This window comes from Argopecten irradians, chromosome 3 (assembly GCF_041381155.1).
Source record: "Argopecten irradians isolate NY chromosome 3, Ai_NY, whole genome shotgun sequence".
Classification (NCBI taxonomy): Eukaryota; Metazoa; Mollusca; class Bivalvia; order Pectinida; family Pectinidae; genus Argopecten; species Argopecten irradians.
Genome location: NC_091136.1, coordinates 65,314,855 through 65,386,943, shown reverse-complemented (window position 1 = coordinate 65,386,943; position 72,089 = coordinate 65,314,855). Strand labels below are relative to the sequence as shown.

General features: G+C 40.0%; 1 protein-coding gene and 1 long non-coding RNA gene across 2 annotated transcripts; one reads left to right on the top strand and one right to left on the bottom strand.

Moving 5' to 3' along the window:
• Window positions 1-17,433: 17,433 nt before the first annotated feature.
• LOC138319794 (uncharacterized) lies at window positions 17,434-42,280 on the bottom strand. Its single transcript, XM_069262926.1, has 8 exons — window positions 42,181-42,280; window positions 40,501-40,768; window positions 22,866-22,974; window positions 22,405-22,435; window positions 18,801-18,909; window positions 18,396-18,491; window positions 18,085-18,150; window positions 17,434-17,936 (listed from the first exon to the last, which is right to left on the bottom strand). Exons 2-8 carry the CDS (start codon window positions 40,760-40,762, stop codon window positions 17,722-17,724), a joined length of 888 nt encoding a protein of 295 aa, XP_069119027.1. The 5' UTR covers window positions 40,763-40,768; window positions 42,181-42,280; the 3' UTR covers window positions 17,434-17,721.
• Window positions 42,281-42,312: 32 nt separating this feature from the next.
• On the top strand, window positions 42,313-60,272 carry LOC138319368 (uncharacterized). The gene is made up of 3 exons (XR_011208005.1): window positions 42,313-42,395; window positions 42,822-43,086; window positions 60,193-60,272. It is a non-coding gene; the product is annotated as an uncharacterized lncRNA (long non-coding RNA).
• The last annotated feature ends 11,817 nt before the right edge of the window (window positions 60,273-72,089 follow it).

The following is a 72,089-nucleotide window of genomic DNA, read 5'->3' as shown; positions in this document are numbered from 1 at the left end:
TCCTCAACTTACCGGCGGGACACGTCTTATTGTGGTCCTCAACTTACCGGCGGGACACGTCTTATTGTGGTCCTCAACTTACCGGGGGGACACGTCTTATTGTGGTCCTCAACTTACCGGGGGACACGTCTTATTGTGGTCCTCAACTTACCGGGGGGACACGTCTTATTGTGGTCCTCAACTTACCGGCGGGACACGTCTTATTGTGGTCCTCAACTTACCGGGGGACACGTCTTATTGTGGTCCTCCACTTACCGGGGGACACGTCTTATTGTGGTCCTCAACTTACCGGCGGGACACGTCTTATTGTGGTCCTCAACTTACGGGGGACACGTCTTATTGTGGTCCTCAACTTACCGGGGGGACACGTCTTATTGTGGTCCTCAACTTACCGGCGGGACACGTCTTATTGTGGTCCTCAACTTACCGGCGGGACACGTCTTATTGTGGTCCTCAACTTACCGGCGGGACACGTCTTATTGTGGTCCTCAACTTACCGGGGGACACGTCTTATTGTGGTCCTCAACTTACCGGGGGGACACGTCTTATTGTTGTCCTCAACTTACCGGGGGGACACGTCTTATTGTGGTCCTCCACTTACCGGGGGGACACGTCTTATTGTGGTCCTCAACTTATCGTTACCGGCGGGACACGTCTTATTGTGGTCCTCAACTTACCGGCGGGGACACGTCTTATTGTGGTCCTCCACTTACCGGGGGGACACGTCTTATTGTGGTCCTCAACTTACCGGGGGGACACGTCTTATTGTGGTCCTCAACTTACCGGGGGACACGTCTTATTGTGGTCCTCCACTTACCGGGGGGACACGTCTTATTGTGGTCCTCAACTTACCGGCGGGACACGTCTTATTGTGGTCCTCACTTACCGGGGGGACCGTTCTATTGTGTCTCAACCGGCGGGACACGTCTTATTGTGGTCCTCAACTTACCGGCGGGACACGTCTTATTGTGGTCCTCAACTTACCGGCGGGACACGTCTTATTGTGGTCCTCAACTTACCGGCGGGGACACGTCTTATTGTGGTCCTCACCTTACCGGGGGGGACACGTCTTATTGTGGTCCTCAACTTACAAGCGGGACACGTCTTATTGTGGTCCTCCAACTTACCGGGGGACACGTCTTATTGTGGTCCTCAACTTACCGGCGGGACACGTCTTATTGTGGTCCTCACTTACCGGGGGGACACGTCTTATTGTTGTCCTCAAACTTACCGGCGGGACACGTCTTATTGTGGTCCTCAACTTACCGGCGGGACACGTCTTATTGTGGTCCTCAACTTACCGGGGGGACACGTCTTATTGTGGTCCTCAACTTACCGGCGGGACACGTCTTATTGTGGTCCTCAACTTACCGGGGGGACACGTCTTATTGTGGTCCTCAACTTACCGGGGGGACACGTCTTATTGTGGTCCTCCAACTTACCGGGGGGACACGTCTCTTATTGTGGTCCTCAACTTACCGGGGGGACACGTCTTATTGTGGTCCTCAACTTACCGGGGGGACACGTCTTATTGTGGTCCTCAACTTACCGGGGGACACGTCTTATTGTGGTCCTCCACTTACCGGGGGGACACGTCTTATTGTGGTCCTCAACTTACCGGGGGACACGTCTTATTGTGGTCCTCAACACTTACCGGGGGGACACGTCTTATTGTGGTCCTCAACTTACCGGGGGACACGTCTTATTGTGGTCCTCAACTTACCGGCGGGACACGTCTTATTGTGGTCCTCAACTTACCGGCGGGACACGTCTTATATTGTGGTCCTCAACTTATCGGCGAGACACGTCTTATTGTGGTCCTCAACTTACAAGCGGGACACGTCTTATTGTGGTCCTCCACTTACCGGGGGGACACGTTCCTTATTGTGGTCCTCAACTTACCGGGGGGACACGTCTTATTGTGGTCCTCAAACTTACCGGCGGGGACACGTCTTATTGTGGTCCTCAACTTACCGGGGGGACACGTCTTATTGTGGTCCTCAACTTACCGGCGGGACACGTCTTATTGTGGTCCTCAACTTACCGGCGGGACACGTCTTATTGTGGTCCTCAACTTACCGGGGGGACACGTCTTATTGTGGTCCTCAACTTACCGGGGGGACACGTCTTATTGTGGTCCTCAACTTACCGGGGGGACACGTCTTATTGTGGTCCTCAACTTACCGGGGGGACACGTCTTATTGTGGTCCTCAACTTACCGGGGGACACGTCTTATTGTGGTCCTCAACTTACCGGGGGGACACGTCTTATTGTGGTCCTCAACTTACCGGGGGGACACGTCTTATTGTGGTCCTCAACTTACCGGCGGGACACGTCTTATTGTGGTCCTCAACTTACCGGGGGGACACGTCTTATTGTGGTCCTCCACTTACCGGGGGGACACGTCTTATTGTGGTCCTCCACTTACCGGGGGGACACGTCTTATTGTGGTCCTCAACTTACCGGGGGGACACGTCTTATTGTGGTCCTCAACTTACCGGCGGGACACGTCTTATTGTTGTCCTCAACTTACCGGGGGACACGTCTTATTGTGGTCCTCCACTTACCGGCGGGACACGTCTTATTGTGGTCCTCCACTTACCGGGGGGACACGTCTTATTGTGGTCCTCAACTTACCGGCGGGACACGTCTTATTGTGGTCCTCAACTTACCGGCGGGACACGTCTTATTGTGGTCCTCAACTTACCGGCGGGACACGTCTTATTGTGGTCCTCAACTTACCGGCGGGACACGTCTTATTGTGGTCCTCAACTTACCGGGGGACACGTCTTATTGTGGTCCTCAACTTACCGGCGGGACACGTCTTATTGTGGTCCTCAACTTACCGGCGGGACACGTCTTATTGTGGTCCTCAACTTACCGGGGGGACACGTCTTATTGTGGTCCTCAACTTACCGGGGGACACGTCTTATTGTGGTCCTCCACTTACCGGGGGACACGTCTTATTGTGGTCCTCCACTTACCGGCGGGACACGTCTTATTGTGGTCCTCAACTTACCGGCGGGACACGTCTTATTGTGGTCCTCAACTTACCGGCGGGACACGTCTTATTGTGGTCCTCAACTTACCGGGGGGACACGTCTTATTGTGGTCCTCAACTTACCGGGGGACACGTCTTATTGTGGTCCTCAACTTACCGGCGGGACACGTCTTATTGTGGTCCTCAACTTACCGGGGGGACACGTCTTATTGTGGTCCTCAACTTACCGGCGGGACACGTCTTATTGTGGTCCTCAACTTACCGGCGGGACACGTCTTATTGTGGTCCTCCACTTACCGGGGGGACACGTCTTATTGTGGTCCTCAACTTACCGGCGGGACACGTCTTATTGTGGTCCTCAACTTACCGGCGGGACACGTCTTATTGTGGTCCTCAACTTACCGGCGGGACACGTCTTATTGTGGTCCTCAACTTACCGGGGGGACACGTCTTATTGTGGTCCTCAACTTAGCGGCGGGACACGTCTTATTGTGGTCCTCCACTTACCGGGGGACACGTCTTATTGTTGTCCTCAACTTACCGGCGGGACACGTCTTATTGTGGTCCTCCACTTACCGGGGGGACACGTCTTATTGTGGTCCTCAACTTACCGGCGGGACACGTCTTATTGTGGTCCTCAACTTACCGGCGGGACACGTCTTATTGTGGTCCTCAACTTACCGGGGGGACACGTCTTATTGTGGTCCTCAACTTACCGGGGGGACACGTCTTATTGTGGTCCTCAACTTACCGGGGGGACACGTCTTATTGTTGTCCTCAACTTACCGGGGGGACACGTCTTATTGTGGTCCTCCACTTACCGGGGGGACACGTCTTATTGTGGTCCTCAACTTACCGGGGGGACACGTCTTATTGTGGTCCTCCACTTACCGGGGGGACACGTCTTATTGTGGTCCTCAACTTACCGGGGGGACACGTCTTATTGTGGTCCTCAACTTACCGGCGGGACACGTCTTATTGTGGTCCTCCACTTACCGGCGGGACACGTCTTATTGTGGTCCTCAACTTACCGGCGGGACACGTCTTATTGTGGTCCTCAACTTACCGGCGGGACACGTCTTATTGTGGTCCTCAACTTACCGGGGGGACACGTCTTATTGTGGTCCTCAACTTACCGGGGGGACACGTCTTATTGTGGTCCTCAACTTACCGGCGGGACACGTCTTATTGTGGTCCTCAACTTACCGGGGGACACGTCTTATTGTGGTCCTCACTTACCGGGGGGGACACGTCTTATTGTGGTCCTCAACTTACCGGGGGGACACGTCTTATTGTGGTCCTCCAACTTACCGGGGGGACACGTCTTATTGTGGTCCTCAACTTACCGGCGGGACACGTCTTATTGTGGTCCTCAACTTACCGGGGGGACACGTCTTATTGTGGTCCTCAACTTACCGGCGGGACACGTCTTATTGTGGTCCTCAACTTACCGGGGGGACACGTTCTTATTGTGGTCCTCAACTTACCGGGGGGACACGTCTTATTGTGGTCCTCCACTTACCGGGGGGGACACGTCTTATTGTGGTCCTCAACTTACCGGGGGGACACGTCTTATTGTGGTCCTCAACTTACAAGGGGGGGACACGTCTTATTGTGGTCCTCAACTTACCGGGGGGACACGTCTTATTGTGGTCCTCAACTTACCGGGGGGACACGTCTTATTGTGGTCCTCAACTTACCGGGGGACACGTCTTATTGTGGTCCTCAACTTACCGGGGGGACACGTCTTATTGTGGTCCTCCACTTACCGGGGGACACGTCTTATTGTTGGTCCTCATACTTACCGGCGGGACACGTCTTATTGTGGTCCTCAACTTACCGGGGGACACGTCTTATTGTGGTCCTCAACTTATCGGGGGGACACGTCTTATTGTGGTCCCTCAACTTACCGGGGGACACGTCTTATTGTGGTCCTCCACTTACCGGCGGGACACGTCTTATTGTTGTCCTCAACTTACCGGCGGGACACGTCTTATTGTGGTCCTCCACTTACCGGGGGGACACGTCTTATTGTTGTCCTCAACTTACCGGGGGGACACGTCTTATTGTGGTCCTCAACTTACCGGGGGGACACGTCTTATTGTGGTCCTCAACTTACCGGCGGGACACGTCTTATTGTGGTCCTCAACTTACCGGCGGGACACGTCTTATTGTTGTCCTCAACTTACCGGGGGACACGTCTTATTGTGGTCCTCAACTTACCGGCGGGACACGTCTTATTGTGGTCCTCAACTTACCGGGGGGACACGTCTTATTGTGGTCCTCAACTTACCGGCGGGACACGTCTTATTGTGGTCCTCAACTTACCGGCGGGACACGTCTTATTGTGGTCCTCAACTTAGCGGCGGGACACGTCTTATTGTGGTCCTCAACTTACCGGCGGGACACGTCTTATTGTTGTCCTCAACTTACCGGGGGGACACGTCTTATTGTGGTCCTCCACTTACCGGGGGGACACGTCTTATTGTGGTCCTCAACTTACCGGGGGACACGTCTTATTGTGGTCCTCCACTTACCGGGGGGACACGTCTTATTGTGGTCCTCAACTTACCGGGGGGACACGTCTTATTGTTGTCCTCAACTTACCGGGGGGACACGTCTTATTGTGGTCCTCAACTTACCGGGGGGGACACGTCTTATTGTGGTCCTCAACTTACCGGCGGGACACGTCTTATTGTGGTCCTCAACTTACCGGGGAGACACGTCTTATTGTGGTCCTCAATTACCGGCGGGGACACGTCTTATTGTGGTCCTCAACTTACCGGCGGGACGGGACACGTCTTATTGTGTGTCCTCAACTTACCGGGGGGTCACGTCTTATTGTTGTGTCCTCATACTTACCGGCGGGACACGTCTTATTGTGGTCCTTTACCGTTGTTTCACGTTTATTGTTGGTCCTCAACTTACCGGGGGGACACGTCTTATTGTGGTCCTCAACCTTACCGGCGGGGACACGTCTTATTGTGGTAACTTAGCGACGGGGACACGTCTTATTGTGGTACCTGCAACTTACGGCGGGGACACGTCTTATTGTGGTCCTCCAACTTATTGTCTTATTGTCCTCAACTTACCGGGCGGGGACACGTCTGATTGTGGACCTCAACTTACCGGGGATGCGTCTTATTGTGGTCCTCCACTTACCGGGGGGGACACGTCTTATTGTGGTCCTCAACTTACCGGCGGGGACCGTCTTATTGTGGTCCTCCACTTACCGGGGGACACGTCTTATTGTGGTCCTAACTTACCGGTCGGGACACGTCTTATTGTGGTTGTTCACTTACCGGGGGGACACGTCTATTGTTGGTCCTCAACTTACCGGGGGACACGTCTTATTGTTGGTCCTCCACTTACCGGGGGGACCTCTTTATTGTGGTCCTCAACTTACCGGCTGGACCCGTCTTATTGTTGTCCTCAACTTACCGGGGGGACACACGTCTTATTGTGGTCCTCAACTTACCGGGGGGACACGTCTTATTGTGGTCCTCCACTTACCGGGGGGACACGTCTTATTGTGGTCCTCAACTTACCCGCGCAGGGACACGTCTTATTGTGGTCCTCAACTTACCGGCGGGGGACACGTCTTATTGTTGTCCTCCTCTTACCCCGGACACGGGACACCTTGTGTTGTTGTCCTCCACTTCCTATTGTTGTAGTTTCCGGGGGGTACGTCTGTACCCTTAGTGTTGTATGTTTATTTCTTATTGTGGTCCTCACACTTACCCTTACACGTTGTATCTTATTGTGTCCTCATTGTTACCGGGGGACACGTCTTATTGTTGTCCTCAACTTACCGGCGGGACACGTGCTTATTGTGGTCCTCAACTTACCGGCGGGACCCTTCTTATTGTATGGTATTTGTCCTATTGTTGTTTTCTTATACCCTTATCCTTGTACTTACCGGGGGGTCACTACTTATTGTTGTCCTCACTCTGTAGGACACTCTTATTGTGGTAATGCTACACGTCCTATTGTTGTCCTCTCTCTGTACCCTTATTGGTACTACGTCTTATTGTTTGTCCCTCACTCTGTCCTATTGTTGTCCCCACTCTGTACCCTTATTGTTGTATGTGCCTATATTTGTGTCCTATTGTTGTCCCCACTCTGTACCCTTATTGTTGTATGCTATTTGTCCTATTGTTGTCCCCACTCTGTACCCTTATTGTTGTATGCTATTTGTCCTATTGTTGTCCTCACTCTGTACCCTTATTGTTGTATGCTATTTGTGTCCTATTGTTGTCCCCACTCTGTACCCTTATTGTTGTATGCTATTTGTCCTATTGTTGTCCCACACTGTGTACCCTTATTGTTGTATGTTATTTGTCCTATTGTTGTCCCCACTCTGTACCCTTATTGTTGTATGCTATTTGTCCTATTGTTGTCCTCACTCTGTACCCTTATTGTTGTATGCTATTTGTCCTATTGTTGTCCCCACTCTGTACCCTTATTGTTGTATGCTATTTGTCCTATTGTTGTCCTCACTCTGTACCCTTATTGTTGTATGCTATTTGTCCTATTGTTGTCCCCACTCTGTACCCTTATTGTTGTATGCTATTTGTCCTATTGTTGTCCTCACTCTGTACCCTTATTGTTGTATGCTATTTGTCCTATTGTTGTCCTCACTCTGTACCCTTATTGTTGTATGCTATTTGTCCTATTGTTGTCCTCACTCTGTACCCTTATTGTTGTATGCTATTTGTCCTATTTTTGTCCCCACTCTGTACCCTTATTGTTGTATGCTATTTGTCCTATTGTTGTCCTCACTCTGTACCCTTATTGTTGTATGCTATTTGTCCTATTGTTGTCCCCACTCTGTACCCTTATTGTTGTATGCTATTTGTCCTATTGTTGTCCTCACTCTGTACCCTTATTGTTGTATGCTATTTGTCCTATTGTTGTCCCCACTCTGTACCCTTATTGTTGTATGCTATTTGTCCTATTGTTGTCCTCACTCTGTACCCTTATTGTTGTATGCTATTTGTCCTATTGTTGTCCCCACTCTGTACCCTTATTGTTGTATGCTATTTGTCCTATTGTTGTCCTCACTCTGTACCCTTATTGTTGTATGCTATTTGTCCTATTGTTGTCCCACTCTGTACCCTTATTGTTGTATGCTATTTGTCCTATTGTTGTCCCCCACTCTGTACCCTTATTGTTGTATGCTATTTGTCCTATTGTTGTCCCCACTCTGTACCCTTATTGTTGTATGCTATTTGTCCTATTGTTGTCCCCACTCTGTACCCTTATTGTTGTATGCTATTTGTCCTATTGTTGTCCCCACTCTGTACCCTTATTGTTGTATGCTATTTGTCCTATTGTTGTCCCCACTCTGTACCCTTATTGTTGTATGCTATTTGTCCTATTGTTGTCCCCACTCTGTACCCTTATTGTTGTATGCTATTTGTCCTATTGTTGTCCCACTCTGTACCCTTATTGTTGTATGCTATTTGTCCTATTGTTGTCCCCACTCTGTACCCTTATTGTTGTATGCTATTTGTCCTATTGTTGTCCTCACTCTGTACCCTTATTGTTGTATGCTATTTGTCCTATTGTTGTCCTCACTCTGTACCCTTATTGTTGTATGCTATTTGTCCTATTGTTGTCCTCACTCTGTACCCTTATTGTTGTATGCTATTTGTCCTATTGTTGTCCCCACTCTGTACCCTTATTGTTGTATGCTATTTGTCCTATTGTTGTCCCCACTCTGTACCCTTATTGTTGTATGCTATTTGTCCTATTGTTGTCCCCACTCTGTACCCTTATTGTTGTATGCTATTTGTCCTATTGTTGTCCTCACTCTGTACCCTTATTGTTGTATGCTATTTGTCCTATTGTTGTCCCCACTCTGTACCCTTATTGTTGTATGCTATTTGTCCTATTGTTGTCCCCACTCTGTACCCTTATTGTTGTATGCTATTTGTCCTATTGTTGTCCTCACTCTGTACCCTTATTGTTGTATGCTATTTGTCCTATTGTTGTCCCCACTCTGTACCCTTATTGTTGTATGCTATTTGTCCTATTGTTGTCCCCACTCTGTACCCTTATTGTTGTATGCTATTTGTCCTATTGTTGTCCCCACTCTGTACCCTTATTGTTGTATGCTATTTGTCCTATTGTTGTCCCCACTCTGTACCCTTATTGTTGTATGCTATTTGTCCTATTGTTGTCCCCACTCTGTACCCTTATTGTTGTATGCTATTTGTCCTATTGTTGTCCCCACTCTGTACCCTTATTGTTGTATGCTATTTGTCCTATTGTTGTCCCCAACTCTGTACCCTTATTGTTGTATGCTATTTGTCCTATTGTTGTCCCCACTCTGTACCCTTATTGTTGTATGCTATTTGTCCTATTGTTGTCCTCACTCTGTACCCTTATTGTTGTATGCTATTTGTCCTATTGTTGTCCCCACTCTGTACCCTTATTGTTGTATGCTATTTGTCCTATTTTTGTCCCCACTCTGTACCCTTATTGTTGTATGCTATTTGTCCTATTGTTGTCCCCACTCTGTACCCTTATTGTTGTATGCTATTTGTCCTATTGTTGTCCCCACTCTGTACCCTTATTGTTGTATGCTATTTGTCCTATTGTTGTCCCCACTCTGTACCCTTATTGTTGTATGCTATTTGTCCTATTGTTGTCCCCACTCTGTACCCTTATTGTTGTATGCTATTTGTCCTATTGTTGTCCCCACTCTGTACCCTTATTGTTGTATGCTATTTGTCCTATTGTTGTCCTCACTCTGTACCCTTATTGTTGTATGCTATTTGTCCTATTGTTGTCCCCACTCTGTACCCTTATTGTTGTATGCTATTTGTCCTATTGTTGTCCCCACTCTGTACCCTTATTGTTGTATGCTATTTGTCCTATTGTTGTCCCCACTCTGTACCCTTATTGTTGTATGCTATTTGTCCTATTTTTGTTCCCACTCTGTACCCTTATTGTTGTGTGCTATTTGTCCTATTGTTGTCCTATTGTTGTCCCCACTCTGTACCCTTATTGTTGTATGCTATTTGTCCTATTGTTGTCCCCACTCTGTACCCTTATTGTTGTATGCTATTTGTCCTATTGTTGTCCTCACTCTGTACCCTTATTGTTGTATGCTATTTGTCCTATTGTTGTCCCCACTCTGTACCCTTATTGTTGTATGCTATTTGTCCTATTGTTGTCCCCACTCTGTACCCTTATTGTTGTATGCTATTTGTCCTATTGTTGTCCTCACTCTGTACCCTTATTGTTGTATGCTATTTGTCCTATTGTTGTCCCCACTCTGTACCCTTATTGTTGTATGCTATTTGTCCTATTTTTGTCCCCACTCTGTACCCTTATTGTTGTATGCTATTTGTCCTATTGTTGTCCCCACTCTGTACCCTTATTGTTGTATGCTATTTGTCCTATTGTTGTCCTCACTCTGTACCCTTATTGTTGTATGCTATTTGTCCTATTGTTGTCCCCACTCTGTACCCTTATTGTTGTATGCTTATTGTTGTCCTCCTCTGTACCCTTATTGTTGTATGCTATTTGTCCTATTGTTGTCCCACTCTGTACCCTTATTGTTGTATGCTATTTGTCCTATTGTTGTCCCCACTCTGTACCCTTATTGTTGTATGCTATTTGTCCTATTGTTGTCCTCACTCTGTACCCTTATTGTTGTATGCTATTTGTCCTATTGTTGTCCCCACTCTGTACCCTTATTGTTGTATGCTATTTGTCCTATTGTTGTCCCACTCTGTACCCTTATTGTTGGTATTGTTGTTGTGTACCTTATTGTTGTCCTATTGTTGTCCCACTCTGTACCCTTATTGTTGTATGCTATTTGTCCTATTGTTGTCCCCACTCTGTACCCTTATTGTTGTATGCTATTTGTCCTATTGTTGTCCTCACTCTGTACCCTTATTGTTGTATGCTATTTGTCCTATTGTTGTCCCCACTCTGTACCCTTATTGTTGTATGCTATTTGTCCTATTGTTGTCCCCACTCTGTACCCTTATTGTTGTATGCTATTTGTCCTATTGTTGTCCCCACTCTGTACCCTTATTGTTGTATGCTATTTGTCCTATTGTTGTCCCCACTCTGTACCCTTATTGTTGTATGCTATTTGTCCTATTGTTGTCCTCACTCTGTACCCTTATTGTTGTATGCTATTTGTCCTATTGTTGTCCCCACTCTGTACCCTTATTGTTGTATGCTATTTGTCCTATTGTTGTCCTCACTCTGTACCCTTATTGTTGTATGCTATTTGTCCTATTGTTGTCCTCACTCTGTACCCTTATTGTTGTATGCTATTTGTCCTATTGTTGTCCCCACTCTGTACCCTTATTGTTGTATGCTATTTGTCCTATTGTTGTCCCACTCTGTACCCTTATTGTTGTATGCTATTTGTCCTATTGTTGTCCCCACTCTGTACCCTTATTGTTGTATGCTATTTGTCCTATTGTTGTCCCCACTCTGTACCCTTATTGTTGTATGCTATTTGTCCTATTGTTGTCCTCACTCTGTACCCTTATTGTTGTATGCTATTTGTCCTATTGTTGTCCTCACTCTGTACCCTTATTGTTGTATGCTATTTGTCCTATTGTTGTCCCCACTCTGTACCCTTATTGTTGTATGCTATTGTTTGTCTATGTTGTCCCCACTCTGTACCCTTATTGTTGTATGTTATTTGTCCTATTGTTGTCCTCACTCTGTACCCTTATTGTTGTATGCTATTTGTCCTATTGTTGTCCTCACTCTGTACCCTTATTGTTGTATGTTATTTGTCCTATTGTTGTCCCCACTCTGTACCCTTATTGTTGTATGCTATTTGTCCTATTGTTGTCCCCACTCTGTACCCTTATTGTTGTATGCTATTTGTCCTATTGTTGTCCCCACTCTGTACCCTTATTGTTGTATGCTATTTGTCCTATTGTTGTCCCACTCTGTACCCTTATTGTTGTATGCTATTTGTCCTATTGTTGTCCCCACTCTGTACCCTTATTGTTGTATGCTATTTGTCCTATTGTTGTCCTCACTCTGTACCCTTATTGTTGTATGTTATTTGTCCTATTGTTGTCCCCACTCTGTACCCTTATTGTTGTTGTATGTCTATTTGTCCTATTGTTTGTCCTCCACTCTGTACCCTTATTGTTGTATGCTATTTGTCCTATTGTTGTCCCCACTCTGTACCCTTATTGTTGTATGCTATTTGTCCTATTTGTCCTACCCTTATTGTTGTATGTATTTGTCCTATTGTTGTCCCCACTCTGTACCCTTATTGTTGTATGCTATTTGTCCTATTGTTGTCCCCCTCTGTACCCTTATTGTTGTATGCTATTTGTCCTATTGTTGTCCCCACTCTGTACCCTTATTGTTGTATGCTATTTGTCCTATTGTTGTCCCCACTCTGTACCCTTATTGTTGTATGCTATTTGTCCTATTGTTGTCCCCACTCTGTACCCTTATTGTTGTATGCTATTTGTCCTATTGTTGTCCCCACTCTGTACCCTTATTGTTGTATGCTATTTGTCCTATTGTTGTCCCACACTCAGTACCCTTATTGTTGTATGCTATTTGTCCTATTGTTGTCCCCACTCTGTACCCTTATTGTTGTATGCTATTTGTCCTATTGTTGTCCTCACTCTGTACCCTTATTGTTGTATGCTATTTGTCCTATTGTTGTCCCACACTCTGTACCCTTATTGTTGTATGCTATTTGTCCTATTGTTGTCCCCACTCTGTACCCTTATTGTTGTATGCTATTTGTCCTATTGTTGTCCCCACTCTGTACCCTTATTGTTGTATGCTATTTGTCCTATTGTTGTCCCCACTCTGTACCCTTATTGTTGTATGCTATTTGTCCTATTTTTGTCCCCACTCTGTACCCTTATTGTTGTATGCTATTTGTCCTATTGTTGTCCTCACTCTGTACCCTTATTGTTGTATGCTATTTGTCCTATTGTTGTCCCCACTCTGTACCCTTATTGTTGTATGCTATTTGTCCTATTGTTGTCCTCACTCTGTACCCTTATTGTTGTATGCTATTTGTCCTATTGTTGTCCCACTCTGTACCCTTATTGTTGTATGCTATTTGTCCTATTGTTGTCCTCCCCACTCTGTACCCTTATTGTTGTATGTGCTATTTGTCCTATTGTTGTCCCCACTCTGTACCCTTATTGTTGTATGCTATTTGTCCTATTGTTGTCCCCACTCTGTACCCTTATTGTTGTATGCTATTTGTCCTATTGTTGTCCCCACTCTGTACCCTTATTGTTGTATGCTATTTGTCCTATTGTTGTCCCCACTCTGTACCCTTATTGTTGTATGCTATTTGTCCTATTGTTGTCCCCACTCTGTACCCTTATTGTTGTATGCTATTTGTCCTATTGTTGTCCCCACTCTGTACCCTTATTGTTGTATGCTATTTGTCCTATTGTTGTCCCACTCTGTACCCTTATTGTTGTATGCTATTTGTCCTATTGTTGTCCTCACTCTGTACCCTTATTGTTGTATGCTATTTGTCCTATTGTTGTCCCCACTCTGTACCCTTATTGTTGTATGTTATTTGTCCTATTGTTGTCCCCACTCTGTACCCTTATTGTTATACTGTATGCTTAATATTTGTCCTATTTTGTCCCACTTGTACCTGTATTACTGTTATTGTACCCCATATTGTGTCATCTGTGTTATTTGTTGTGTTTTCATTGTCCTTGTATAAAGTTTGTACATATTGTGTCATCGTGTCTTTTGTGTGTCTTGATAAAGGTCAGATCTTGAAAACAATTTTTTTTGTTGGAGTTACTTCTTTGTCCCATATTGAGAATTGTTAATAATTTTATAATGATACCACCATTCATTGTAGGTTATTTATAAGGTAACAAGTGAGTCCCATTATGCTATTGACAGCATATGTTCTACAACATAACATGTAAAAAAGAACAAAATACCTGGTACAATACTCAGATATGTCGTGGCAAAAGGGTTTACTATTAAACTGAGCGGTAACTTAATGTGTAGCATGCATTGTAGCTAGTCACATACAAAAATGTTTTCTAAATAAAGAGACAAGTAATGGACTTCTAACATGTTGCTCACTTTTCATATGGGAAGTCTAACTTGATAACTTGTACAGGATTTAAAGATTTTGTGGTTTTGATATCATCAATCTGTACAAATTTATATAAGATGAAAATACATTGGCATTGCTACCAACATCTACATCAAAGGTTCTCCTGAGTGGTTTGTCATAATATGGAGTGTGTGGCATAGCTTGGGATTTTTTGATATCTCATAGTAAGGGCAATAACTCTTACAAATCTTCTCTCAAGCTAAATGTATCTACATTATATTAACAATTAATGTGTGCAAAATCTTCTCCTCGATATATGTATATAGATATTCATACCACATCATATGATCAGAAAAAACAACATACGAATAAAAATTCAGCAAGATTGTGATTCAACAAACTCCTGTCCTGGCCCCCGATTTCTCGAAACAAAAGTGCTGACTTAAGTCAAAACTTAAGATTTTCTCCTTATGTAACTTATATGAAAATTTATGACTTAAGTCAGTTTTTGACTTGTTTCGAGAAATTGGGGCCAGAACAGTTAGTCTCGTTGTAAACTTTAGTGAGGAAGTACACTTGTCATTTCATATAAAAACGTACATTCTAAAAAATGCTTCAAAAATGTATTTGTTCAAATAACAATTAATGCCTACCTAAAAACATTTTCTAAAATTGTCATTACATGTACACAAGTTAAAAACAACTATAGTAAGCAGAGATAGTATCAAATACTCAATAAATATCTCTTTATCACATTCTAAACATGGAACGCTTTGTTATATAACTAATAAATACACATCTTATCATAATTACTTCACTCAATCATTTCAATGGCATACCGATCAACAGTATACAACCAATATATCAACGATACACATCCAATTGTCAACAGCAATAAATTAATTATCTAAATTGTAAACGGGTACTCCTATATGATAAGCATTAAATCTATAAATAAATGTATGTATGGATGGATGGGACTTGTATATATCAGAAAGCAAGAAATGAACATATCAGAAACTGCAAACATCCTATGCTTGATATTATAAAATGTTCCAGACCTACATACAATTTACATAATAAGGTAAAATATATGTAATTATAATGCACATGTAGGCAACCAATAATCTTACATTCATTGTGAAAAATGTATACTTGGTGCTCATTTACTACATTTTATATACATTGTACAACAGTGTATTTTGTATGCTTAGTGCATATGTACTCACATGCTCTATACATGTACAAAACATGGTACATAAATTATGTACTGTATCCTGCACTGTACAACAATGTAAAGGCCTACTACATGAATAACAATGTATACCTGAAGCAGTACATGTCAGGTACACACAATTATATGTACAAACAATGTTAACATTTGGTACCCATATCCTATTACACTGTTCTACAATGTACAACATATTACTCTTGGTGCACCTGTACCCCTATCCAATGACATTGTACAACTATATATTTGATTCTATCTTTTATTTATTACTTTGTAAATGACACATTTGTTTATCTTTTTTGGTGTATTGATGTATTGCCTAGATATATTGTTTATCTGTTTATGTGTATTGATGTATTGCCTAGATATATTGTTTATCTGTTTTGTGTATTGATGTATTGCCTAGATACATTGTTTATCTGTTTATGTGTATTGATGTATTGCCTAGATATATTGTTTATCTGTTTTGTGTATTGATGTATTGCCTAGATATATTGTTTATCTGTTTTATGTATTGATGTATTGCCTAGATATATTGTTTATCTGTTTATGTGTATTGATGTATTGCCTAGATATATTGTTTATCTGTTTTGTGTATTGATGTATTGCCTAGATACATTGTTTATCTGTTTATGTGTATTGATGTATTGCCTAGATATATTGTTTATCTGTTTTGTGTATTGATGTATTGCCTAGATATATTGTTTATTTGTTTTGTGTATTGATGTATTGCCTAGATATATTGTTTATCTGTTTATGTGTATTGATGTATTGCCTAGATATATTGTTTATCTGTTTTGTGTATTGATGTATTGCCTAGATATATTGTTTATCTGTTTATGTGTATTGATGTATTGCCTAGATATATTGTTTATCTGTTTTGTGTATTGAGTATTGCTAGTATTGCTATATATTGTTTATCTGTTTTGTGTATTGATGTATTGCCTAGATATATTGTTTATCTGTTTTGTGTATTGATGTATTGCCTAGATATATTGTTTATCTGTTTTGTGTATTGATGTATTGCCTAGATATATTGTTTATCTGTTTTGTTATTGATGTATTGCCTAGATATATTGTTTATCTGTTTTGTGTATTGATGTATTGCCTAGATATATTGTTTATCTGTTTTTGTTTGATGTATTGCCTAGATATATTGTTTTTGTTTTGTGTATTGATGTATTGCCTAGATATATTGTTTATCTGTTTATCTAGATATATTGTTTATCTGTTTATCTAGATATATTGTTTATCTGTTTTGTGTATTGATGTATTGCCTAGATATATTGTTTATCTGTTTATGTGTATTGATGTATTGCCTAGATACATTGTTTATCTGTTTTGTGTATTGATGTATTGCCTAGATATATTGTTTATCTGTTTTGTGTATTGATGTATTGCCTAGATATATTGTTTATCTGTTTTGTGTATTGATGTATTGCCTAGATATATTGTTTATTTGTTTTGTGTATTGATGTATTGCCTAGATATATTGTTTATTTGTTTTGTGTATTGATGTATTGCCTAGATATATTGTTTATCTGTTTTGTGTATTGATGTATTGCCTAGATATATTGTTTATCTGTTTTGTGTATTGATGTATTGCCTAGATATATTGTTTATTTGTTTTGTGTATTGATGTATTGCCTAGATATATTGTTTATCTGTTTTGTGTATTGATGTATTGCCTAGATATATTGTTTATGTTTGTTATTGATTGTATTGCCTAGATATATTGTTTATTTGTTTTGTGTATTGATGTATTGCCTAGATATATTGTTTATTTGTTTTGTGTATTGATGTATTGCCTAGATATATTGTTTATCTGTTTATGTGTATTGATGTATTGCCTAGATATATTGTTTATTTGTTTTGTGTATTGATGTATTGCCTAGATATATTGTTTATCTGTTTATGTGTATTGATGTATTGCCTAGATATATTGTTTATCTGTTTATGTGTATTGATGTATTGCCTAGATATATTGTTTATCTGTTTATGTGTATTGATGTATTGCCTAGATATATTGTTTATCTGTTTATGTGTATTGATGTATTGCCTAGATATATTGTTTATTTGTTTTGTGTATTGATGTATTGCCTAGATATATTGTTTATTTGTTTTGTGTATTGATGTATTGCCTAGATATACTTGTTTATTTGTTTTGTGTATTGATGTATTGCCTAGATATATTGTTTATCTGTTTTGTGTATTGATGTATTGCCTAGATATATTGTTTATTTGTTTTGTGTATTGATGTATTGCCTAGATATATTGTTTATCTGTTTTGTGTATTGATGTATTGCCTAGATATATTGTTTATTTGTTTTGTGTATTGATGTATTGCCTAGATATACTGTTTATCTGTTTGATCATTACTGGTATTTTGTGACCAGACAGTATATAGCCTTACCACTGTCAAGTAGGACATTAAGTGTACTTGGTACCTTCTGCTGAACTGCTATAGTGGTAGTAGTAGTATTTGATCCTCATGTAGGTATAGTAGATATTGGTGCGGATACTGCCACAGGTGACAGAGTTAAGGCTGAGCTTACAGTACAGGTAGGACGCAAGTACAACCAATAACAGACAACAGATTATCAGTAACGCCCAGAGTACTCGCTTCGCCAACGTCTCGTCCGACTCTAAAACCAAACAGACAGGGATCATTAACAACCATGTCCATATCAGCATGCCTTACATGTACCTACATATTTACTCTAATGATGACACAAGATTTTTTTTCAACAATTATGTATAAAGAGAGACAACTCCTACCACAATCTGGCTTACCTTGATCCTGTCCCAGATTCTGAACTTGTGACACATCAAATCGTACTTTCTTCTCTTCCTTTTCCCCTGAAAACAACAAATTCATTTGTCATGATGACACTTTATAGCAACCAGATGATCAAATCACAATCAAAGTAAAATAAAACACATGTGATACCTTGATGGCTGTACCATCACTATTGGATAACACATCTACTACAGGATCTGTACAATCACTACGTGGAGAATACATATTAAACCTATCATATTGAAGCAGTAACAATATCCACCCGTTAGGTGAAAACACTCACCTGTAAGGTGAAATCACTTACCTGTCTTTCTTTTACGTAATATAGATACTGGTGTTGACAGATCGATGTTTTCATCATTATTCTCATCGCCTTCAGTACTAAGTTTCTTCATAGACTCTGGGAAAAAGAAAAAGTTATGAAAATTTAACTTTAAGAGATAAACTTTGTACATATAGGTTTCACTAACTTGCTTGATATAGATATATAATTGTTATTGTAGGCCCAGAGAAAAACAAACAATTTATCTTATTGACTCAACATGTGTCCCAAACCAAACAATTGTTTAAAAAGCTTAATTTCTTATAACTGAACACCCAATGACATAAAATCAATAACAGCCAATTTAATACTGATAATTATAATACAATTTTAATTTTCTAGCTGATACACAGGTGACCAGTACCAACAGCATGAGAGAGCTCTGACCTTGGTATTGTTCCTGTCCCACTTTAGCGTATACAGAGGCAAAGAAGTCGAGACTTTGTACAGTGACAGGATGGCTGTCACCAAGTAACTCTTGGCGAATCTTTGTTGCCTAAAATATAAAACAGTTATTGACTTCCAGGCTGTTAGGAAACAATCAACATGTATGTTGTGTATACACAGTGAAATCTGTTTTAATGTCACCTTCCAACATGTCATACAAAGCACAACATGATATTAAAGATGCTCCACCGCTGACAAATGGTATTTTTTTCACTATCAAAAACAGGAGCAGACGATTTAGTATTTTTCTTCAGTTACAAAAAATACTTACTTTACACAATTACCACCATTGAAAAGTTTGAGCTTCTAATTTTACTTCAAGTTAAAAATATTAAAAAACAAGAGGCCAATGGCCTCGTAGCACGATGGTTCAGTTAATTAATGTTCAATGATTGGTTTTGACTAATATTCTTGATTATCACTCATATGCACTGTTTAAACTAATAATTAATTAGGACAATTCAAATGACCACTGGTTTTAATTGTTATCAATGTTGGTGTTAAAACAATCATAAAATTCTTTCAAGACAGATGTCATTCATCAAATGTTAAGTTATATATAGATCAACAGTTTTATAAAAATATTGATTTGTGCAAAAAAGGGTTTTTTTTCTGAGCAGGATTTTAGTGTGAGCGTATGCAGAAGCAGCATCTTCTTAGTAAGAATATTGTTGGGACCAATTCAAAAATAGCATCAACTTAACTTTAATATTAGAAAATTTAATAAAATTCAAAATTTAACAAAGCTTTTTATTCAAATTTATCAGAATATTGTTATATGATAAAAAATAATTGGGGAAATATTTTCCTGTATGATTGCTTATCGATATCACACATGTACAACTATGTATAATCAAAGTGTTAAGTTGACTAGACTTTTAAAAGATACCTGCTGGAGGAGGGCTTAATTTATTATAGGTGACCAAAAAAAAATCAAAGATGTTTGGCTGTCCTGGTTATAAGAGGTAAACTGAATTTGCTTCAATACGTTGAAATTTATTACTTATCTTTTATCTCATTTTCTTCAACACAATATAAATTTCACAATTAAGATAACAATGCACAAGCTGTATTGGCTGGGTCTCGGTACAATGGAATGTGTACTACGGTCAACAAATTGACATTGGCAGCTACAGTCGAGCCTTTCCCAGGGCCTTGATATCAAAATACATTAATTAACTCTCAACCATTGTTTTCCCTTTAACAGTAAATGGTATATGTAACACATTTACACACACATATAGGCCTATAAACAGCATCTAGATGAAACTAGGGCACCTGACTTGTGACACTGTCCAGGGAATATAGATTATCCAACACAGGTAATTATGATGTCATGACACTTTGAGTAACATATTAAAGAATAGAAAAATAATGAATATTTCTTAATTGCCTTAATCTTTTCTTAAACTATATTTCTTTTGTATGAAGTGGTTCCGTCGGCCATATAATTTCCCATAATGCATTGTGTTTCTCATTTAAATATTACTACAGACAAAGAAGGAATGAAATATATTTTAATTCCTCAAAAATACAGTTTATGTCTGTTTGTCGCCAAGTTCTATCAGTTCCGTCCTTATCTATAACTACATGTCTGTGCCAAATTTCATTGCTGTTAATGGTGTATAACTTGAGATTTCCTGTTCACAAGGTGATTTTCAAAACTAGGGGGTATTCTATAAGCTACGATGGAGCTATACTTTCTCACGATTACGAAAGTTGTAGCATAATATATAATATATATATATACATAAACCTTTGACGCTAACTTATAATTCTTCGGAAATGACACTTATAATTACCTGAAAATAGAACGAATCAGTGCCATTAGTACTCTCTGCGGCCGACAGTCTCAAAAATTGTTTGAATAATTAACTCTTAGATTATCTATCACTTATAATTTAGGAATTTTTCCTCCATTTGTTTATGCTTTAATTCAAAGTACTTTTCAGAGAAAGCATTCAAATTTAAGAAAAAAGGATAAACACTAATTATAAACAGCACCCTTGGACACAGTACTGTATGGCTTGTAGCGAGAAGACTGTATGCTGATAGCGATTTTGGTTTTATATGACTGTATTTTTAAAGTCTTGTATGATAAAAACTCTGTTGTTTATGCACACAGACTTGGTTCGGCATCCCTCAAAACCCCAATGTACCAATGTAATTTTCACTAAATAAATCTGACAATATCTTAATGTTGACCAATCAGAAGCCAGGAAACTTAAAAAAGGAATCCCTAACCAGACAATCTTCATCGACCTGGTCGTTTGATATCATTAGAAGTAATGTAGTGGTTAAAGCGATCTCCCAACACACCATGAAAGATTTATTCTGATTGGTCAGAATTTCCAAAGAGACTTTCCTCGGGAAACCGACATCGATCGTATCAAGTAATCCATGGTAGACATTAGGAAGGAGAAGGATAATTAGGAAGAAGTGAAAAGAAGATATCCTTAATTTAGTTGCCTTTTACGATTATGCAATAAGACAAGGACAATTGTAACACCCTGAAGGTGTGAGTGTAATCTTACTTACTAACTATTCTACCCTGACATTGGCTTTGCAATGAATTCACAGTTCTATAGCTTTTAATATGTACATGTACATGTACATGTAGAAACTTCGAATTACATACAAACTAGGATTAAAATGATGAAAATATAGCTAAATGCACATTATGTGGTACACATCTTACATTGATTATTATCTATAACATTGTAAAGTCTCTAGATATGTTCCTGTGTATACGTTTGTTGTTATTTATTTTGTATTCATTATGCGTGTGATTAAGATTAACATTTAACTTGAATCTAAATGGCATAGTGTCATCAATTAAATTTGTTTTGATATATTAGACTGGGCACTGGTATATGTATCTAATATGATGAAAAAGTTCAAAGAGACACATACAGCAAATTGCTAGCAATCGACAGTATAATCACTACAAACCATATAGTCAATTCTGTTATGACAAGCAATAAACCATACAGTAGCCCCTGAATAAAAGACATGATTGTGGACATTCTAAATGATAATTTCTCACATACATTGTTAGGTTGTCTCTCCATACATAATTTTTCATCATCCATTATGAATCATTCCATAATTTGTCCAATTTGTTATTAGAATTGCAGAAATTAGGTCGGTTTGAATGCTGGTGTTGATGATTATTGGTTGATTATGTATGACTATGAAGTGGTTATCAATAAATAAATAATTATACCGATTGCAAAAGTTAAATGAATAATCGCTGAATATATTTTGATATATAATACGATCTATAAAGTCCCAAGAATTATTAAAACACACATTGAATATCAGTACCCGCTAACCTGGTTTTTAATCCCTTGCTTCAGCGATCACACTTCTGGAATTTATACAATGGAGTTCGACCACTGTAAAAAAGGTGATGTCAACATGATAATGGAAAGTTACGGATTAACTGAAGGTTGTTTTAATGACAGAAAATTTTTTTATCTAGCTGTTACTTTAAGGGGTTGTTACAGTGTACTAGTATTTGTTAATAAAACTGACAACACACCTTGCCTGCGTACTCTAAAGCCAACTGTGGTCTGAAATCAAGGAAAATCAACCATATAAACCCAAAACAATCAAAGAGAACTCACAAAGTACTTCAACATAAATAGCTGCTATGGAAGTCTGTGACCAGATATTGCAATGGACAAAGAATATAAACAAAAACACAGTTATCTTTTTAACATAATTTCATTCCTAAACTGAATAAGGAATTAGAGCATGAGCAATATTTATACACGTATTTCATGTAGGTCAAAGGCCATAATATAGGTCACAGTAACCTAATTATGGTTAAAATATGACATTTTACATATTGTCTCACCTGAATAAATATATTGCATAAGCATAAAGATTTGGTGACATGCATTGATAGAGATAGGGTCAGTTTATGATATAATACTGGTTAAGTTATCTATTTCCCTACCATTACCTTATGTTTGAACAGAACAATGCCACAGTACTTACTGCTCTTTATCTAGACATAGCTTGGCCAGCTGTTCATATTCATCAGCGCGGACAGTGTCCATATTCTGGTCTGGTTTCTCTCCATTTTCTGTTGTCTTCTCAGTCTCATCTAAAGATAATCAACCAAAAAAAATTCTCAATTCATTAATGGCTTATTTCTTTGATATGACCGAGCAAAGTAGAAACAATGTAATAATATATTTGAGATATGGTGACAGCTAAAGACGGACCTTATATCTGTACAGAGATAGAATGGCGACAAACCACAGTTAATTCTGATATAACTATTGATACCTATCCAGTCTTGTCTGTATCTCTGTATAATTATATACCTACCCAGCCTTGTCTGTATCTCTGTATAATTATATACCTACCCAGTCTTGTCTGTATCTCTGTATAATTATATACCTACCCAGTCTTGTCTGTATCTCTGTATAATTATATACCTACCCAGTCTTGTCTGTATCTCTGTATAATTATATACCTACCCAGTCTTGTCTGTATCTCTGTATAATTATATACCTATCTCTGTATAATATATACCTACCCAGTTGTCTGTATCTCTGTATAATTATATACCTACCCAGTCTTGTCTGTATCTCTGTATAATTATATACCTACCCAGTCTTGTCTGTATCTCTGTATAATTATATACCTACCCAGTCTTGTCTGTATCTCTGTATAATTATATACCTACCCAGTCTTGTCTGTATCTCTGTATAATTATATACCTACCCAGTCTTGTCTGTATCTCTGTATAATTATATACCTACCCAGTCTTGTCTGTATCTCTGTATAATTATATACCTACCCAGTCCTTGTCTGTGTATCTCTGTATAATTATATACCTACCCAGTCTTGTCTGTATCTCTGTATAATTATATACCTACCCAGTCTTGTCTGTATCTCTGTATAATTATATACCTACCCAGTCTTGTCTGTATCTCTGTATAATTATATACCTACCAGTCTTGTCTGTATCTCTGTATAATTATATACCTACCCAGTCTTGTCTGTATCTCTGTATAATTATATACCTACCCAGTCTTGTCTGTATCTCTGTATAATTATATACCTACCCAGTCTTGTCTGTATCTCTGTATAATTATATACCTACCCAGTCTTGTCTGTATCTCTGTATAATTATATACCTACCCAGTCTTGTCTGTATCTCTGTATAATTATATACCTACCCAGTCTTGTCTGTATCTCTGTATAATTATATACCTACCCAGTCTTGTCTGTATCTCTGTATAATTATATACCTACCCAGTCTTGTCTGTATCTCTGTATAATTATATACCTACCCAGTCTTGTCTGTATCTCTGTATAATTATATACCTACCCAGTCTTGTCTGTATCTCTGTATAATTATATACCTACCCAGACTTGTCTGTATCTCTGTATAATTATATACCTATCCCAGTCTTGTCTGTATCTCTGTATAATTATATACCTACCCAGTCTTGTCTGTATCTCTGTATAATTATATACCTACCCAGTCTTGTCTGTATCTCTGTATAATTATATACCTACCCAGTCTTGTCTGTATCTCTGTATAATTATATACCTACCCAGTCTTGTCTGTATCTCTGTATAATTATATACCTACCCAGTCTTGTCTGTATCTCTGTATAATTATATACCTACCTGTATAATTATAGACTACCCAGTCTTGTCTGTATCTCTGTATAATTATATACCTACCCAGTCTTGTCTGTATCTCTGTATAATTATATACCTATCCAGTCTTGTCTGTATCTCTGTATAATTATATACCTACCCAGTCTTGTCTGTATCTCTGTATAATTATATACCTACCCAGTCTTGTCTGTATCTCTGTATAATTATATACCTACCCAGTATGTCTGTATCTCTGTATAATTATATACCTACCCAGTCTTGTCTGTATCTCTGTATAATTATATACCTACCCAGTCTTGTCTGTATCTCTGTATAATTATATACCTACCCAGTCTTGTCTGTATCTCTGTATAATTATATACCTACCCAGTCTTGTCTGTATCTCTGTATAATTATATACCTACCCAGTCTTGTCTGTATCTCTGTATAATTATATACCTACCCAGTCTTGTCTGTATCTCTGTATAATTATATACCTACCCAGTCTTGTCTGTATCTCTGTATAATTATATACCTACCCAGTCTTGTCTGTATCTCTGTATAATTATATACCTACCCAGTCTTGTCTGTATCTCTGTATAATTATATACCTACCCAGTCTTGTCTGTATCTCTGTATAATTATATACCTACCCAGTCTTGTCTGTATCTCTGTATAATTATATACCTACCCAGTCTTGTCTGTATCTCTGTATAATTATATACCTACCCAGTCTTGTCTGTATCTCTGTATAATTAATATACCTACCCAGTCTTGTCTGTATCTCTGTATAATTATATACCTACCCAGTCTTGTCTGTATCTCTGTATAATTATATACCTACCCAGTCTTGTCTGTATCTCTGTATAATTATATACCTACCCAGTCTTGTCTGTATCTCTGTATAATTATATACCTACCCAGTCTTGTCTGTATCTCTGTATAATTATATACCTACCCAGTCTTGTCTGTATCTCTGTATAATTATATACCTACCCAGTCTTGTCTGTATCTCTGTATAATTATATACCTACCCAGTTGTCTGTATCTCTGTATAATTATATACCTACCCAGTCTTGTCTGTATCTCTGTATAATTATATACCTACCAGTCTTGTCTGTATCTCTGTATAATTATATACCTACCCAGTCTTGTCTGTATCTCTGTATAATTATATACCTACCCAGTCTTGTCTGTATCTCTGTATAATTATATACCTACCCAGTCTTGTCTGTATCTCTGTATAATTATATACCTACCCAGTCTTGTCTGTATCTCTGTATAATTATATACCTACCCAGTCTTGTCTGTATCTCTGTATAATTATATACCTACCCAGTCTTGTCTGTATCTCTGTATAATTATATACCTACCCAGTCTTGTCTGTATCTCTGTATAATTATATACCTACCCAGTCTTGTCTGTATCTCTGTATAATTATATACCTACCCAGTCTTGTCTGTATCTCTGTATAATTATATACCTACCCAGTCTTGTCTGTATCTCTGTATAATTATATACCTACCCAGTCTGTCTGTATCTCTGTATAATTATATACCTACCCAGTCTTGTCTGTATCTCTGTATAATTATATACCTACCCAGTCTTGTCTGTATCTCTGTATAATTATATACCTACCCAGTCTTGTCTGTATCTCTGTATAATTATATACCTACCCAGTCTTGTCTGTATCTCTGTATAATTATATACCTACCCAGTCTTGTCTGTATCTCTGTATAATTATATACCTATCCCCAGTCTTGTCTGTATCTCTGTATAATTATATACCTACCCAGTCTTGTCTGTATCTCTGTATAATTATATACCTACCCAGTCTTGTCTGTATCTCTGTATAATTATATACCTACCCAGTCTTGTCTGTATCTCTGTATAATTATATACCTACCCAGTCTTGTCTGTATCTCTGTATAATTATATACCTACCCAGTCTTGTCTGTATCTCTGTATAATTATATACCTACCCAGTCTTGTCTGTATCTCTGTATAATTATATACCTACCCAGTCTTGTCTGTATCTCTGTATAATTATATACCTACCCAGTCTTGTCTGTATCTCTGTATAATTATATACCTACCCAGTCTTGTCTGTATCTCTGTATAATTATATACCTACCCAGTCCTTGTCTGTATCTCTGTATAATTATATACCTACCCAGTCTTGTCTGTATCTCTGTATAAATTATATACCTACCCAGTCTTGTCTGTATCTCTGTATAATTATATACCTACCCAGTCTTGTCTGTATCTCTGTATAATTATATACCTACCCAGTCTTGTCTGTATCTCTGTATAATTATATACCTACCCAGTCTTGTCCTGTCTGTATCTCTGTATAATTATATACCTACCCAGCCTTGTCTGTATCTCTGTATAATTATATACCTACCCAGTCTTGTCTGTATCTGTATAATTATATACCTGTATAATTATATACCTACCCAGTCTTGTCTGTATCTCTGTATAATTATATACCTACCCAGTCTTGTCTGTATCTCTGTATAATTATATACCTACCCAGTCTTGTCTGTATCTCTGTATAATTATATACCTACCCAGTCTTGTCTGTATCTCTGTATAATTATATACCTACCCAGTCTTGTCTGTATCTCTGTATAATTATATACTTATGTACCTATCCAGTCTTGTCTGTATCTCTGTATAATTATATACCTACCCAGCCTTGTCTGTATCTCTGTATAATTATATACCTACCCAGTATGTCTGTATCTCTGTATAATTATATACTGTACCTATCCAGTCTTGTCTGTATCTCTGTATAATTATATACCTACCCAGCCTTGTCTGTATCTCTGTATAATTATATACCTACCCAGTCTTGTCTGTATCTCTGTATAATTATATACCTACCCAGTCTTGTCTGTATCTCTGTATAATTATATACCTACCCAGTCTTGTCTGTATCTCTGTATAATTATATACCTACCCAGTCTTGTCTGTAATCTCTGTATAAATTATATACCTCTACCCATGTCTTGTCTGAATCTCTATAATTATTATACCTACCCAGTCTTGTCTGTATCTCTGTATAATTATATACCTACCCAGTCTTGTCTGTATCTCTGTATAATTATATACCTACCCAGTCTTGTCTGTATCTCTGTATAATTATATACCTACCCAGTCTTGTCTGTATCTCTGTATAATTATATACCTACCCAGTCTTGTCTGTATCTCTGTATAATTATATACCTACCCAGTCTTGTCTGTATCTCTGTATAATTATATACCTACCCAGTCTTGTCTGTATCTCTGTATAATTATATACCTACCCAGCATTGTCTGTATCTCTGTATAATTATATACCTACCCAGTCTTGTCTGTATCTCTGTATAATTATATATACCTACCCAGTCTTGTCTGTATCTCTGTATAATTATATACCTACCCAGTCTTGTCTGTATCTCTGTATAATTATATACCTACCCAGTCTTGTCTGTATCTCTGTATAATTATATACCTACCCAGTCTTGTCTGTATCTCTGTATAATTATATACCTACCCAGTCTTGTCTGTATCTCTGTATAATTATATACCTACCCAGTCTTGTCTGTATCTCTGTATAATTATTACCTATACCTATCCAGTCTTGTCTGTATCTCTGTATAATTATATACCTACCCAGTCTTGTCTGAATCTCTGTATAATTATATACCTACCCAGTCTTGTCTGTATCTCTGTATAATTATATACCTACCTACAGTCTTGTCTGTATCTCTGTATAATTATATACCTACCCAGTCTTGTCTGTATCTCTGTATAATTATATACCTACCCAGTCTTGTCTGTATCTCTGTATAATTATATACCTACCCAGTCTTGTCTGTATCTCTGTATAATTATATACCTACCCAGTCTTGTCTGAATCTCTGTATAATTATATACCTACCCAGTCTTGTCTGTATCTCTGTATAATTATATACCTACCCAGCCTTGTCTGTATCTCTGTATAATTATATAACCTACCCAGTCTTGTCTGTATCTCTGTATAATTAAATACCTACCCAGTCTTGTCTGTACTCTGTACCTACCCAGTCTTGTCTGTATCTCTGTATAATTATATACCTACCCAGCCTTGTCTGTATCTCTGTATAATTATATACCTACCCAGTCTTGTCTGTATCTCTGTATAATTATACCCAGCATTCTTGTCCTGTATCTCTACCCAGTCCTACCCAGTTGTCTGTATCTCTGTATAATTATATACTGTACTACCCAGTCTTGTCTGTATCTCTGTATAATTATATACCTACCCAGTCTTGTCTGTATCTCTGTATAATTATATACCTACCCAGCCTTGTCTGTATCTCTGTATACATTATATACCCTACCAGTCTTGAGTCTGTATCTCTGTATAATTATATACCTACCCAGCTTGTCTGTATCTCTGTATAATTATATACCTACCCAGTCTTGTCTGTAAACTCTGTATAATTTATATACCTACCCATTCCTTGTCTGTATCTCTGTATAATTATATACCTACCCAGAAATGTCTGTCTCTGTATAATTATATACTGTAATCCATCAGTCTTGTCTTGGAATCTCTGAATACATATATACCAACCCAGCCTTGTCTGTACTCTTTATAATTATATACCTACCCATTCTTGTCTGTATCTCTGAATAATATATACTGTACCTATCCAGTCCTTGACCTGGTATCTCTGTATACTTATATATACTATATACCCTCCCAGCCTCTGTATAATTATAATATATACCTACCTACCACGTCTTGTCTGTATCTCTGTATAATTATATACCTACCCAAGGTCTTGTCTGTATCTCTGTATAAATTTATATACCCTACCCAGTCCTTGTCTGTATTCTCTGTATAATTATAATCCTACCCATCCAGTCTTGTCTGTATCTTCTGTATAATAATATACCTACACCAGCCCAGTAACTCTGTATAATTATATACCGTACCTATTCATGTCCTGTATCTCTGTATAATTATATACCTACCCAGTCTTGTCTGTATCTCTGTATAATTATATACCTACCCAGTCTAAAGTGTCTGTATCTCTGTATAATTATATACCTACCCAGTCTTGTACTGTTATCCTCTGTATAATTATATACCATATCCGCTGTCTATATAAATCATTCCCAGGTATAAGCTATACTATCCCCTAAGTCCACCTCTGGGCTATCTATAAAACTCACCTGTAGGATAATAATCCCCTAAGTCCACCTCACTATCTGTAAAATCATTACCAGGATAAGCTATAATACCTACCTAGTCATGTCTACTATCTTACTGTATAATTGTAACATACACCAGGATAAGCTATAATCCCTAAGTCCATCCTCACTATCTTATAAAACATTACCAGGATAAGCTATAATCCCCTAAGTCCCCCTACCTCACTATCTGTAAAACATTACCAGGATAAGTATAATCCCCTAAGTCCACCTCACTATCTATAAAACATTACCAGGATAAGCTATAATCCCCTAAGTCCACCTCACTATCTATAAAACATTACCAGGATAAGCTATAATCCCCTAAGTCCACCTCACTATCTGTAAAACATTACCAGGATAAGCTATAATCCCCTAAGTCCACCTCACTATCTGTAAAACATTACCAGGATAAGCTATAATCCCCTAAGTCCACCTCACTATCTGTAAAACATTACCAGGATAAGCTATAATCCCCTAAGTCCACCTCACTATCTGTAAAACATTACCAGGATAAGCTATAATCCCCTAAGTCCACCTCACTATCTGTAAAACATTACCAGGATAAGCTATAATCCCCTAAGTCCACCTCACTATCTGTAAAACATTACCAGGATAAGCTATAATCCCCTAAGTCCACCTCACTATCTGTAAAACATTACCAGGATAAGCTATAATCCCCTAAGTCCACCTCACTATCTATAAAACATTACCAGGATAAGCTATAATCCCCTAAGTCCACCTCACTATCTGTAAAACATTACCAGGATAAGCTATAATCCCCTAAGTCCACCTCACTATCTATAAAACCATTACCAGGATAAGCTATAATCCCCTAAGTCCACCTCACTATCTATAAAACATTACCAGGATAAGCTATAATCCTCTAAGTCCACCTCACTATCTATAAAACATTACCAGGATAAGCTATAAGCCCCTAAGTCCACCTCACTATCTATAAAACATTACCAGGATAAGCTATAATCCCCTAAGTCCACCTCACTATCTATAAAACATTACCAGGATAAGCTATAATCCCCTAAGTCCACCTCACTATCTGTAAAACATTACCAGGATAAGCTATAATCCCCTAAGTCCACCTCACTATCTATAAAACATTACCAGGATAAGCTATAATCCCCTAAGTCCACCTCACTATCTATAAAACATTACCAGGATAAGCTATAATCCCCTAAGTCCACCTCACTATCTGTATAAAACATTACCAGGATAAGCTATAATCCCCTAAGTCCACCTCACTATCTGTAAAACATTACCAGGATAAGCTATAATCCCCTAAGTCCACCTCACTATCTGTAAAACATTACCAGGATAAGCTATAATCCCCTAAGTCCACCTCACTATCTATAAAACATTACCAGGATAAGCTATAATCCTCTAAGTCCACCTCACTATCTATAAAACATTACCAGGATAAGCTATAATCCTCTAAGTCCACCTCACTATCTGTAAAACATTACCAGGATAAGCTATAATCCCCTAAGTCCACCTCACTATCTATAAAACATTACCAGGATAAGCTATAATCCCCTAAGTCCACCTCACTATCTGTAAAACATTACCAGGATAAGCTATAATCCCCTAAGTCCACCTCACTATCTATAAAACATTACCAGGATAAGCTATAATCCCCTAAGTCCACCTCACTATCTATAAAACATTACAGGATAAGCTATAATCCCTAAGTCCACCTCACTATCTGTAAAACATTACCAGGATAAGCTATAATCCCCTAAGTCCACCTCACTATCTGTAAAACATTACCAGGATAAGCTATAATCCCCTAAGTCCACCTCACTATCTATAAAACATTACCAGGATAAGCTATAATCCCCTAAGTCCACCTCACTATCTGTAAAAACATTACCAGGATAAGCTATAATCCCCTAAGTCCACCTCACTATCTGTAAAACATTACCAGGATAAGCTATAATCCCCTAAGTCCACCTCACTATCTATAAAACATTACCAGGATAAGCTATAATCCCCTAAGTCCACCTCACTATCTGTAAAACATTACCAGGATAAGCTATAATCCCCTAAGTCCACCTCACTATCTGTAAAACATTACCAGGATAAGCTATAATCCCCTAAGTCCACCTCACTATCTATAAAACATTACCAGGATAAGCTATAATCCTCTAAGTCCACCTCACTATCTATAAAACATTACCAGGATAAGCTATAATCCTCTAAGTCCACCTCACTATCTATAAAACATTACCAGGATAAGCTATAATCCCCTAAGTCCACCTCACTATCTGTAAAACATTACCAGGATAAGCTATAATCCCCTAAGTCCACCTCACTATCTATAAAACATTACCAGGATAAGCTATAATCCCTAAGTCACCTCACTATCTGTAAAACATTACCAGGATAAGCTATAATCCCCTAAGTCCACTCACTATCTATAAAACATTACCAGGATAAGCTATAATCCCCTAAGTCCACCTCACTATCTGTAAAACATTACCAGGATAAGCTATAATCCCCTAAGTCCACCTCACTATCTGTAAAACATTACCAGGATAAGCTATAATCCCCCAAGTCCCACCTCACTATCTATAAAACATTACCAGGATAAGCTATAATCCCCTAAGTCCACCTCACTATCTGTAAAACATTACCAGGATAAGCTATAATCCCCTAAGTCCACCTCACTATCTATAAAACATTACCAGGATAAGCTATAATCCCCTAAGTCCACCTCACTATCTATAAAACATTACCAGGATAAGCTATAATCCCCTAAGTCCACCTCACTATCTGTAAAACATTACCAGGATAAGCTATAATCCCCTAAGTCCACCTCACTATCTGTAAAACATTACCAGGATAAGCTATAATCCCCTAAGTCCACCTCACTATCTATAAAACATTACCAGGATAAGCTATAATCCCCTAAGTCCACCTCACTATCTATAAAACATTACCAGGATAAGCTATAATCCCCTAAGTCCACCTCACTATCTATAAAACATTACCAGGATAAGCTATAATCCCCTAAGTCCACCTCACTATCTGTAAAACATTACCAGGATAAGCTATAATCCCCCTAAGTCCACCTCACTATCTATAAAACATTACCAGGATAAGCTATAATCCCCTAAGTCACCTCACTATCTAAAAAACATTACCAGGATAAGCTATAATCCCCTAAGTCCACCTCACTATCTGTAAAACATTACCAGGATAAGCTATAATCCCCTAAGTCCACCTCACTATCTGTAAAACATTACCAGGATAAGCTATAATCCCCTAAGTCCACCTCACTATCTGTAAAACATTACCAGGATAAGCTATAATCCCCTAAGTCCACCTCACTATCTATAAAACATTACCAGGATAAGCTATAATCCCCTAAGTCCACCTCACTATCTATAAAACATTACCAGGATAAGCTATAATCCCCTAAGTCCACCTCACTATCTGTAAAACATTACCAGGATAAGCTATAATCCCCTAAGTCCACCTCACTATCTGTAAAACATTACCAGGATAAGCTATAATCCCCAAGTCCACCTCACTATCTATAAAAACATTACCAGGATAAGCTATAATCCCCTAAGTCCACCTCACTATCTGTAAAACATTACCAGGATAAGCTATAATCCCCTAAGTCCACCTCACTATCTATAAAACATTACCAGGATAAGCTATAATCCCCTAAGTCCACCTCACTATCTGTAAAACATTACCAGGATAAGCTATAATCCCCTAAGTCCACCTAACTATCTGTAAAACATTACCAGGATAAGCTATAATCCCCTAAGTCCACCTCACTATCTATAAAACATTACCAGGATAAGCTATAATCCCCTAAGTCCACCTCACTATCTATAAAACATTACCAGGATAAGCTATAATCCCCTAAGTCCACCTCACTATCTATAAAACATTACCAGGATAAGCTATAATCCTCTAAGTCCACCTCACTATCTATAAAACATTACCAGGATAAGCTATAATCCCCTAAGTCCACCTCACTATCTGTAAAACATTACCAGGATAAGCTATAATCCCCTAAGTCCACCTCACTATCTATATAAAACATTACCAGGATAAGCTATAATCCCCTAAGTCCACCTCACTATCTGTAAAACATTACCAGGATAAGCTATAATCCCCTAAGTCCACCTCACTATCTATAAAACATTACCAGGATAAGCTATAATCCCCTAAGTCCACCTCACTATCTGTAAAACATTACCAGGAATAAGCTATAATCCCCTAAGTCCACCTCACTATCTATAAAACATTACCAGGATAAGCTATAATCCCCTAAGTCCACCTCACTATCTATAAAACATTACCAGGATAAGCTATAATCCCCTAAGTCCACCTCACTATCTATAAAACATTACCAGGATAAGCTATAATCCCCTAAGTCCACCTCACTATCTATAAAACATTACCAGGATAAGCTATAATCCCCTAAGTCCACCTCACTATCTATAAAACATTACCAGGATAAGCTATAATCCCCTAAGTCCACCTCACTATCTATAAAACATTACCAGGATAAGCTATAATCCCCTAAGTCCACCTCACTATCTATAAAACATTACCAGGATAAGCTATAATCCCCTAAGTCCACCTCACTATCTATAAAACATTACCAGGATAAGCTATAATCCCCTAAGTCCACCTCACTATCTATAAAACATTACCAGGATAAGCTATAATCCCCTAAGTCCACCTCACTATCTATAAAACATTACCAGGATAAGCTATAATCCCCTAAGTCCACCTCACTATCTATAAAACATTACCAGGATAAGCTATAATCCCCTAAGTCCACCTCACTATCTATAAAACATTACCAGGATAAGCTATAATCCCCTAAGTCCACCTCACTATCTATAAAACATTACCAGGATAAGCTATAATCCCCTAAGTCCACCTCACTATCTGTAAAACATTACCAGGATAAGCTATAATCCCCTAAGTCCACCTCACTATCTATAAAACATTACCAGGATAAGCTATAATCCCCTAAGTCCACCTCACTATCTGTAAAACATTACCAGGATAAGCTATAATCCCCTAAGTCCACCTCACTATCTATAAAACATTACCAGGATAAGCTATAATCCCCTAAGTCCACCTCACTATCTATAAAACATTACCAGGATAAGCTATAATCCCCTAAGTCCACCTCACTATCTGTAAAACATTACCAGGATAAGCTATAATCCCCTAAGTCCACCTCACTATCTATAAAACATTACCAGGATAAGCTATAATCCCCTAAGTCCACCTCACTATCTGTAAAACATTACCAGGATAAGCTATAATCCCCTAAGTCCACCTCACTATCTATAAAACATTACCAGGATAAGCTATAATCCCCTAAGTCCACCTCACTATCTATAAAACATTACCAGGATAAGCTATAATCCCCTAAGTCCACCTCACTATCTATAAAACATTACCAGGATAAGCTATAATCCCCTAAGTCCACCTCACTATCTATAAAACATTACCAGGATAAGCTATAATCCCCTAAGTCCACCTCACTATCTATAAAACATTACCAGGATAAGCTATAATCCCCTAAGTCCACCTCACTATCTATAAAACATTACCAGGATAAGCTATAATCCTCTAAGTCCACCTCACTATCTGTAAAACATTACCAAGGATACCAGGATAAGCTATAATCCCCTAAGTCCACCTCACTATCTATAAAACATTACCAGGATAAGCTATAATCCCCTAAGTCCACCTCACTATCTGTAAAACATTACCAGGATAAGCTATAATCCCCTAAGTCCACCTCACTATCTATAAAACATTACCAGGATAAGCTATAATCCCCTAAGTCCACCTCACTATCTATAAAACATTACCAGGATAAGCTATAATCCCCTAAGTCCACCTCACTATCTGTAAAACATTACCAGGATAAGCTATAATCCCCTAAGTCCACCTCACTATCTGTAAAACATTACCAGGATAAGCTATAATCCCCTAAGTCCACCTCACTATCTGTAAAACATTACCAGGATAAGCTATAATCCCCTAAGTCCACCTCACTATCTATAAAACATTACCAGGATAAGCTATAATCCCCTAAGTCCACCTCACTATCTATAAAACATTACCAGGATAAGCTATAATCCCTAAGTCCACCTCACTATCTATAAAACATTACCAGGATAAGCTATAATCCCCTAAGTCCACCTCACTATCTGTAAAACATTACCAGGATAAGCTATAATCCCCTAAGTCCACCTCACTATCTATAAAACATTACCAGGATAAGCTATAATCCCCTAAGTCCACCTCACTATCTGTAAAACATTACCAGGATAAGCTATAATCCCCTAAGTCCACCTCACTATCTATAAAACATTACCAGGATAAGCTATAATCCCCTAAGTCCACCTCACTATCTATAAAACATTACCAGGATAAGCTATAATCCCCTAAGTCCACCTCACTATCTATAAAACATTACCAGGATAAGCTATAATCCCCTAAGTCCACCTCACTATCTATAAAACATTACCAGGATAAGCTATAATCCCCTAAGTCCACCTCACTATCTGTAAAACATTACCAGGATAAGCTATAATCCCCTAAGTCCACCTCACTATCTGTAAAACATTACCAGGATAAGCTATAATCCCCTAAGTCCACCTCACTATCTATAAAACATTACCAGGATAAGCTATAATCCCCTAAGTCCACCTCACTATCTATAAAACGTACATTACCAGGATAAGCTATAATCCCCTAAGTCCACCTCACTATCTATAAAACATTACCAGGATAAGCTATAATCCCCTAAGTCCACCTCACTATCTATAAAACATTACCAGGATAAGCTATAATCCCCTAAGTCCACCTCACTATCTGTAAAACATTACCAGGATAAGCTATAATCCCCTAAGTCCACCTCACTATCTGTAAAACATTACCAGGATAAGCTATAATCCCCTAAGTCCACCTAACTATCTGTAAAACATTACCAGGATAAGCTATAATCCCCTCCTAGTCCACCTCACTATATCTGTAAAACATTACCAGGATAAGCTATAATCCCCTAAGTCCACCTCACTATCTATAAAACATTACCAGGATAAGCTATAATCCCCTAAGTCCACCTCAACTATCTATAAAACATTACCAGGATAAGCTATAATCCCCTAAGTCCACCTCACTATCTATAAAACATTACCAGGATAAGCTATAATCCCCTAAGTCCACCTCACTATCTATAAAACATTACCAGGATAAGCTATAATCCCCTAAGTCCACCTCACTATCTATAAAACATTACCAGGATAAGCTATAATCCCCTAAGTCCACCTCACTATCTATAAAACATTACCAGGATAAGCTATAATCCCCTAAGTCCACCTCACTATCTATAAAACATTACCAGGATAAGCTATAATCCCCTAAGTCCACCTCACTATCTATAAAACATTACCAGGATAAGCTATAATCCCCTAAGTCCACCTCACTATCTATAAAACATTACCAGGATAAGCTATAATCCCCTAAGTCCACCTCACTATCTATAAAACATTACCAGGATAAGCTATAATCCCCTAAGTCCACCTCACTCACTCACTATCTATAAAAACATTACCAGGATAAGCTATAATCCCCTAAGTCCACCTCACTATCTATAAAACATTACCAGGATAAGCTATAATCCCCTAAGTCCACCTCACTATCTATAAAACATTACCAGGATAAGCTATAATCCCCTAAGTCCACCTCACTATCTATAAAACATTACCAGGATAAGCTATAATCCCCTAAGTCCACCTCACTATCTATAAAACATTACCAGGATAAGCTATAATCCCCTAAGTCCACCTCACTATCTATAAAACTACCAGGATAAAAGTCCACCTCACTATCTACCAGGATAAGCTATAATCCCCTAAGTCCACCTCACTATCTATAAAACATTACCAGGATAAGCTATAATCCCCTAAGTCCACCTCACTATCTATAAAACATTACCAGGATAAGCTATAATCCCCTAAGTCCACCTCACTATCTATAAAACATTACCAGGATAAGCTATAATCCCCTAAGTCCACCTCACTATCTATAAAACATTACCAGGATAAGCTTTAATCCTCTTAGTCCACCTCACTATCTGTAAAACATTACCAGGATAAGCTATAATCCCCTAAGTCCACCTCACTATCTATAAAAAACATTACCAGGATAAGCTATAATCCCCTAAGTCCACCTCACTATCTGTAAAACATTACCAGGATAAGCTATAATCCCCTAAGTCCACCTCACTATCTGTAAAACATTACCAGGATAAGCTATAATCCCCTAAGTCCACCTCACTATCTATAAAACATTACCAGGATAAGCTATAATCCCCTAAGTCCACCTCACTATCTATAAAACATTACCAGGATAAGCTATAATCCCCTAAGTCCACCTCACTATCTGTAAAACATTACCAGGATAAGCTATAATCCCCTAAGTCCACCTCACTATCTGTAAAACATTACCAGGATAAGCTATAATCCCCTAAGTCCACCTCACTATCTGTAAAACATTACCAGGATAAGCTATAATCCCCTAAGTCCACCTCACTATCTATAAAACATTACCAGGATAAGCTATAATCCCCTAAGTCCACCTCACTATCTATAAAACATTACCAGGATAAGCTATAATCCCCTAAGTCCACCTCACTATCTATAAAACATTACCAGGATAAGCTATAATCCTCTAAGTCCACCTCACTATCTGTAAAAACATTACCAGGATAAGCTATAATCCCCTAAGTCCACCTCACTATCTATAAAACATTACCAGGATAAGCTATAATCCCCTAAGTCCACCTCACTATCTGTAAAACATTACCAGGATAAGCTATAATCCCCTAAGTCCACCTCACTATCTGTAAAACATTACCAGGATAAGCTATAATCCCCTAAGTCCACCTCACTATCTGTAAAACATTACCAGGATAAGCTATAATCCCCTAAGTCCACCTCACTATCTATAAAACATTACCAGGATAAGCTATAATCCCTAAGTCCACCTCACTATCTGTAAAACATTACCAGGATAAGCTATAATCCCCTAAGTCCACCTCACTATCTGTAAAACATTACCAGGATAAGCTATAATCCCCTAAGTCCACCTCACTATCTGTAAAACATTACCAGGATAAGCTATAATCCCCTAAGTCCACCTCACTATCTATAAAACATTACCAGGATAAGCTATAATCCCCTAAGTCCACCTCACTATCTATAAAACATTACCAGGATAAGCTATAATCCCTAAGTCCACCTCACTATCTATAAAACATTACCAGGATAAGCTATAATCCCCTAAGTCCACCTCACTATCTGTAAAACATTACCAGGATAAGCTATAATCCCCTAAGTCCACCTCACTATCTATAAAACATTACCAGGATAAGCTATAATCCGCTAAGTCCACCTCACTATCTATAAAACATTACCAGGATAAGCTATAATCCCCTAAGTCCACCTCACTATCTATAAAACATTACCAGGATAAGCTATAATCCCCTAAGTCCACCTCACTATCTGTAAAACATTACCAGGATAAGCTATAATCCCCTAAGTCCACCTCACTATCTATAAAACATTACCAGGATAAGCTATAATCCCCTAAGTCCACCTCACTATCTTAAAACATTACCAGGATAAGCTATAATCCCTAAGTCCACCTCACTATCTATAAAACATTACCAGGATAAGCTATAATCCCCTAAGTCCACCTCACTATCTGTAAAACATTACCAGGATAAGCTATAATCCCCTAAGTCCACCTCACTATCTTAAAACATTACCAGGATAAGCTATAATCCCCTAAGTCCACCTCACTATCTGTAAAACATTACCAGGATAAGCTATAATCCCTAAGTCCACCTCACTATCTGTAAAACATTACCAGGATAAGCTATAATCCCCTAAGTCCACCTCACTATCTATAAAACATTACCAGGATAAGCATAAGCCACCTCATAATTACCAGGATAAGCTATAATCCCCTAGTCCACCTCACTATCTATAAAACATTACCAGGATAAGCTATAATCCTCTAAGTCCACCTCACTATCTATAAAACATTACCAGGATAAGCTATAATCCCCTTAGTCCACCTCACTATCTATAAAACATTACCAGGATAAGCTATAATCCTCTAAGTCCACCTCACTATCTATAAAACATTACCAGGATAAGCTATAATCCTCTAAGTCCACCTCACTATCTATAAAACATTACCAGGATAAGCTATAAACCTCTAAGTCCACCTCACTATCTGTAAAACGTACATTACCAGGATAAGCTATAATCCCCTAAGTCCACCTCACTATCTGTAAAACGTACATTACCAGGATAAGCTATAATCCCCTAAGTCCACCTCACTATCTATAAAACATTACCAGGATAAGCTATAATCCCCTAAGTCCACCTCACTATCTATAAAACATTACCAGGATAAGCTATAATCCCCTAAGTCCACCTCACTATCTGTAAAACATTACCAGGATATGCTATAATTCACAAAGAATTGTAAGAGTTAATAACCTCCCTAACACAGACATAAACAATGAAAGATCCAGATTTCAATGGCTACAAAAGCAATCTTCAATAAAATTGATTTTATCCAGCAGGAAATTTTGTACAAAAGCTGATCTTCCATTTACATATTGTACACATAATTTGTAGCATTCATACACTGTGACATTATGTTAGACAGATTTAGTTGTGTTCCGCATGCTTACCATCATCATCTATGGCTTTGTTTGGTATTTCCAGGTTTTCTGCTCCATCAGCGGTGTCTGGAGGCGGAGTTTCCCCATTTTCTGAGCTGTTCTCTTCACTGGATGCTATACCACTATCAGTGGGTTGTAAATCTGGAGATGTCTCAGCCTCGTCACTGTCAGTAGTATCCTTAGTGTTAACTTTATCACCCTGTCTATTCTCCACCTCTGTTGGTGATGACTGTAAATCCTTTCCCTTCACTGTAGTCTTTTCTTCTGCCATTTTAGTCTGATTACAAATACATAAACATGTATATAATGCATTGCACTGAATTTACATGTAGAATAACAATCTCAAAAAATCGCAATGATCCAGGCCTACATGTGTGTTTCATATTCTCAAGTGGGTTTGTAATATTGAGTAAATTGTGTGTAAACCATGATTGAGAGTGGTCTGACATCTAAATGAAATGTACATGTAGATGACATGTAGATGTTGTATTTAGTTTATATTACACCAAGGATTTATAAGCGAGAAGGATTTTTCACTGTCTATAACACTACTAAACAACACACGAGACACCTATGAACCCGGAATAAAAACCATTTTCTCAACAAATACTTGTCTTATCGAATCAAATGAAACACCAATGAAGCTTAATAAATTTCACGACATCTAATCCTTGCTTTAAGGACGGAAGATTACATTTAGAAGAAATGTCGTAAATTTTCATTGAAATATACTGCATTTCATGAAATGATGTCCTGTTTCAGAAATTAAGACGGTAAGCCTGGCACCTGCAAGCTACATCAAAGGTTGCGCCGGCAAATATCAAAGCAACACATTGATCGGCAAATATCTGGGTATAAGGGCTGGTTTTGGTCATTTTTCAGACATAAGGCAACATCGGTCAAAAAATTGGTTACACATAATTTACATAAAATGGAGACCTTACGGTTATCGTACCATGTTTGTTTCCAAAATGACTTTTAGGGGGGGGTCAGTGAGGCAATGCATACCAACCAAACATCTAATGCTAATCGGTTAATTATCATATAATGTCTAGGCGATAGTTGTACCAGGCCCAGTCAGATGTCATGCGGTGATTGCCGCTAAATATCGGATGATACTTAAACGATGTGTGTGGGATATGTTGCTGATTATGAAAATCTACGGGACACCAGATAGATTGTAGCCTCAAGTTAGAACTATTCAGGCACCTCCCCGGTGCTGCCTTATATTAGAGTCCCAACCACCAGCCGGCCATGTCTGGAGTCCAGCCGGGACCCAGGCCAAAATGGCTAAAAATCATGCCGGGAGTATATCCTAAGCCTAATGGGAAGGGGTTGTGACCAAGGCATTATCCTTCTCATACACTTATGTATTAAATGTATTTTCACATCAAATTGACAATTTACCCACCAATAGGTCATTTAATAATGCATGTGGACGGATGGTAACATATACGCCTGGTTTTCACCAAGATGAATGGCACATTGGAAAAGCATATTACACTTATAGTCAGGTGAACATGTACAGCAACAGTGTAATTAGGCCTACCAGTGATTGTTGATCAATATTTGTTTACCGAGACAGACAAAGTTTCCTCTAGCTTTCATGCAGATGATCTAATTGGGTCACTTATCTTCATATATTAAAAGGATTTAAATATAAACTTATTGTAAGTATATCGTACATACCTTTGAAACAAATCATATCATGTTTGACAGCAAACTAGTTACAACAGGTTTCCTACGATGTCCACCATTGAATACTCATGATCAAAGTGTTCCATTTCCGGTTTCTGTTTGGAACCTATTTTTAGAACGGGATCACGTGATTATTAGTACACACTACACAACCGATGTCACTAGACCTACTGCCGATAGTCAGGTGGTAATTGCCACAACAGAAAGTAAGTTTTCAAATCAATGAAAGATTTTTTTTTTTAAATATATGAGTATATTTTGCATATTAAAAACTTTTTAGCTTTGTTTGTGTTGTTACAAAAGTTAGATTTAGCTTTTGCAGCATAACATTAGGCATTGGTGCTCTAAAAGTTATTTAGGTTATATATCTAATCATATGATGAAGCTGTTATTCACTGAGTTAAATAATTTACACCTCTAAGTCTACACGAACCATGTATTAGTCTACATATCTAAATACAGCAAATCACTGTTTTTAACCTTTGTCAATATGTGTATTGTACAAAGTATTTGTTTAAAAAGTAGCATCTAAATGCTGAGTCATACATGTATTAAGAAAATACAAGATAAATTATTAATGTACATGTATGTTTATTGGACAATGTATGTGTGTATATAGCTTTATCTTTCAGACCTGTATGTTGACATCTAACTTGTGAAGATGAAGAATGACAGACTTGGATTAGTTAATTCTGTTGATGGTGATACAGAGTTTTCAATGAACAAAAAGAAATGCACTGGTCAATGCATCAGTGCAGCATTCATATGCATCGGTGTGATTGTGATGGTCACCATGGGAGTCCTCATGTACTTCACTTCTTGTAATGAAATAACCAAAGTTGTTCCTACACAGACTCCGACTCTGATGCCTCCTCCTCGCTGCACAGATCCCTGTGTGTAAGTATAGCCCCTCTCAATCATTAACCCCTAATCTCTACCAACAAAACGGGCCAAACCCCACCTATGCACCCCACCCCCATTGCACCCCCATCCCCCCAACACCCAACCCTCCAATAGCATACCAGCTCTGACTCTGGCACCTCCTTACTACTGTATAAACCTTGTGTGTAAGTATAAAGTGAGTTCCCCACTCCCCTTCGCTGTACAGACCCCTGTGTGTATATATAAGTATAAAGTAAGTTCCCCATTCCCCATCACTGTACAGACCCCTGAGTGTAAGTATATCTCCCCACTCCCCTTTGCTGTTCAGACCCCTGTGTGTAAGTATAAAGTATAAGCTCCCCACTCCCCTTTGCTGTTCAGACCAACCGGTGTAAGTATAAAGTATATTTAGCCCCCACTCACCCTTCGCTGTACAGACCCCCCTGGTATGTGTGTAAATATAAAGTAAGCTCTCCACTCCCCTTTGCTGTACAGACCCCTGTGTGTAAGTATATTTAGCCCCACCTCCCTTTGTTGTTCAGACCCCCCAGTGTAAGTATTAAGTATATTTAGTCCCCACTCCCCTTAGCTGTACAGACCCCTGTGTGTAAGTATAAGTATATTTAGCCCCACTCCCCTTAGCTGTACAGACCCCTGTGTGTAAGTATAAGTATATTTAGTCCCCACTCACCCTTCGCTGTAGAGACCCCCCGGTGTAAGTATAAAGTAAGCGTAAGTTCCCCACTTTCCTTGCTGTACAGACTTTCTTTGACTTCACTATACATTACATACAAAGAAAAAATTGATTGATCTATCATTTTTTTTTTTTTTTTTTATCAAAATGGTTTTAATCTTGATTTAAAAATTTTTTAATTGGCATGAGGTACAGACTTTGAGTAGGTGGAACCTAAAACATCCTACAGACCCCACAACACCTATAGATCTATATGTAAATTTATGTGTAGATTTTAGAAAAGGAAAGGATTTGTTACATGTAGATTGGTAATGTCGGGTGTGGTACATCACCTATCTTGCTGAATATGTTTCATGTCAATACAGATGTATCTATATCACCTGTAAATATTTACCTATAGTTTATCTATAACTATGCAGAAATATGCCATCTCGGAGAAGACCATAAGGTCATTGTTCTAAAAATGTATATAACCTTAAAAAAGCTTTAAATAGGGAAATAAAATCATATGTACAAATTATTGGTTTGTCATGAAACCTCTGCAGACACAATTGGTCTTTTAACTCCATATCATAACAATTATTGGGATCACTGAAATCACCAGTAGAGTTTGTACTGTACGAACCTTCACACCGGGAAGCTGATTACTGATCTGACTGACAGATATGTACCTTTACATATAAACGAACACAACCTAGGTACTATTGGAATATATTTCATTATGTACCTTCACATATAAACGAACACAACCTAGGTACTATTGGAATATATCTCATTATGTACCTGTATACATATAAACGAACACAACCTAGGTACTATTGGAATATATCTCATTATGTACCTGTACATATAAACGAACACAACCTAGGTACTATTGGAATATATCTCATTATGTACCTGTACATATAAACGAACACAACCTAGGTACTATTGGAATATATCTCATTATGTACCTGTACATATAAACGAACACAACCTAGGTACTATTGGAATATATCTCATTATGTACCTGTACATATAAACGAACACAACCTAGGTACTATTGGAATATATCTCATTATGTACCTGTATACATATAAACAAACACAACCTAGGTACTATTGGAATATATCTCATTATGTACCTTCACATATAAACGAACACAACCTAGGTACTATTGGAATATATCTCATTATGTACCTGTACATATAAAGGTACTATTGGAATATATCTCATTATGTACCTGTACATATAAACGAACACAACCTAGGTACTATTGGAATATATCTCATTATGTACCTGTACATATAAACGAACACAACCTAGGTACTATTGGAATCTCATTTATATGTAAATATAAAGATGTAGGCAAGTTTACATACTATGTAATACTTTAAGTATGAAGGTATCATTGCCTCAGTCTGACCAAACTTTAGCTTGTATGATGACTGCTATGTTACAGATGTATTTGTTTATGTCTGTCCTTCATTTGTCTGTCTGTCTATCCTTCCACATACACTAAGGTCTCTAACCTTGTCCCAGCTCTACTGTTTTCCTGATATTGAATATCTAGCCCATTCCTAATGACAAATTCCCTAATCTTTTCCCAATCACTGTTTAAAGTTCCCATTTGATAACTTAATCTAATTAACTAAATTGATCAGAATTGTTCTCTGCTGAGGAATATTAATTTATCTTTATCAGATTGTACCTGAGTTGTTATGTCATTGTTATGCTATCACAATCTTTATACATGACATGGTGTCAGGTTAAACAAATGAAGATAATTACACTTTCAATTCCTGAATTAGCATTTTTATGTTGTAGTAATTGGTTTTGTGTTAATGAGAGGTTTAGGTTCAGAAAGTGAAGGTAAAACGTTCACATATTGGCATGTAAATAGGACTTTCAAACATTGATACAAATGCTTGATTCACAAAACATTTGTTTGTTTTCTTCATCTTGCAATTTCTATGACTTCAATACGTCATTTATGTACATGAGATTAAGCTATGTACAAATAATTGTGAAGTTGCGGAGTCAGGACACCTTAGATTGCTCTCGGACTTTGAACAACACTTGAGTCTCTGTTAATTCAAGTGCAAGGCTTAACATACTAGATATTTTTAATCTCAAGTTCCCCTTGACATCAACATAAGTAAATACATGTACATAATGTGAGTTAACTGTACATTTAGATTGATCAGTTGACATACTCTCAATAAAAATCAAACTCATTTGTACAATACTATCAAGTATCTTTTTAGGTCATCTGACCCGTAGGGTCAACATGACCTATTGTCAGCGTGCACCGTCCGTCGTCGTTTTGCACAAACCTTCTAAGTCATAAGGCCAATCAAAATTGTGAATAATATGGTTCCCCCCCAGGGGACTGTGGGAGGGGCCAAAAGGGGTAAAATTAACTAAAATTTCAAAAATCTTCTTCTTCACTCACAGATATGGTAGAATCAAATACTCTTGATAGATAGAAAGATATTAAGATCCTTTACAAAAATTGTGAATTGTAATGGGGGAAATTTTGGTAATTCTTGAAAACACTAATAGTCCAAATGTTTTCAATGGATTTTAACCAAATTTGGTCAGAAACATTCTTAGCGAAAGGGGAACAGATTTTGTATAAATGGTTACTCTGACCCCTTGGGACCTGAGGGGCAGGCGCAATAGGGGAAATAGAGGAAAATTCCTTCAAAACGTTACTAGTCATAAAGTTCTTATTGGATTTTGATCAAATTTGGTCAGAAACATCCTAAGGGGAAGGGAAACAGATTTTGTATAAATGGTGACTCTGATCCCCCTGGGACAGGAGGGTCAGGGCCAAATAGGAGAATTTTTGGTAATTCTTTGAAACGCTACTAGTTCCCATTGGTTTTTTACCAAATTTGGTCAGAAACATCCTTTGGGGAAATATGAACAGATTTTGTATACATGATGACTCTGATCCCCCTGGGGCAGGAGGGACGGGCCCAATAAAGGAAATAGAGGAAAATTCCTTGAAAAGGACTTGTCATTAAGTTTCAAAAGAATTTCAACCAGATTTGGTCTAAAATATCTTTATGGGAAGGGGAACAGATTTTGTATAAATGGTTACTCTGACCCTCCAGGGGCAGGAGGGGCGGGGCCCAATAGGGGAAAATTCCTTCAAAATGCTACTAGTCTTAAAGATCTTATTGGTTTTTGACCAAATTTGGTCAGAAACATCTTTCGGGAAATGTGAACAGATTTTGTATTAATGATGGCTCTGTCACCTACCACCAATGGGGGCAGGGCCAAATATGGTCAAAATGACTTAAAATTTCAAAAAATTGTCTTCTGAGTTTAGATGGAAGCAAATAATGTTCCTAGATTCAAAAGTCAAATTTATAAAATCATTGACTGACTTCAAGGGCCAGTATATTAGTGTATATTAGTGTCTTTGTGTCATTCTAAATGAACTCAGGTGACCGTTACGGCCCATGGGCCTCTATATAACCTTTAAAACTTCTAACACTCTACCTACTCTGTTACAGTATAACTTTGGTAGAGAGTATCCCAGAGAACCTGACCTACAGACTCCCCATCTCACCCCTCTACCTACTCTGTTACAGTATAACTTTGGTAGAGAGTATCCCAGAGAACCTGACCTACCCTACGGACTCTCCATCTCACCCTTCTACCTACTGTGTTACAGTATAACTTTGGTAGAGAGTATCCCAGAGAACCTGACCTACAGACCCCCCATCTCACCCCTCTACCTACTCTGTTACAGTATAACTTTGGTAGAGAGTATCCCAGAGAACCTACCCTACAGACTCTCCCCATCTCACCCCTCTTCCTACTCTGTTACAGTATAACTTTGGTAGAGAGTATCCCAGAGAACCTGACCTACAGACTCTCCCCATCTCACCCCTCTTCCTACTCTGACACAGTATAACTTTGGTAGAGAGTATCCCAGAGAACCTGACCTACAGACTCTCCATCTCACCCCTCTACCTACTCTGTTACAGTATAACTTTGGTAGAGAGTATCCCAGAGAACCTGACCTACAGACTCTCTATCTCACCCCTCTACCTACTCTGTTACAGTATAACTTTGGTAGAGAGTATCCCAGAGAACCTGACCTACAGACTCTCCATCTCACCCCTCTACCTACTCTGTTACAGTATAACTTTGGTAGAGAGTATCCCAGAGAACCTGACCTACAGACTCTCTATCTCACCCCTCTACCTACTCTGTCACAGTATAACTTTGGTAGAGAGTATCCCAGAGTACCTGACCTACCCTACAGACTCTCCATCTCACCCCTCTACCTACACTGTTACAGTATAACTTTGGTAGAGAGTATCCCACAGAACCTGACCTGCAGACTCCCCATCTCACCCCTCTACCTACTGCGTTACAGTATAACTTTGGTAGAGAGTATCCCAGAGGGACCTAACCTACAGACTCTCCATCTCACTCCTCTAGCTACTCTGTTACAGTATAACTTTGGTATAGAGTATCCCAGAGGGCCTAACCTACGATACTCTCCATCTCACCCCTCTACCTACTGTGTTACAGTGTATAACTTTGGTAGAGAGTATCCCAGAGAACCTGACCTACAGACTCTCCATCTCACCCCTCTACCTACTGTGTTACAGTATAACTTTGGTAGAGAGTATCCCAGAGAACCTGACCTACAGACTCTCCATCTCACCCCTCTACCTACTGTGTTACAGTATAACTTTGGTAGAGAGTATCCCAGAGAACCTGACCTACAGACTCCCCCTCTCACCCCTCTACCTACTCTGTTTACAGTATAACTTTAGTAGAGAGTATCCCAGAGAACCTGACCTACAGACTCTCCATCTCACCCCTCTACCTACTGTGTTACAGTATAACTTTGGTAGAGAGTATCCCACAGAACCTGACCTGCAGACTCCCCATCTCACCCCTCTACCTACTGCGTTACAGTATAACTTTGGTAGAGAGTATCCCAGAGAACCCGACCTACAGACTCTCCATCTCACCCCTCTACCTACTGTGTTACAGTATAAACTTTGGTAGAGAGTATCCCAGAGAACCTGACCTACAGACTCCCCATCTCACCCCTCTACCTACTGTGTTACAGTATAACTTTGGTAGAGAGTATCCCAGAGAACCTGACCTACAGACTCTCCATCTCACCCCTCTACCTACTGTGTTACAGTATAACTTTGGTAGAGAGTATCCAGAGAAACCTGACCTACAGACTCTCCATCTCACCCCTCTACCTACTGTGTTACAGTATAACTTTGGTAGAGAGTATCCCAGAGAACCTGACCTACAGACTCCCCATCTCACCCTCTACCTACTGTGTTACAGTATAACTTTGGTAGAGAGTATCCCAGAGAACCTGACCTACAGACTCTCCATCTCACCCCTCTACCTACTGTGTTACAGTATAACTTTGGTAGAGAGTATCCCAGAGACTGACCTACCCTACAGACTCTCCATCTCACCCCTCTACCTACTGTGTTACAGTATAACTTTGGTAGAGAGTATCCCAGAGAACCTGACCTACAGACTCTCTATCTCACCCCTCTACCTACTGTGTTACAGTATAACTTTGGTAGAGAGTATCCCAGAGAACCTGACCTACAGACTCTACATCTCACCCTCTACCTACTCTGTTACGGTATAACTTTGGTAGAGAGTATCCCAGAGAACCTGACCTACAGACTCTCCATCTCACCCCTCTACCTACTCTGTTACAGTATAACTTTGGTAGAGAGTATCCCAGAGAACCTGACCTACAGACTCTCCATCTCACCCCTCTACCTACTCTGTTACAGTATAACTTTGGATGAGAGTATCCCAGAGAACCTGCCCTACACTACAGACTGCCAATCTCACCCCTCTACCTACTCAGTTACGGTATACCTTTGGTAGAGAGTATTCCCAGAGAACCTACCCTACAGACTCCCCATCTCACCCCTCTACCTACTCTGTTACAGTATAACTTTGGTAGAGAGTATCCCAGAGAACCTGACCTACAGACTCTCCATCTCACCCCTCTACCTACTGTGTTACAGTATAACTTTGGTAGAGAGTATCCCAGAGAACCTGACCTACCCTACAGACTCTCCATCTCACCCCTCTACCTACTGTGTTACAGTATAACTTTGGTAGAGAGTATCCCAGAGAACCTGACCTACAGACTCCCCATCTCACCCCTCTACCTACTGCGTTACAGTATAACTTTGGTAGAGAGTATCCCAGAGAACCTGACCTACAGACTCTCCATCTCACCCCTCTACCTACTGTGTTACAGTATAACTTTAGTAGAGAGTATCCCAGAGAACCTACCCTACAGACTCTCCCCATCTCACCCCTCTACCTACTCTGTTACAGTATAACTTTGGTAGAGAGTATCCCACAGAACCTGACCTACAGACTCCCCATCTCACCCCTCTACCTACTGCGTTACAGTATAACTTTGGTAGAGAGTATCCCAGAGAACCCGACCTACAGACTCTCCATCTCACCCCTCTACCTACTGTGTTACAGTATAACTTTGGTAGAGAGTATCCCAGAGAACCTGACCTACAGACTCCCCATCTCACCCCTCTACCTACTGTGTTACAGTATAACTTTGGTAGAGAGTATCCCAGAGAACCTGCCCTACACTACAGACTGCCCATCTCACCCCTCTACCTACTCTGTTACAGTATAACTTTGGTAGAGAGTATCCCAGAGAACCTGACCTACCCTACAGACTCTCCATCTCACCCCTCTACCTACTGTGTTACAGTATAACTTTGGTAGAGAGTATCCCAGAGAACCTGACCTGCAGACTCCCCATCTCACCCCTCTACCTACTGTGTTACAGTATAACTTTGGTAGAGAGTAGTATCCCAGAGAACCTGACCTACAGACTCTCCATCTCTCCCTCTACCTACTCTGTTACAGTATAACTTTGGTAGAGAGTATCCCAGAGGACCTGACCTACAGACTCTCCATCTCACCCCTCTACCTACTCTGTTACAGTATAACTTTGGTAGAGAGTATCCCAGAGAACCTGCCCTACCCTACAGACTCTCCATCTCACCCCTCTACCTACTCTGTTACAGTATAACTTTGGAAGAGAGTATCCCAGAGAACCTGACCTACAGACTCTCCATCTCACCCCTCTACCTACTCTGTTACAGTATAACTTTTGATGAGAGTATCCCAGAGAACCTGCCCTACACTACAGACTCCCATCTCACCCCTCTACCTACTCTGTTACAGTATAACTTTGGTAGAGAGTATCCCAGAGAACCTGACCTACCCTACAGACTCTCCATCTCACCCCTCTACCTACTGTGTTACAGTATAACTTTGGTAGAGAGTATCCCAGAGAACCTGACCTACCCTACAGACTCTCCATCTCACCCCTCTACCTACTGTGTTACAGTATAACTTTGGTAGAGAGTATCCCACTGAACCTACCTTACAGACTCTCCATCTCACCCCTCTACCTACTGTGTTACAGTATAACTTTGGTAGAGAGTATCCCAGAGAACCTGACCTATACAGACTCTCCATCTCACCCCTCTACCTACTCTGTTACAGTATAACTTTGGTAGAGAGTATCCCAGAGAACCTGACCTACAGACTCTCCATCTCACCCCCTCTACCTACTCTGTTACAGTATAACTTTTGGTAGAGAGTATCCCAGAGAACCTGACCTGCAGACTCTCCATCTCACCCCTCTACCTACTGTGTTACAGTATAACTTTGGTAGAGAGTATCCCAGAGAACCTGACCTGCAGACTCTCCATCTCACCCCTCTACCTACTGTGTTACAGTATAACTTTGGTAGAGAGTATCCCACTGAACCTACCTTACAGACTCTCCATCTCACCCCTCTACCTACTCTGTTACAGTATAACTTTGGTAGAGAGTATCCCAGAGAACCTGACCTTACAGACTCTCCATCTCACCCCTCTACCTACTGTGTTACAGTATAACTTTGGTAGAGAGTATCCCACTGAACCTACCTTACAGACTCTCCATCTCACCCCTCTACCTACTCTGTTACAGTATAACTTTGGTAGAGAGTATCCCAGAGAACCTGACCTACAGACTCCCCATCTCACCCTTCTACCTACTGTGTTACAGTATAACTTTGGTAGAGAGTATCCCAGAGAACCTGACCTACAGACTCTCCATCTCACCCCTCTACCTACTCTGTTACAGTATAACTTTGGTAGAGAGTATCCCAGAGAACCTGACCTACAGACTCCCCATCTCACCCCTCTACCTACTGTGTTACAGTATAACTTTGGTAGAGAGTATCCCAGAGAACCTGACCTACCCTACAGACTCTCCATCTCACCCCTCTACCTACTGTGTTACAGTATAACTTTGGTAGAGAGTATCCCAGAGAACCTGACCTGCAGACTCCCCATCTCACCCCTCTACCTACTGTGTTACAGTATAACTTTGGTAGAGAGTATCCCAGAGAACCTGACCTACAGACTCCCCATCTCACCCTTCTACCTACTGTGTTACAGTATAACTTTAGAAGAGAGTATCCCAGAGAACCTGACCTACAGACTCCCCATCTCACCCCTCTACCTACTCTGTTACAGTATAACTTTGGTAGAGAGTATCCCAGAGAACCTGACCTACAGACTCCCCATCTCACCCCTCTACCTACTCTGTTACAGTATAACTTTGGTAGAGAGTATCCCAGAGAACCTGACCTACAGACTCCCCATCTCACCCCTCTACCTACTGTGTTACAGTATAACTTTGGTAGAGAGTATCCCAGAGAACCTGACCTACAGACTCCCCATCTCACCCCTCTACCTACTCTGTTACAGTATAACTTTGGTAGAGAGTATCCCAGAGAACCTGACCTACAGACTCCCCATCTCACCCTTCTACCTACTGTGTTACAGTATAACTTTAGAAGAGAGTATCCCAGAGAACCTACCCTACAGACTCTCCCCATCTCACCCCTCTTCCTACTCTGTTACAGTATAACTTTGGTAGAGAGTATCCCAGAGAACCTACCTTACAGACTCTCCCCATCTCACCCCTCTACCTACTCTGTTACAGTATAACTTTGGTAGAGAGTATCCCAGAGAACCTGACCTACAGACTCCCCATCTCACCCCTCTACCTACTCTGTTACAGTATAACTTTGGTAGAGAGTATCCCAGAGAACCTGACCTGCAGACTCTCCATCTCACCCCTCTACCTACTGTGTTACAGTATAACTTTGGTAGAGAGTATCCCAGAGAACCTGACCTGCAGACTCTCCATCTCACCCTTCTACCTACTGTGTTACAGTATAACTTTGGTAGAGAGTATCCCAGAGAACCTGACCTACAGACTCTCCATCTCACCCCTCTACCTACTCTGTTACAGTATAACTTTGGTAGAGAGTATCCCAGAGAACCTGACCTACAGACTCTCCATCTCACCCCTCTACCTACTGTGTTACAGTATAACTTTGGTAGAGAGTATCCCAGAGAACCTGACCTACAGACTCCCCATCTCACCCCTCTACCTACTCTGTTACAGTATAACTTTGGTAGAGAGTATCCCAGAGAACCTGACCTGCAGACTCCCCATCTCACCCCTCTACCTACTGTGTTACAGTATAACTTTGGTAGAGAGTATCCCAGAGAACCTGACCTACAGACTCTCCATCTCACCCCTCTACCTACTGTGTTACAGTATAACTTTGGTAGAGAGTATCCCAGAGAACCTGACCTACAGACTCTCCATCTCACCCCTCTACCTACTGTGTTACAGTATAACTTTGGTAGAGAGTATCCCAGAGAACCTGACCTACAGACTCCCCATCTCACCCCTCTACCTACTCTGTTACAGTATAACTTTTGGTAGAAGAGTAGAGTATCCCAGAGAACCTGACCTACAGACTCTCCCCATCTCACCCCCTCTACCTACTGTGTTACAGTATAACTTTGGTAGAGAGTATCCCAGAGAACCTGACCTACAGACTCCCCATCTCACCCCTCTACCTACTCTGTTACAGTATAACTTTGGTAGAGAGTATCCCAGAGAACCTGACCTACAGACTCCCCATCTCACCCCTCTACCTACTGTGTTACAGTATAACTTTAGTAGAGAGTATCCCAGAGAACCCGACCTACAGACTCCCCATCTCACCCCTCTACCTACTCTGTTACAGTATAACTTTGGTAGAGAGTATCCCAGAGGACCTGACCTACAGACTCTCCATCTCACCCCTCTACCTACTCTGTTACAGTATAACTTTGGTAGAGAGTATCCCCAGAGAACCTGACCTACAGACTCCCCATCTCACCCCTCTCTACCTACTGTGTTACAGTATAACTTTAGGTAGAGAGTATCCCAGAGAACCTGACCTACAGACTCCCCATCTCACCCCTCTACCTACTGTGTTACAGTATAACTTTGGTAGAGAGTATCCCAGAGAACCTGACCTACAGACTCTCCATCTCACACCTTTACCTACTGTGTTACAGTATAACTTTAGTAGAGAGTATCCCAGAGAACCTGACCTACAGACTCCCCATCTCACCCCTCTACCTACTCTGTTACAGTATAACTTTGGTAGAGAGAGTATCCCAGAGAACCTGACCTACAGACTCCCCATCTCACCCCTCTACCTACTCTGTTACAGTATAACTTTAGTAGAGAGTATCCCAGAGAACCTGACCTACAGACTCTCCATCTCACCCCTCTACCTACTCTGTTACAGTATAACTTTGGTAGAGAGTATCCCAGAGAACCTGACCTACAGACTCTCCATCTCACCCCTCTACCTACTGTGTTACAGTATAACTTTGGTAGAGAGAGTATCCCAGAGAACCTGACCTACAGACTCCCCATCTCACCCCTCTACCTACTCTGTTACAGTATAACTTTGGTAGAGAGTATCCCAGAGAACCTGACCTACAGACTCTCCATCTCCCCATCTCACCCCTCTACCTACTGTGTTACAGTATAACTTTGGTAGAGAGTATCCCAGAGAACCTGACCTACAGACTCTCCATCTCACCCCTCTACCTACTGTGTTACAGTATAACTTTGGTAGAGAGTATCCCAGAGAACCTGACCTACAGACTCTCCATCTCACCCCTCTACCTACTCTGTTACAGTATAACTTTAGTAGAGAGTATCCCAGAGAACCTGACCTACAGACTCTCCATCTCACCCCTCTACCTACTCTGTTACAGTATAACTTTGGTAGAGAGTATCCCAGAGAACCTGACCTACAGACTCTCCATCTCACCCCTCTACCTACTCTGTTACAGTATAACTTTGGTAGAGAGTATCCCAGAGAACCTGACCTACAGACTCTCCATCTCACCCCTCTACCTACTGTGTTACAGTATAACTTTGGTAGAGAGTATCCCAGAGAACCTGACCTGCAGACTCTCCATCTCACCCCTTTACCTACTGTGTTACAGTATAACTTTGGTAGAGAGTATCCCACTGAACCTACCTTACAGACTCTCCATCTCACCCCTCTACCTACTCTGTTACAGTATAACTTTGGTAGAGAGTATCCCAGAGAACCTGACCTACAGACTCCCCATCTCACCCCTCTACCTACTGTGTTACAGTATAACTTTGGTAGAGAGTATCCCAGAGAACCTGACCTACAGACTCCCCATCTCACCCTCCTCTACCTACTGTGTTACAGTATAACTTTGGTATGAGAGTATCCCAGAGAACCTGACCTACAGACTCCCCATCTCACCCCTCTACCTACTCTGTTACAGTATAACTTTAGTAGAGAGTATCCCAGAGAACCTGACCTACAGACTCTCCATCTCACCCCTCTACCTACTGTGTTACAGTATAACTTTAGTAGAGAGTATCCCAGAGAACCTGACCTGCAGACTCCCCATCTCACCCCTCTACCTACTGTGTTACAGTATAACTTTGGTAGAGAGTATCCCAGAGAACCTGACCTACAGACTCCCCATCTCACCCCTCTACCTACTGTGTTACAGTATAACTTTGGTAGAGAGTATCCCAGAGAACCTGACCTACAGACTCCCCATCTCACCCCTCTACCTACTCTGTTACAGTATAACTTTGGTAGAGAGTATCCCAGAGAACCTGACCTACAGACTCTCCATCTCACCCCTCTACCTACTGTGTTACAGTATAACTTTGGTAGAGAGTATCCCACTGAACCTACCTTACAGACTCTCCATCTCACCCCTCTACCTACTCTGTTACAGTATAACTTTGGTAGAGAGTATCCCAGAGAACCTGACCTACAGACTCTCCATCTCACCCCTCTACCTACTGTGTTACAGTATAACTTTGGTAGAGAGTATCCCAGAGAACCTGACCTGCAGACTCTCCATCTCACCCCTCTACCTACTCTGTTACAGTATAACTTTGGTAGAGAGTATCCCACTGAACCTGACCTGCAGACTCTCCATCTCACCCCTCTATAACTACTGTGTTACAGTATAACTTTGGTAGGGAGTATCCCAGAGAACCTGACCTACAGACTCTCCATCTCACCCCTCTACCTACTGTGTTACAGTATAACTTTGGTAGAGAGTATCCCAGAGAACCTGACCTACAGACTCCCCATCTCACCCTTCTACCTACTGTGTTACAGTATAACTTTGGTAGAGAGTATCCCAGAGAACCTGACCTACAGACTCTCCATCTCACCCCTCTACCTACTGTGTTACAGTATAACTTTGTAGAGAGAGAGACCTATCCCATCTCACCCTCACTGAGAGAATTCCGACCTGACCTACAGACTCCCCATCTCACCCTCTACCTACTGTGTTACAGTATAACTTTGGTAGAGAGTATCCCAGAGAACCTGACCTACAGACTCTCCATCTCACCCCTCTACCTACTGTGTTACAGTATAACTTTGGTAGAGAGTATCCCAGAGAACCTGACCTACCCTACAGACTCTCCATCTCACCCCTCTACCTACTGTGTTACAGTATAACTTTAGTAGAGAGTATCCCAGAGAACCTGACCTACAGACTCTCCATCTCACCCCTCTACCTACTGTGTTACAGTATAACTTTGGTAGAGAGTATCCCAGAGAACCTGACCTACAGACTCCCCATCTCACCCCTCTACCTACTGTGTTACAGTATAACTTTGGTAGAGAGTATCCCAGAGAACCTGACCTACAGACTCCCCATCTCACCCCTCTACCTACTCTGTTTACAGTATAACTTTGGTAGAGAGTATCCCAGAGAACCTGACCTACAGACTCTCCATCTCACCCCTCTACCTACTGTGTTACAGTATAACTTTGGTAGAGAGTATCCCAGAGAACCTGACCTACAGACTCTCCCCATCTCACCCCTCTACCTACTGTGTTACAGTATAACTTTGGTAGAGAGTATCCCAGAGAACCTGACCTACAGACTCTCCATCTCACCCCTCTACCTACTCTGTTACAGTATAACTTTGGTAGAGAGTATCCCAGAGAACCTGACCTACAGACTCTCCCCATCTCACCCCTCTACCTACTCTGTTACAGTATAACTTTGGTAGAGAGTATCCCAGAGAACCTGACCTACAGACTCCCCATCTCACCCCTCTACCTACTGTGTTACAGTATAACTTTGGTAGAGAGTATCCCAGAGAACCTGACCTACAGACTCTCCATCTCACCCCTCTACCTACTCTGTTTACAGTATAACTTTGGTAGAGAGTATCCCAGAGAACCTGACCTACAGACTCTCCATCTCACCCCTCTACCTACTCTGTTACAGTATAACTTTGGTAGAGAGTATCCCAGAGAACCTGACCTACCCTACAGACTCTCCATCTCACCCCTCTACCTACTGTGTTACAGTATAACTTTGGTAGAGAGTATCCCAGAGAACCTGACCTACAGACTCCCCATCTCACCCCTCTACCTACTGTGTTACAGTATAACTTTGGTAGAGAGTATCCCAGAGAACCTGACCTACAGACTCCCCATCTCACCCCTCTACCTACTGTGTTACAGTATAACTTTGGTAGAGAGTATCCCAGAGAACCTGACCTACCCTACAGACTCTCCATCTCACCCCTCTACCTACTGTGTTACAGTATAACTTTGGTAGAGAGTATCCCAGAGAACCTGACCTACAGACTCCCCATCTCACCCCTCTACCTACTCTGTTACAGTATAACTTTGGTAGAGAGTATCCCAGAGAACCTGACCTACAGACTCTCCATCTCACCCCTCTACCTACTGTGTTACAGTATAACTTTGGTAGAGAGTATCCCAGAGAACCTGACCTACAGACTCTCCATCTCACCCCTCTACCTACTGTGTTACAGTATAACTTTGGTAGAGAGTATCCCAGAGAACCTGACCTACAGACTCCCCATCTCACCCCTCTACCTACTGTGTTACAGTATAACTTTGGTAGAGAGTATCCCAGAGAACCTGACCTACAGACTCCCCATCTCACCCCTCTACCTACTGTGTTACAGTATAACTTTGGTAGAGAGTATCCCAGAGAACCTGCCCTACCCTACAGACTCTCCATCTCACCCCTCTACCTACTGTGTTACAGTATAACTTTGGTAGAGAGTATCCCAGAGAACCTGCCCTACCCTACAGACTCTCCATCTCACCCCTCTACCTACTGTGTTACAGTATAACTTTGGTAGAGAGTATCCCAGAGAACCTGACCTACAGACTCCCCATCTCACCCCTCTACCTACTTTAGTTACAGTATAACTTTGGTAGAGAGTATCCCAGAGGAAACAGACCCTACCCCTACAGACTCTCCCCCATCTCCACCCCTCTACCTACTGTGTTACAGTATAACTTTGGTAGAGAGTATCCCAGAGAACCTGACCTGCAGACTCTCCATCTCACCCCTCTACCTACTCTGTTACAGTATAACTTTGGTAGAGAGTATTCCAGAGAACCTGACCTACAGACTCCCCATCTCACCCTTCTACCTACTGTGTTACAGTATAACTTTGGTAGAGAGTATCCCAGAGAACCTACCCTACAGACTCTCCATCTCACCCCTCTACCTACTCTGTTACAGTATAACTTTGGTAGAGAGTATCCCAGAGAACCTGACCTACAGACTCTCCATCTCACCCCTCTACCTACTGTGTTACAGTATAACTTTGGTAGAGAGTATCCCAGAGAACCTGACCTACAGACTCCCCATCTCACCCCTCTACCTACTCTGTTACAGTATAACTTTGGTAGAGAGTATCCCAGAGAACCTACCCTACAGACTCTCCATCTCACCCCTCTACCTACTCTGTTACAGTATAACTTTGGTAGAGAGTATCCCAGAGAACCTACCTACAGACTCTCCATCTCACCCTCTACCTACTCTGTTACAGTATAACTTTGGTAGAGAGTATCCCAGAGAACCTGACCTACAGACTCCCCATCTCACCCCTCTACCTACTGTGTTACAGTATAACTTTGGTAGAGAGTATCCCAGAGAACCTGACCTACAGACTCTCCATCTCACCCCTCTACCTACTGTGTTACAGTATAACTTTAGTAGAGAGTATCCCACGAAAACCTGACCCTGCAGACACCCCATCTCACCCCTCTACCTACTGTGTTACAGTATAACTGTGTAGAGAGTATCCCAGAAGAACCTGACCTACCCTACAGACTCTCCATCTCACCCCTCTACCTACTCTGTTACAGTATAACTTTGGTAGAGAGTATCCCAGAGAACCTGACCTGCAGACTCCGCCATCTCACCCCTCTACCAACTCTGTTACAGTATAACTTTGGTAGAGAGTATCCCAGAGAACCTGACCTACAGACTCTCCATCTCACCCCTCTACCTACTGTGTTACAGTATAACTTTGGTAGAGAGTATCCCAGAGAACCTGACCTACAGACTCTCCATCTCACCCCTCTACCTACTCTGTTACAGTATAACTTTGGTAGAGAGTATCCCAGAGAACCTACCTTACAGACTCTCCATCTCACCCCTCTACCTACTCTGTTACAGTATAACTTTGGTAGAGAGTATCCCAGAGAACCTACCCTACAGACTCTCCATCTCACCCCTCTACCTACTGTGTTATAGTATAACTTTGGTAGAGATTATCACTTTGAGACCTACCCTACAGACTCTCCATCTCACCCTCTACCTACTGTGTTACAGTATAACTTTGGTAGAGAGTATCCCAGAGAACCTGACCTACAGACTCCCCATCTTCACTCCTCTACCTACCTACGTGTTACAGTATAACTTTTGGTAGAGAGTATCCCAGAGAACCTGACCTACTCTCAGACTACTCCGATCTCACCACCCCTCCTACCTACTGTGTTTACAGTATAACTTTGGTAGAGAGTATCCCAGAGAACCTGCCCTACCCTACAGACTCTCCATCTCACCCCTCTACCTACTCTGTTACAGTATAACTTTAAGTAGAGAGTATCCCAAGAACCTGACCTACAGACTCCCCATCTCACCCCTCTACCTACTCTGTTACAGTATAACTTTGGTAGAGAGTATCCCAGAGAACCTGACATACCCTACAGACTCTCCATCTCACCCCTCTACGTACTCAGTAGACTCATTGAACTTTGATGAAGATGGCCAGATATACAGATAGAGCACAACAACATCCTACTATTGGATATACTAAAAATAGACCCTGATAACACTTTGGTAGAGATATCTCAGAGTACCCAGGTAAACCCTACTAGTAGATATAGAATCGTACCACTGGACAAACTCCAGCTGGTAGACGTATAGATGTACCCTCGACAACTCCAGCTGGTAGATATAGATATACCCTCACACAAACTTCCAGCTGGTAGATATAGATATATACCCTCACTCAACTCCAGCTGGTAAGAGTATAAGTATGATATAGATGTACCTTAACAACTCCAGCTATATTAATAGATGTACCCTACTACAACTCCAGCTGGTAGATATAGATGTACCCTCACAACTCCAGCTAGTATTCATATAGATAAAATACCCTCACAACTCCTCACCAGCTAGAAGATATAGATATACCCTAACAACTCCAGTGGATAGATTTATAGATATACCCTAACAAACACCAGCTAGAAGATATAGATATACCCTATTGACAACATCCAGCTAGTAGTAGATATAGATATACCCTCACAACAACCAGCTAGTAGATATAGAAAAAAACCCTAACAACATCCAGCTGTAGATATAGATAAACCCTAACAAACTCCAGCTGGTAGATATAGATATACCCTAACCCTCATACATCAACTCCAGCTAGGTAGATATAGATATACCCCTCACAACTCCAGCTGGTATCGATATAGATATACCCTCACAACTCCAGCTAGTATATAGATTTGATTATAATACCCTAACAACTCCAGCTGGTAGATATAGATATACACTCACAACACCAGCTAGTAGATATAGATATACCCTAACAACTCCAGCTGGTAGATATAGATATACCCTCACAACATCAGCTGTTAGATATAGATATGCCCTCACAACTCCAGCTAGTAGATATAGATATACCCTCACAACTCCAGCTGGTAGATATAGATATACCCTCACAACACCAGCTGGTAGATATAGATATACCCTCACAAAACCAGCTAGTAGATATAGATATACCCTCACAACACCAGCTAGTAGATATAGAAAAACCCTAACAACTCCAGCTGATAGATATATATATACCCTCACAACATCAGCTGTTAGATATAGATATACCCTCACAACTCCAGCTAGTAGATATAGATATACCCTCACAACTCCAGCTAGTAGATATAGATATACCCTCACAACACCAGCTAGTAGATATAGATATACCCTCACAACTCCAGCTAGTAGATATAGATATACCCTCACAACACCAGCTAGTAGATATAGATATACCCTCACAACTCCAGCTGGTAGATATAGATATACCCTCACAACTCCAGCTGCTAGTAGATATAGATATACCCTCCACAACAACCAGCTAGTAGATATAGATATATATACCCACAACACCAGCTAGTAGATATAGATATACCCTCTAACAACTCCAGCTGGTCTATATATAGATATACCCTCACAACTCCAGCTAGTAGATATAGATAAACCCTAACAACTCCAGCTGGTAGATATAGATATACCCTCACAAATCCAGCTTGTAGATAAAGATATACCCTCACAACACCAGCTAGTAGATATAGATAGACCCATACACTCAAGCTGGTAGTATATATATGTCCTACAACGCCAGCTAGTAGATATAGATATACCCTCACAACTCCAGCTGGTGGATATAGATATACCCTCACAACTCCAGCTGTTAGATATAGATATACCCTCACAACACCAGCTAGTAGATATAGATATACACTAACAAATCCAGCTTGTAGATATAGATATACCCTCACAACATCAGCTGTTAGATATAGATATACCCTCACAACTCCAGCTGGTAGATATAGATATATCCCCTCACAACAACAGCAGCTAGATATAGATATAGATATACAACTCCAGCTACTCCAGCTAGATAGATATAGATATACCCTAACAACTCCAGCTGGTAGATATAGATAATACCCTAACAACACCAGCTAGTAGATATAGATATAACCCTCACACAACTCCAGCTGGAGTAGATATAGATTAACCTCACAACTCCAGCTGGTAGATATAGATAAACCCTAATACACCACAATCCAGCTTGGTAGATATAAGATATACCCTCACAACAAACTCCAGCTGGTAGATATAGATATACCCTCACAACTCCAGCTAGTAGATATAGATGTACTCTAACAACTCCAGCTGGTAGATATAGATATACCCTTACAACTTCAGCTGGTATATATAGATGTACTCTAACAACTCCAGCTAATAGATATAAATAAACCCTCACAACTCCAGCTGGTAGATATAGATATACCCTCACAACTCCAGCTAGTAGATATAGATATACCCTAACAACTCCAGCTAGTAGATATAGATATAACCTCACAACTCCAGCTGGTAGATATAGATATACCCTCACAACTCCAGCTGTTAGATATAGATATACCCTCACAACTCCAGCTAGTAGATATAGATATACCCTAACAACTCCAGCTGGTAGATATAGATGTACCCTAACAACTCCAGCTAGTAGATATAGATATACCCTCACAACTCCAGCTAGTAGATATAGATATACCCTCACAACACCAGCTGGTAGATATAGATAAACCCTCACAACTCCAGCTGGTAGATATAGATATACCCTCACAACTCCAGCTGGTAGATATAGATATACCCTCACAACTCCAGCTAGTAGATATAGATATACCCTCACAACTCCAGCTAGTAGATATAGATATACCCTCACAACTCCAGCTAGTAGATATAGATATACCCTCACAACATCAGCTAGTAGATATAGATATAACCTCACAACTCCAGCTAGTAGATATAGATATACCCTCACAACTCCAGCTGGTAGATATATATATACCCTCACAACATCAGCTGTTAGATATAGATATGCCCTCACAACTCCAGCTAGTAGATATAGATATACCCTCACAACTCCAGCTGGTAGATATAGATATACCCTCACAACTCCAGCTAGTAGATATAGATATACCCTCACAACTCCAGCTGGTAGATATAGATATACCCCTCACAACTCCAGCTGGTAGATATAGAGATAAACCTCAACACAACTCCAGCTGGTAGATATAGATATAACCCTCACAACTCCAGCTAGTAGATATATAGATAAACCCTCACAACTCCAGCTAGTAGATATAGATATACCCTCACAAACTCCAGCATATACCAACACAATCAGCGTACAGTAGATATACATATACCCTCACAACTCCAGCTAATTAGATATAGATAACCCTTCAACAAACTCCAGCTGGTATTTATAGATATACCCCATCAAAACTCCAGCTAGTTAGATATAGATATAACCCTTCAACACTAGATAGTAACAACCCCAACTCTAGTAGATATAGATATAACCTCACAACTCACAGCTGGTATATATAGATATACCCTCCAACACCAGCTGGTAGATTAGATATACCTCATACAACCACAGCTGGTAGATATAGATATACCCTCACAACTCCAGCTAGTAGATATAGATATACCCTCACAACTCCAATCCAGCTGTAGATATAGATATAACCCTCACAACACCAGCTAGTAGATATAGATATACCCTCACAACTCCAGCTGTTAGATATAGATATACCCTCACAACACCAGCTAGTAGATATAGATATACACTAACAACTCCAGCTTGTAGATATAGATATACCCTCACAACACCAGCTAGTAGATATAGAAAAACCCTAACAACTCCAGCTGGTAGATATATATATACCCTCACAACATCCAGCTGGTAGATATAGATATACCAGTCACAACTCCAATCACCAGCTGGTAGATATAGATAAACCCTTAGAACTGCTCATTAGTAGATAGATATAAACCTAACAACTCCAGCTGGTAGATATAGATATAAACACTAACAACTCCAGCTAGTAGATATAAGATATACCCTTACAACCACCAGCCTAGTAGATATAGATATACCCTTACAACAACAGCGTGGTAGATATAGATATAACCCTCACAACTCCAGCTAGATATAGATTACATACTACCCTCACAAACTCCAGCTGTAGAAATATAGATGTACCCAAACAAACTCCAGCTGGTAAGATATAGATAGATATACCCTCACAAATCCAGCTGGTAGATATAGATATACCCTCACAACTAGCTTGTAGATATAGATATAACCCCTCACAACAAACAGCTGGTAGATATAGATATACCCTCACAACTCCAGCTAGGTAGATATAATAATACCTCACAACTCCAGCAGAGCTAGTAGATATAGATATACCCTCACAACATCAAGCTCCAGATGGTAGATATAGATACCCCTCACAACACCAGCTGGTAGATATAGATGTACCCTTACAACGCCAGCTAGTAGATATAGATATACCCTCACAAATCCAGCTGGTAGATATAGATAAACCCTAACAACTCCAGCTGGTAGATATAGATATACCCTCACAACTCCAGCTAGTAGATATAGATATACCCTCACAACTCCAGCTGGTAGATATAGATATACCCTCACAACTCCAGCTGGTAGATATAGATATACCCTCACAACTCCAGCTATTGTAGATATAGATGTATGATACCCTAACAAACTCCAGCTAGTAGATATAGATATACCGTAGAGCAACCTCCAGCTCCAGTAGTAGATATAGATAAACCCTCACAACTCCAGCTGGTAGATATAGATATACCCTAACAACACCAGCTGGTAGATATAGATATACCCTCACAACTCCAGCTGGTAGATATAGATATACCCTCACAACTCCAGCTGGTAGATATAGATATACCCTTACAACTCCAGCTAGTAGATATAGATATACCCTCACAACTCCAGCTGGTAGATATAGATATACCCTCACAACTCCAGCTGGTAGATATAGATATACCCTCACAACACCAGCTGGTAGATATAGATGTACCCTTACAACGCCAGCTAGTAGATATAGATATACCCTCACAAATCCAGCTGGTAGATATAGATATACCCTCACAACTCCAGCTGGTAGATATAGATAAACCCTAACAACTCCAGCTGGTAGATATAGATATACCCTCACAACTCCAGCTAGTAGATATAGATATAGATAAACCCTAACAAATCCAGCTGGTAGATATAAATATACCCTCACAACTCCAGCTGGTAGATATAGATATACCCTCACAACACCAGCTGGTAGATATAGATGTACCCTTACAACACCAGCTAGTAGATATAAATATATACCCTCACACAACTCCAGCTAGTAGATATAGATATAACCCTCACAACTCCAGCTGGTTAGATATAGATATACCCTAATATAAATAAGATGTACAACTCCAGCTGGATAGATATAGATAAACCCTCACAAATCCAGCTGGTAGATATAGATATACCCTTACAACTCCAGCTAGTAGATATAGATATACCCTCACAACTCCAGCTGGTAGATATAGATAAACCCTAACAACTCCAGCTGGTAGATATAGATATTCCCTCACAACTACAGCTAGTAGATATAGATATACCCTCACAAATCCAGCTGGTAGATATAGATATACCCTCACAACTCCAGCTGGTAGATATAGATATACCCTCACAACTCCAGCTAGTAGATATAGATGTACTCTAACAACTCCAGCTAATAGATATAAATAAACCCTCACAAATCCAGCTGGTAGATATAGATATACCCTCACAACTCCAGCTAGTAGATATAGATATATTGTACCCTCACAACTCCAGCTAGTAGATATAGATGATATTAAACTCCAGCTCACATCCAGCTAAGTAGATATAGACCCTCCCTACACAACTAGCTAGTATAGATATACCCCTCACAAACACCAGCTGGTAGATATAGATATACCCTCACAACTCCAGCTAGTAGATATAGATATACCCTCACAACTCCAGCTGGTAGATATAGATAAACCCTAACAACTCCAGCTGGTAGATATAGATATACCCTCACAACATCAGCTAGTAGATATAGATATACCCTCACAACTCCAGCTGGTAGATATAGATATACCCTCACAACTCCAGCTGGTAGATATAGATATACCCTAACAACTCCAGCTAGTAGATATAGATATACCCTCACAACTCCAGCTAGTAGATATAGATAAACCCTCACAAATCCAGCTGGTAGATATAGATATACCCTCACAACTCCAGCTTGTAGATATAGATATACCCTCACAACTCCAGCTAGTAGATATAGATGTATCCTAACAACTCCAGCTGGTAGATATAGATATACCCTAACAACTCCAGCTGGTAGATATAGATGTACCCTAACAACTCCAGCTAGTAGATATAGATATACCCTCACAACTCCAGCTGGTAGATATAGATATACCCTCACACTCCAGACTGTATAGATAGATATCCACAAACACCAGCTAGTAGATATAGATACCCTCACAACTCCAGCTAGTAGATATAGATAAACCCTAACAACTCCAGCTGGTAGATATAGATATACCCTCACAACTCCAGCTAGTAGATATAGATATACCATCACAACTCCAGCTGGTAGATATAGATATACCCTAACAACTCCAGCTGGTAGATATAGATATACCCTCACAACTCCAGCTGGTAGATATAGATATACCCTCACAACTCCAGCTAGTAGATATAGATGTACCCTAACAACTCCAGCTAGTAGATATAGATATACCCTCACAACTCCAGCTAGTAGATATAGATATACCCTCACAACTCCAGCTGGTAGATATAGATATACCCTCTCACAAACTCCAGCTAGTAGATATAGATATACCCTCACAACTCCAGCTAGTAGATATAGTAGATATAGATATAGATATACCCTCACAACTCCAGCTGGTAGATATAGATATACCCTCACAACTCCAGCTAGTAGATATAGATATACCCTCACAACTCCAGCTGTTAGATATAGATATACCCTCACAACTCCAGCTGGTAGATATAGATATACCCTCACAACTCCAGCTGGTAGATATAGATATACCCTCACAACTCCAGCTGGTAGATATAGATATACCCTCACAACTCCAGCTAGTAGATATAGATATACCCTCACAACACCAGCTAGTAGATATAGATATACCCTCACAACTCCAGCTGGTAGATATAGATATACCCTCACAACTCCAGCTGGTAGATATAGATATACCCTCACAACTCCAGCTGGTAGATATAGATATACCCTCACAACTCCAGCTAGTAGATATAGATAAACCCTAACAACTCCAGCTGGTAGATATAGATATACCCTCACAACTCCAACTAGTAGATATAGATATACCCTCACAACACCAGCTGGTAGATATAGATGTACCCTTACAACGCCAGCTAGTAGATATAGATATACCCTCACAAATCCAGCTGGTAGATATAGATAAACCCTAACAACTCCAGCTGGTAGATATAGATGTACCCTTACAACACCAGCTAGTAGATATAGATAAACCCTAACAACTCCAGCTGGTAGATATAGATATACCCTCACAACTCCAGCTAGTAGATATAGATATACCCTCACAACTCCAGCTGGTAGATATAGATATACCCTTACAACTACAGCTAGTAGATATAGATATACCCTCACAAATCCAGCTGGTAGATATAGATATACCCTCACAACTCCAGCTGGTAGATATAGATATACCCTCACAACTCCAGCTAGTAGATATAGATATACCCTCACAACTCCAGCTAATAGATATAGATATACCCTCACAACTCCAGCTGGTAGATATAGATATACCCTCACAACTCCAGCTAGTAGATATAGATAAACCCTCACAAATCCAGCTGGTAGATATAGATATACCCTCACAACTCCAGCTGGTAGATATAGATATACCCTCACAACTCCAGCTAGTAGATATAGATATACCCTCACAACTCCAGCTGGTAGATATAGATATACCCTCACAACTCCAGCTGGTAGATATAGATATACCCTCACAACAACTCAGCTGGTAGATATAGATGTACCATCACAACTCAAGCTGGTAGATATAGATATACCTCACAACTATCAGCTAGTAGATATAGATATTCCTCACAACATCCAGCTGGTAGATATATATATACCCTTACAACACCAGCTGGTATCTATAGATGTACCTCTAAACAACAACCAGCTAGTACAGATATAGATGTAACCCTCACACAACACCAGCTAGCTAGATATAGATATACCCTAACAACTCCAGCTGTGTAGATATAGATATATACCCTCACAACTCACAGCCAGTAGTAGATATAGATGTACCCTAACAACTCCAGCTAGTAGATATAGATATACCCTCACAACTCCAGCTGGTATGTATAGATATACCCTCACAAAACCAGCTAGTAGATATAGATGTACCCTCACAACTCCAGCTAGTAGATATAGATATACCCTCACAACTCCAGCTAGTAGATATAGATATACCCTAACAACTCCAGCTGGTAGATATAGATATACCCTCACAACTCCAGCTGGTAGATATAGATATACCCTCACAACTCCAGCTGGTAGATATAGATATACCCTCACAACTCCAGCTGGTAGATATAGATATACCCTAACAACTCCAGCTGGTAGATATAGATATACCCTCACAACTCCAGCTAGTAGATATAGATATACCCTAACAACTCCAGCTGGTAGATATAGATATACCCTCACAACTCCAGCTGTTAGATATAGATATACCCTCACAACTCCAGCTAGTAGATATAGATATACCCTCACAACTCCAGCTGGTAGATATAGATATACCCTAACAACTCCAGCTAAATAGAAAATAGTGGTAGATATAACACTAACTAACTCCAGCTATAAGATATAGATATACCCTCACAACTCCCTCTGGTAGATATAGATATATTCCCTTCACAACTCCAGCTAGAGATATAGTATTATACCCTCACAAAACCTCATCTGGTAGATATAGATATACCCTCACAACATCCAGCTAGTAGATATAGATATACCCTCAACAAATCCAGCTGGTAGATATAGATATATACCCTCACAACAATCCAGCTAGTAGTAGATATAGATATATACCCTCACAACCTCCAGCTAGTAGATATAGATATACCCTCACAACAACCAGCTGGTAGATATAGATATACCCTTACAACTCCAGCTGGTAGATATAGATATACCCTCACAACTCCAGCTGGTAGATATAGATAAACCCTAACAACTCCAGCTGGTAGATATAGATATACCCTCACAACTCCAGCTAGTAGATATAGATATACCCTCACAACTCCAGCTGGTAGATATAGATATATACCACTAAACTCAGCTGTAGATATAGATATACCCTCACAACACCAGCTGGTAGATATAGATATACCCTCACAACATCCAGCTAGTAGATATAGATAAATACCCTCACAAAATCCAGCTGGTAGATATAGATATACCCTAACAACTCCAGCTAATAGATATAGATAATACCCCTCACAACATCCCGCTGGCTAGATATATAGATATACCCTAACACACTCCAGTCAGCTAGGTAGATTATAGATGTACTCTAACAACTCCAGCTAGTAGATATAGATATACCCTCACAACTTCAGCTGGTAGATATAGATGTACCCTAACAACTCCAGCTGGTTAGATATAGCTACAAAATATAGATATAAATAAACCCTCACAAAAAAATCCAGCTGGTAGATAGATAGATATAAACCCTAACAAACTCCAGCTGTGTAGATATAGATATACCCTTCACAACTCCAGCTAGTAGATATAGATAATAGACCTCAACAACTCCAGCTGGTAGATATAGATATACCCTCACAACTCCAGCTGTTAGATATAGATGTACCCTCACAGCTCCAGCTAGTAGATATAGATATACCCTCACAACTCCAGCTGGTAGATATAGATATACCCTCACAACACCAGCTAGTAGATATAGATAAACCCTAACAACTCCAGCTAGTTAGATAATAGATATACCCTCACAACATCCAGCTGAAAGTAGATATAGATATACCCTCACAAACTCCAGCTGGTAGATATATGAATATACCCTATACAACTCAGCTAGTAGATATAGATAAGATATACTACCTAACAAACTCCAGCTGGTAGAAATATAAGATATACCCTCACAACTCCAGCTGGTAGATATAGATATACCCTCAACAACTCCAGCTGGTAGATATAGATGTACCCTAACAACACCAGCTGGTAGATATATAGATAGACCTCACAACTCCAGCTAGCTGGTAGATATAGATATACCCTCACAACTAGCTGGTAGATATAGATATACCCTAAACAACTAGCATATAGATATACCCTCACATCCAGCTGGTAGATATAGATATACCCTACAAACATACAGCTAGTAGATATAAGATATACACTCACAAATCCAGCTAGTAGATATAGATATACCCTCAACTACACCAGCTGGTAGATATAGATATACCCTGTAACAACTCCAGCTAGTAGATATAGATGTACCCTACAACATTCCAGCTGGTAGATATAGATAAACCCTAACAACTCCAGCTGGTAGATATAGATATACCCTCACAAATCCAGCTTGTAGATATAGATAAACCCTCACAACTCCAGCTGGTAGATATAGATATACCCTAACAAACTCCAGCTGGTAGATATAGATATACCCTCACAACTCAGCTGGTTAGTGATATAGATAAACTCCTAACAACTCCAGCTAGTAGATATAGATATACCCCTCACAACTCCAGCTAGTAGATATAGATATAGTACCTCTCAACAACTCCAGCTGGTAGATATAGATAAAACCCTCACAAACTCCAGCTAGTAGATATAGATATACCCTCACAACTGTCCAGCTTAGTAGATATAGATATAACCTCACAACTCCAGCTAAGAAGATATAAGATATAATAGATAACAATATCCAGCTGGTAGTTATAGATACATCCCTGTACAGCTCCAGCTATATATATAGATATTACCCTCACAAACTCCAGCTAGTAGATATAGAGTATACCCTAACAACTCCAGCTGGTAGATATAGATATACCTCACACAACTCCAGCGGTAGATATAGATATACCCTCACAACACCAGCTTAGTAGATATAGATATACCCTCACAACTCCAGCTGGTAGATATAGATATACCCTAACAACTCCAGCTGGTAGATATAGATGTACCCTAACAACTCCAGCTAGTAGATATAGATAAACCCTCACAAATCCAGCTGGTAGATATAGATATACCGTGGTACTTGGACAACTCCAGCTGGGTAGATATAGATAATACCCTCACAACTCCAGCTGTAAGTAGATATAGATAAAGCCCTCACAACTCCAGCTGATAGATCATAGATAACCCTCACAACTCCAGCAGGTAGAATATAGATGTAACCTTACAACACCAGCTGGTAGATATAGATATACCCTCACAACTCCAGCTTAGTAGATATATAGAATGTACCCACACAAACTCCAGCTGGTATATTATATAGATACTACCCTCACACCACTTCCAGCTAGTAGATTATAGATATACAATCCTCACAACTCCAGCTAGTAGATATATAGATATAACACTAACAAATCCAGCTACAGTAGATATAGATATACCCTTTACAACTCAGCTAGTAGATATAGAAAAACCCTCCACAACTCCAGCTAGTAGATATAGATAGGGTCTTATGGGGAACTCAGCTGGTTAGATAAAAGATCCCTCACAACTCAGCTGAGTAGATATAGATATAACCCTAACATACTATCCAGCTGGTAGATATAGATATACCCTTCACAACTCCAG

Excerpts from the sequence above, each read along its gene's own strand:
- LOC138319794 (XM_069262926.1), bottom strand. The coding sequence starts at position 40,762 with ATGGCAGAAGAAAAGACTACAGTGAAGGGAAAGGATTTACAGTCATCA. Across the intron at positions 18,910-22,404 it reads CTTTAGAGTACGCAGGCAAG|GCAACAAAGATTCGCCAAGA; the intron begins GTGTGTTGTCAG and ends TTTATATTTTAG. Across the intron at positions 17,937-18,084 it reads GAATCTGGGACAGGATCAAG|AGTCGGACGAGACGTTGGCG; the intron begins GTAAGCCAGATT and ends GTTTGGTTTTAG.